This window comes from Homarus americanus, unplaced genomic scaffold (genome assembly GCF_018991925.1).
Source record: "Homarus americanus isolate GMGI-L3 unplaced genomic scaffold, GMGI_Hamer_2.0 scaffold45562, whole genome shotgun sequence".
Classification (NCBI taxonomy): domain Eukaryota; kingdom Metazoa; phylum Arthropoda; class Malacostraca; order Decapoda; family Nephropidae; genus Homarus; species Homarus americanus.
The window spans coordinates 9,969,441-10,031,172 of record NW_024744839.1 but is presented as its reverse complement, the minus strand read 5'-3'; the positions used below and the strand labels follow the sequence as shown (position 1 = coordinate 10,031,172).

The window sequence follows — 61,732 nt, the reverse complement described above, 5'->3', positions numbered from 1 at the left end:
CTTTTATTCCCCAGAGTAGTATTTGTTCAGGTTAAGAGGTGCTAAATTGGTGTACCATTATTTGATTGTGTTTGTAGTGTTGGAGGAATATAAGTGTTACATTTTACAGTGTGTCTCATTCATCCCAGTCACAGACGCTATCCTTCCACGGGTCACGGACAATTCATTTTGTTTAGTAAATTTAAGTGTTCTTGTGCTGGTTCGGATTTTCTAAAGGGCGCTCCACTGCAATTACCATCTAATAATCGTTAATAAACCCCCAAGTCAAGGAGAAATTAAAGTCCAGTACCGACTGGATATATATATATATATATATATATATATATATATATATATATATATATATATATATATATATATATATATATATATATATATATATATATATATATATATATATATATATATATATATATATATATATATATATATATACACATATATATATATAATATTCAGAAATTTCAGAGTAATTTCAAACGCCCATGATTGGCTTATACTGAGTTTTCAAGGTCGTCGGAGGAAGAGAGCCTCCCCGTAAATTTTAACTTCAATTCTTATGAAAATTCAGTATTCCCACCCTTTTACCAACACCACTAAATAGCTTATTTAAAGTAAAGTAAATGTATCAGGTTAATTTATTAGGATGAAAATGATCCAGAATAGTGAAACGAATGATCTTGACACATTTATTAAATTTAATATTCCTTTAGAAAACAAAATCATCAAATACAAAAACCGGTTTTACTACTACGACCCGGTGTTGCTGCACACCATAGAAAACATGTCTTTCTTGCTTCTGTTTCTCTCATCACCTCCCCTACTTTGAAGCCACCCTGAGCTCGGATGTAGCCTTCCCTCCTCTCCTGGCTGTACACGTGACTGCTGGCCTCGCTCACTTGCTGTACACAACGCTCTATACTCTGGGTGTGCGAGGGCAAGGCAGGGACATGCATGGGGTTGTCCAGGAAAGCTCTGACTTGAACATTGGTGAGGCTGCAGGTAAGAGGGGGCTCACTGCCAGCCTGGATGTTATCCAGATCTATGAGATCAGTGAAGGTCTTGGCACCTAGATTGACTTCAGGAGTCTTCCTGACCCTGAAGGAATCATCACCAACTGATTCGTCATGCCCAGATCCTCTCATAAGTCTCATATCCAAGATCTTTTTGACTGCCACTCTTCTCTCCTCCTCATCCTTACTGCAGAGCATTGTCTGCAGAACTGCCTCCAGGATGAACATGCAGGAAGATCCTCCTCTGATCTGCTCCTGAAATCTGAACAACCTTCCTTGGCCTGACTCCTCAGGAGCTCAAGCTGGGAAGAACATGCCTCGGACCTTCGGAGAACTCGATGACAGCCTTGGTGTTGAACCAATTTGGCAAGTAGACACTCACGATGAATTGGAGAATAAGTCTCAGGTTGTGAAGCTGGTTCCCTTTCAGTTTATGATGAGCGACCCAAATTCTGCAGAACCTGAGAGCCGTTGTGAGCCACCTAGAATGTGAGACTGGACCTATCTGCAGATAAGCAAGTCTATCAGGCATGACCCCAGTTTTGATGGCACTGCAAATCATGTAACCATAGTGCTCAGTACTCAGGTCGTCAATGACAGTATGTGCAAGCTCAACGAGTGGAGGGCCAACTGTGATTACTGGCTTGGATTTATTTCTAACTCAGTGGCAGAATCCAGCATCTTGCCAAGAGGACCAGACCATCTGTTGTTTGAAAGAGTCTTGCCATCCAGCTCCTGGATCAGATGTCTGAGTGGCAACTCGTTGGTGTGGAGGTCATAAACAATCCAGACCAGCTTCCTCCCAATCTTCCGCTCTATCCACTGTATGACCCCCCCTTGCCACCCTGTGTTCGTGTTGGTGCTGTCCCCTCCAATGGCCTGCAGGGTCTGGTCTACGTTTCTCTCTCTGAGCCAGTTCACAATGTTATCTGCCACTATCTCAGCTAGTTTCCTGATGTCATCTTTCTCTGGGTAGAAATGCCACGAAATACTTCCCTCGTTCACTTTGGGTATTCCTTCACCATGGCAGGGAACAACTTGTCAGAATCTCCAGCTTTCATGAACACTTTGGTGTCATCCTTCTCCCCATCAAAGAACAAACAATTGATTCCATTTTCTCTTATCCCCTTATCAAACTCCTCTTCTAGGTTACTGACAAGTTTCTCCTGAGCTCTCCTTACTTTGTTATGATCTATCACCAGGTGAACATCATCAGGTGTTATCAAACCACCGTCAATTCAGGCAGCTGTTGCTATCTCTGCAGTTTCTCTGAGACCAGTGTGGTGTCGCATGCTGGCCAGAGCTATGCTCGGGATATCTTTCCTATTTCGAATCTTATGCCTGGAAGGTTTGGGATCATTATTTTCTGGGTTAGGAACAAAGTCACCATTCTCCTGGTCAGCACTCGGATCAGCCATGGGGAAGTCATTAAACTCTGAATCAGCTTGACTCCAGTCATCGGCCTTTTTTACCTCACCTGGGCCTTCTCAGAGTCTCTTTTCCTTCGGCATCTTCTCCTCTTCTGTCTCTCTGTGGCAGCCTCCTGTCTCTTGGACTCCGGAATATCTTGGCTAGAAATCATGAGAGCCCTATACTGCCAGTCTTCTCTCTCTCTGTGCTTTGACAAATGCCAGTTCGATCCTGGGAATCTTCAGTTCACGCTTGCAAATACAGGAGATGTGGGCCTCGGATTTACAGTCACGATCGCATCCAAACTCAGGACAGAGAACAATTGGGCACTTGCAAGTAATTATGTCGAATATGGGTCCAGTTGGCAGCAGCTGTCGCCAACTGCAGGATTTCCTCTCCCCAGAGAGATATCTCTTGCCTTTTTCCCCAACTATTTCTTGATCTCTCACTAATCTTCTTCTGACTTTGTTATGACTGGGAAGCGGGCAGGCGTTAGCCAGAGTGTACTGTGCCAAGACAGCTTTGGTCATATCACTGGCAATGTCTTTGTTTGTGTAAGTTCTTTGGTTCTTTTCACTGATTTGCCTGATTAAAACACCGTATCTCAAAGCATCTCTCAATGTAGGCAACTCCGACTTCAGGAGCTCTCTCCCAGACCCAAGATAGTGACTGAGATGGCTGGATTTTTGGTTCCTCGTCCTGACACAAGCAGCCATCGCAAATATTATCAACTTATAAATGCATCAGAATCTGAAACAGAAAAAAATATTGTTAGTTGGGTTGTTAAAGAATGAAGTCAGAAAGCAATGTTCACTATTTAATTGTAATGCACTAATGCAGCTGTACGTTAGATTTTCGATAAATTTCACGCTAAAATTTACCTAGCAAAAGGTTGCAAAATATTGAAACTGAAATTATTTTCTGTTTATATACACTAAAATCTACCAAAAAAGTGATGGGCCATTAGTTTTAGCTGATCTTCCCTCCTATGACACACCCTAATGTTACATGCATATGTGTGTAAACACTGAACTGGGAAGCTGACACCTGCGGTTGAACAGCTACTCAAGCCCTAGTCTGCAATGCCCTATGGAGAATATATTATGTACAGTGGCAAAATTGGAGGATTCTGACTTACAAGACAAAAAATATTACTGTATAACTGTCACATTTGTAGTTTAAAAATATCTGTCTATGACATCATCAATACTGATAACATTGTTAACTTGACATAATTGCAGTTTGAACATTATTATAAAACTATCATATATGTAGTTTGAAAATTATGAACATTATTATCCTTCCTGGAAAAAAAAGTCGTCATTTTCTACGTCTAAGGTTTGAAACATTATTTAGATACAAACCAAAATAATAACCTTGTCCATCCATTTACGGGAAATTGATAAAAATTATAATTAAAATAATGAAAGTATCAATAGATGAACAGGTGAAAAATAAATACTGGGAATTATATTATGCCAGTATGCATTAAAATAATTAAAACACTTATAATATAACTATAACTTAAACGATAACTAACGTCTGATGGTATGCTGTAGAATATCTTACTATTACATTGTTCCACAGGGTTCAGTTCTTTCACGTACTATCCTCCTATTTTTTTTTCCTTCCATTATCCATGAACAACTACGTTGGTATGGCCTTGTTACCCGCATGGGCGACAGTTAACTTTACATTAAAAGGATAGTCCTAAGACAAACCGGAAAAAGTGACAAATCGTCCCCCTCACCTGGGAGACAATTACTCCACACCGTAACGCTTGGAGGAGCACCACACCAGAAGGAGTCAATACTTTCGAGCTAGCCTGACTGCAAACCGAGTCAGACAAGCGACAACGCTGGAACGTCTGTGAATGACTCTGCCTGTCCAGTATCGGCCTCTCTAGTCACCTCAGAACTTGCCAACGAAGGTGACACCCTTAATAACTCGCATCATTTTATCATAGAGGGATGACAGCATACTCGATTCCGAGTGACAGCAAAGTAACAGTAATAGTAGTCCTATTTTGTTTTATCAATCATTTACTCCACACTACTACTAACCCTATCCAGTCATACGATGACGATTCTACTTTTCATTCTTCTTATTTTTCCCTTCCCCCTAACTCTCAATCTAGATCTGTTTCTAGAGCTGATATCGTTTCTTCTATCAAAACGAATCAGTGCAGCATCTCTGAGTGGAGGGGTAGAAATTTGGTAAAATTCAATAGAAAGAAAAACATTGAATTAACCAATTACATTTTTAAAATAGAAGATCTCCCTCCAGTCAATTTTCAGTATGCAACCATTTTGCCAAATTCTAAAATAGATATGTTAGGTCTCGCCATTTCCTCTAATATGTCACGGAAGCCACACATCTACATCATAGCTAAAATTGCCACCCGAAAGCTGGGGATGTACAGATGCTGTAGCTACGTCAGGTTTATAAAGGATTCGTCCGTCCTAACTTGGAATACTGCTTTCATATCTGGGGTGGTTCTTCTACTATCCAACTATTATATAGGGTGGAATCAAAGACTTTTCTTCTTATTAACTCTTCTTCTTTAGTCGATAATATCTCTTCCCTTTCTTTTCGCCGCAGTGTTGCTTCACTCTCTTTTACAGGTATTTTAATGGGAAAAGTTCGGTGGATTTGGCATTTTGTGTACCGCTGGCAAGGCAGTGGGCTCGTAACACTCATCTTGCCCGTGATGCCCACCATTTTTTGTGTGAATGTCGGTCACACTAGAATAACCTGTTATAGTAGTTCCTTCTTTCCTCTAACAGCCAAACTGTGGAATGCTCTGCCTTCTTCTGTGTTTCCATCCTCTTACAATCTGTCTCACTTCAAAAAACTGGGTTTCTGCATCTTCGTGGTATAAATTAACATACTCTTTTTCTCTTCTATTTCTTATTTTTTTTCGCCCCCCAGGCCCAGTTTTGGATCGATAACCTGGGCCCGTGTGAGCTTTTCCCCATAAAAAACAACAGCTATTGATAACAGTAAAAGTCACGAAATTGTGTTTTTCGAACTTTAAATCTGTCATTATTGTTGTATCTTGGTCCTGCTCATATCACGTCCACTAAACATAAACATATTTGGCTGTGTACGAAACTAGGTTATACGATTCAGTATTCCCGCGTCTATCACAGATTTACGGTCACATTTTTGTATATTCACTGTTATTATATGTTAGGAAAGTTAGCAGGGGGTTTTCAAAGGTTTTTCGGTGCTTTAGCACCAAGCAAACCTTTGGTGGAATGTACCGGACCCGTGTACCTGTGGCTAGCTGCGTTTATCAGGTTAATCACAGCATTCACAGATAATGGTATTATTGTAATTTGTTTTGTTTAGTTTTCCTTTCCTTTCGTTTGTTCTTCTTCAGCAATAATGGACGTCCATTCTGAACTGTACTTGTGTATGTGAGACAAAGTTCATATTTAAATATGCTTCAGTTATTAAAATTTTCGAGCAGAAAGTTTGTTTCAAAGACATTTTTTAATATTGTTTTTAACCTTATTAGTGAGTTGCAAAAGGCTAGCCCAGATGGGAAATAAATTTGATGAAAATTAGATGTTGTTACTAACAACATATTATACACGTAAAGAGCCTGTGCACATAACCTCTAATTTTTATGGTGCAAGTAAAACAGTTGAACGAACATCAATTTCATAGATAAAGCTGTGCTGCGAGAATCACTACTTGATTTTTTAGGCACACACAGTCCACCTTATTAACATAGACGACTCCATCACTAAACTCCACTATGCAGACGACCACACCCTCGTCGTTCACACTGATCGCTACCTACAGCAGATCCTGAACTCCTACACAGATATGTAAGCACACTTCGACCTCGAGGTGAACGCACACAAGACACATGCTCTCTTCCAGCCTGTCCCTGGTTCAGCCACAACTCCATAGTCCATCCAGGTTAACGGTACTGTACTATCCTCTCCAATGTTAACCATTTATAGTACCTCGGCTCCCACCTGTCCACCACCTCGGACTTTCGGTGAAGAAATCCATCATCATAATATCAAGAATGCGTCTCAGGCCTTTGGCAGACTACGTACCCGTGCCTTCAGCTGTAGGGAACTAAACTATCAACAAAGTTGTTCAACTACTGTATTGAGCAGTGGAACTCCCCATCCTTCTCTGTGGGTTACATACAAGCGAAATATTATGGCACTATATTATACAGGACCCACTACGCTGGTCCGGCCACGTTACTCGTATGGACTACAGTAGACCATCAAAACAGATACTTTACTGTCATCTCATGAATTCCAAACATTACACTGACGAGCAACGAAAGAGTTACTTAGATATACTCAAGACTAACCTAAAAATATACTCGCATCTGGGAGACCGTCACCCCTAACGGTGAGGCTTGGAGGAGTAACATACAGTACAAGTGAGTGTTAAAAAGACACCGTCACCAGAGTTATCCAACCATACATACAACATTAGCGGGACAAGTTGTCTATTACCTATTAACCTTAGAGCTCACCAATGATGATGAAACATTGAACAGATTATATATATTATCATCGCAGGAAGATCTTTATACTAGAGTCCGAGAGACAGGAGATAGAGAAAGGTACATCTCTTTATAATACTGAATAAGTTAGTCTTTATGTGAATTGAATTTGTTCCATTTATACGATTTTTATAAAGTTTAATTTCTCTCTGCGTGTGAGTATGCGTGCGTATGTATGTATGTATGTACTATACTGTACAAGTGACTTGTTTATCAAGGTCAGCAAAGCTAAGTTGCTTTTAGTTAATTTAATCTTTATCGGTAGTAGAATTGATCATTATCAGGAACAAAGGTTGAGCGGCAGTGGTACTTGCCAGGGACAGCGTGTCTATAAGTAGGTGGAGTACACAACATCAACCAGCACACTCCAGCAATCATTGAGCAACACATACAGTACGTGGTTGTTCCTTATTTGATGTTCACGATGTCAGCGTTGAGCTTCACTGGAAGACTGGCGCTGGTTACAGGTAAAAGTTAAATGTAAACGAGTATTCAAAAGAAAACATTACTCATTTATATCTCTATGAACCCAAGTTTTGATGTGTGTTTTATAACGTAAGGCATTGAACTATTACTTTTTCTTGAACCCTTACCATGAAATAGTTTAAAATTAAATACCATATTTTATGTAACACAATGATTTAAAGGTGGGTATTTTGTAGGACTAAGTGTCAGGTTATCCACAATTATTTATAGTATATATCTGTGTATAAACCGAGTCCTTAGAATAATAATGTTTAGTGAAAATTTCGGGTGTTGGTTCATACAATTATACTATTTTTTTATGAATTAAATTCCAGGAATGGTGGCGGTCAGTGACTCAGTGTTATCTTAAAACATATAAATATTTACCAACTAGTTTGAGTATGTATGAACCAACTACCAAATAATTAGTTTTTTTCTTCACTTTCATGGTGTGAATATGAGTGATGAATATACACACTTAGTTTCTTATCAATTTATTGGGATCTTAATTATGACACCAGGCTCGTTGATCATATATTCTCATAGAAGTACTTTATATTCACGATTTTTTTTTTAATATACTTAATGCATCGATGGGGCCTCATTATTATCCCCTCCGGTTAAATACACGCCCAGCAGGAGCTCTAGAGCAGCGCTTCTCAAACTATCTGATGTGGCGGACCGGCATGGTATTTTTTCAATGTGCCACGGACCGGCGAGCGAAGCGAGCCAATCCCGGGGCCTATAGCCCCCCCCCCCAGGAAAATCTTTTGAGATATGTCCTATTTCAGGGGCATTTTGAGACTATCTGTACTAAACATGAAGACATGATGTCTTATTCATTCTAAGGCCAATCATCATTGACGTAACAAGTCTTCCCAGTGTGCCAGGGACCAGTACCATATTTGTGCCATACAATTAATTGTTTACGATCAGAGAAAATATTATTTGAACATTCGTAGTAATATTATTTTATACAGGAAAAGTATAATGAATATAAAAGTGGGTTGGGATGGGGTCCCAAAAGACAAACACGCAGATGCCCGTATGATGCTCTCTGCTCCACTTCTTGATGGTAACTAACCACTGACCTGACATCACAGACTGCTGATCCACACGTGTGGAATAGCAGGGTTGCCAGCTGTGTGACACCCTTCACGGCTGGCACGCATAGTAAAAAATCGGCCATTTCTTTTAATGGGATGCATACATTTATTTTATCCGAAATTAAATAACTACCATACTTAAAATAAAAAGATTTATGTTTTGGGTGGATATGGCGTAACTGGTGGCCGAGAAACGTGGCAATTCTGGCAACACAAGGTGATGCGCCCTATTGATATCCCCAGGTGTGGTTCCCACAGAGTCAAACGCCACATCATCATGAAGGTGTTGTTATACGTATTTCAGTTCGCTGTTTTGCTGTTCATTATATCGCATTCGTTAGTTGCATAGCAATGACTTTTAACATGAGTGAGTAAATGAAAAATATAGCCATAATAAATATAAAAACTACAATGAAAATGTAAAAAAAAAGAAGACCGAGTCAGATGTCCCGGCAGTGTCACGTGGTGTGGAACGTGACTATCGTTTCTTTCTTTTCTGAAAACTCTCCGCGTACCGGCAGACGATGGCTCACGGACCGGCACCGGTCCGCGGACCACACTTTGAGTAGCACTGCTCTAGAGGCAGACGCAGTTACAACAGTCATTGCTCGTTTGAACAGATGGAGGCGAGGCAAGGCTGACAGTACGCTACTGTACGACATTTTTTCCGTTTTTCGTACCTGTCAGAAATATCGTACCGTAATTTCGTACCATGGCCTCATTTTTTTCCGAACTGTACAGTACGATAAAATATTCCGTACCTTTCCCGTACTTAAAAAAAAATGCACTTTCAAAATTGAGTCAACTAAATAACTATAGTTCCTTTGGCTTTTGTAGACAGATGAGCACTACCCAATTTGAGTATTCTATTTAAAGGGCTATTAATTCTAGAAGTGGTAGGAATGCCTTTTTACTTACGATGAAACTTCCTAACAGGAACTATAGAGCCAGTTGATCTGTTCCACACACACACACACAGAACTTTTCAATAAAAAGTTAATTATTATTATTATTATTATTATTATTATTATTATTATTATTATTATTATTATTATAATTATTATAATTATTATTATTATTATTATTATAATTATTATTATTATTATTATTATTATTATTATTATTATTATAATTATTATTATTATTATTATTATTATAATTATTATTATTATTATTATTATTATTATTATTATTATTATTATTATTATTATTATTATTATTATTACACTACTACTACTACTTTGCTGTCACTCGGAATCGAGTATGACGATCATCCAGCTATGGTAAAATGATATGAATTATTAGAGATGTCACCTAGGTTAGTGAGTTTTGAGGTGACTAAAGAGCCCGATACGGGACCGGCAGCGTCGTCCACATTCGTTGCACTTGTGGAGGGCTCCATCTATTGTGGAAGGGGCGGTGGCAGCGTCTTTCCGACGTTGGGCTAACTCGAAAGTATTGACACCTTCCCGTGTGGTGTTCCTCCAAGCGATACGATGTGGAGTAATCGACTTCCAGGTGAGGGGGTCGATTTGGCACCTTTTCAGGTTTGTCTAAAGACTATCCTTATACCTTTTCAATTGCCCACCAGCCTTACGTTTACTATTCATTAGGTGACTGTAAAGTAGCTGCTTCGGCAGTCTACTGTCGTACATGCGGGTAACATGACCAGCCCAACGTAGTTGTTCATGGATAATGGTAGCCTCGATGCTCCTACAGTTGGTGTCAGCAAGAATATTGGCATTTGTTCTCTTGTCTTCCCAGCGAACTGAGAGGATGGAACGTAAACTATGTTGGTGAAAGTTTTCAAGTGCCTTGAAGTGCCTCTTGTACAGTATGTGACCCATGTCTCACTGCCAAACAGTAGGGTGGGCAGGACCATTGCTCGATATAAGGGCAACTTTGCGGATAATTTCAGCTGCCTACAACTGATTTCGGAGTCCGCCCAAGGCGTGAGATGCACATCTGATCCGAGGTTGAATTTCTTCATCTATGTCTGCGGTAGTGGACAGGTGGGAGCCAAGATACCGAAAGTGGGCAACATTAGAGACTGTAGCACCGTTAAGCTGGATGGATGGTGGAGGTGTGTCTGAACCAGGGGCAGGTTGAAAGAGAATCTGAGTCTTCCGTACATTCACCTCAAGGCCGAAGTGTGCATACGTGTCTGCATAGGTGTTCAGGATCTCCTGTAGGTCGTGTTCAGTGTGAGCAACAAGGGTAAGGTCTTTTGCATACTGTTGTTCAGTAATGGAAGCTGACGAAACCTTTGTTCTTGCCTGGAGTCGTCTTATGTTGAAAAGACCCGCCTTTACCCGGTACTCGATGTTCACCCTGCTGGCTAAATTGGCACTGGCACGAGTAAGGAAGGCAGCCATAAAAATGGAAAAGAGAGTTAGTGCCAGTACACACCCTGGTTTAACCCTTGTTTGGATGAGGAAGAACTCTGACTCGGTGCCGTTCATGCCATCGTGGAATTGCCTCACAATGGCGATGAATTTTGGTGGGCGGCCAAAACGGCTGAGGGTCCACCAGAGGACTTCCCTGTTGACCGAGTCGAAGGCCTTGGTTAGGTCGATGAAAGCCATGTACAGGTTACGACGCTGTTCTCAGCACCTTTCCTGTATCTGGCGGGCAGCAAAGATCATATCAGTGGTGCCACGTGATGGTCTAAAACCACATTGAGATTCTGGGAGGAAGTTTTCCGCCTCAGGAAGAAGTCTGTTTAGGAGGACTCGGGCTATAATCTTGCCAGCTAGGGAGAGCAGCGAGATCACACGGTAGTTGCCACAATCTGACCGGTCCCCCATGTTCTTATAAATGTTGACAATGGAGGCATCTTTAACAGCTTGGGGGATTTCCTCCTTTTCCCATATAGTCTCCAGGAGAGAGTGGCGACGGCTTGTCAGTAGAGGTCCTCCAGCTTTGTATGCCTCGGCTGGGATTCCATCAGGCCCTGAGGCTTTGTTATTTTTCATCTGTTTGATGGCAGTTGCTACCTCATCCAAGGATGGAGGATGGACGAGGAGGGTCAGCTCTGGATGCTGAGGGACCTGTTGGGTAGTCAGGACATCCACATCGGCGTTTTGGTTGAGCAATGAATGGTAGTGCTCTTTCCAGCACTGAAGGAGGACTTCGCCATCTTTAATTATGTGGTGGTTTCCTACAGATGAGTGAAGGGGGGCTATGCCACGAGTGACTGGCCCATAAAATGTTTTAGTGGAAATGAAAAATTCGCGCATCTTGTGCTGATCTGCAAGTTTTTGTGCTTCACATGCTTTATTTTTAAGCCAGTCGTTCTTTAGAATGCGAACTTCCCGCTGGGCTGCCGCTTTCTTTTTGCTGAAGGTATCAGCTTTGGTCCGAGACTGAGAGTTGTTCTGCAAGTCAGTAAAAGCAGCACGTTTATCATTGATGTGTACTTTGATTGCATTGTCATTTTCATCAAACCAGTCCTGGTGTATTCTTTTGAACTGGCCGAGGGTCTCTCTGCAGGTCTTTGTCATAACAGTATTAAGAGTATTCCATTCGGCATTGGGATTCATGTTGTTTGCTGTTGGGTTGTTTATAAGCCTATGTTCGAGCTGCTCTCTCTGAAAGCATGTACTACCCTGGATACTCCAGACGCTTAGTATTAAAATCTCTTCTGGAGGATTGCTGCCTTCGCCGTTTTGGGGCAACGTGAAGTGAGAGCTTGGATCTGACAAGTCGATGATCCGTGTTACAGTACAATGGTCTGAGCCACGCATGGCACGGGTGATGAGAATATCTCGGCGATCTCTTTCTCTGACAGTGATGTAGTCAATGAGATGCCAGTGTTTGGATCGTGGGTGTTGCCACGATCCCTTGAACTTGGCGGTCTGCCTAAACATGGTGTTGGTGAGAGTGAGGCTGCGAGCAGCACACTTGCTGAGAAGGAGTAGGCCATTGGGATTACACTTGCCTAGTCCATTTCTCCCTATGGTTCCCTGCCAAATGTTAGCATCTCTGCCAACTCTGGCATTGAAGTCGCCAAGGAGCACAATCTGTCTTCTCTGGGAATAGAGGTTAACACTCTATCGAATTCGACATGAAAGACCTCTTTGATGTCATCCTCTGCATCCAGTGTTAGGGCATATGCACTGATGAAGGAGGCATGGCGTGAGTGATTCAGTGGGACTCGAAGCCTCATGAGGCGCTCGTTGATCCCAATAGGCATTTCAGTTAGCCTGTGTAGGATGCGTTGGCGGATGGCAAAGCCAACTACATAGGCTAATAAAGTACTTGGGTTCATACAAAGGAGTGTTAGTTACAAGACTAGCGAGGTCATCCTAAAACTGTATCTTGCTCTTGTGAGACCACACCTGGATTACGCAGTTCAGTTCTGGTCACCGTATTACAGAATGGATATAGAATCCTTGGAAAGAATTCAGAGGAGAATGACAAGACTAATCCCGGGCATTAGGAACCTTGAGTATAGAGACAGGTTAAAGCATCTTAATTTGCACTCCCTCGAGAGACGTAGAGCGAGGGGCGACCTGATAGAGGTGTATAAGTGGAAGTCAGGGCTAAACAAAGGGGACATTACAAAGGTACTCAAATTATCCAACCAGGAGCGAACTCGTAACAATGGTTTTAAATTAGACAAATTTAGATTTAGGCGTGAAATAGGTAAACACTGGTTTGGAAACAGAGTAGTGGATGAATGGAACAAGTTACCAAATATCATCATTAACTCGAATACGCTGAATTGCTTCAAACATAGGTTGGATGCTCATATGAGCAATAGGGGTTGGGTGTAAACGGGACTGCCCAGTATGGGCCAATAGGCCCGCTGCAGTTTCCTCCATTCTTATGTTCTTATGTTCTTATAAATACGGTTTTCTCCGCAGCAGGCTTACCCTTCCAGAAGAAGGTGCACCCAACCCCCGATTTGTGAGTTAGCCCTCATCTGGGAGCCAGGACTCACTGATGGCTGCTATGTCGATGTTATGCCTAGCCAGCTCTTTTGCCACAAGGACAGTTCTTCTTTCAGGATGCGCATTTGTGGCAGTATCCAGAAGGGTCCTGACTTTCCATGCAGCGACCAAAAGAAGTTGCATGGTTTGTTTTTGTTTGGATCTGTGATTTTGATTGTGTTTTCGACTGCATAAGGATGACCTTACTGGGTGTGGTTGCCCAGTCAGGTTGGGTTTTTAGGCACGGTATGTTTAGGGCACTTTTTCTAGCTCCCTCCCCGTGTGGCGTGAGCCGAGTGGCTCCTTGTAAGGGCTGCTCAGTCGCACAGACAGGACCGAACTACACCGCTGCCTAGATCCCAGTGCATAAACGATCATCTTATCTGTGCTGCCCATGTGCAGAGTTGTGACTAGAGACTCCCAACAGTCATCTTTGCCTGTCCCCGTCGCCACTCATCTGTTGCCATAGTACTTTTGGGGGGTATGAGGGGTTTTGATGATGATGAGAGGTATGGTGAGCTGGGTGATTGTTGCGTGAGTTGATTTATGTGGTGAGGCAGGAACGCAGGCTGCAACCACACTTCCTGGCTCTCGCTTTGGGTTTCGCCATAATAGCCTGTCCATCAGGCATTGCCTTCGTCTGTTGGTATAGTCGTTGGGTTTCCATGGTGGTCACCTCTTCTGCCTACACTGCCGTTGGGGTCTTGTTGGAGCTCTATAAGCATGTCTGCCTGATGTGGGGCTCCACCACAGATTTTTCGTTCGGGGTTTACTCCTGTAGCCTTATACTTGCCAAGGTTAATCCGCAATTCAGCGGGGCGGTGGTTGGTAGGCAGTTACCGTGTGTTGCCGCGAGGAGGCACAGCAGGAGTCTTGATGGTGACGAGGCTGTGTACTGACAGGGGAAGACTTAAGCAAGTTGCTTTCCTGTTCTCCACGAGGGCAAGCCTACACACACACACACACACACACACACAAATTGATTTACTATATGCATCGTGCATTTACTTCGTAATATCATCACAGTTAGTTAGTATTCCTTTTGGATAATTTAAACAAATTTATTTCAGCCGTCTATTATAATGAAGACTATACAATTTGAAAATTATTCAGGATATTTCTTTATTTCTTTTCTGCTTGTGTGAAAAAAAGCTGCAAAATATTTATAGTTTAAATAATGAAACACACTCTGTTGGATAAGCTTGATAAATTGAACTCTAAATTTAAAGCCAAAAACTGATATACAGAAAGGGATAAAAACACTAACAACTTTACCTCTGACATAGATTACAGTCTTCTTTAATGATTTAACACAATAACTGAAAAACAAAATTTTAAGTCGTTCTTTTCTTCTTTATTTAAAAACATGTTTCAAAATATTGAATTAGAAAATTTAAACATCTTGTTTTTGAAAAATTTGATGGAGTAAAATAAAATTCTAACTGAAGCAACTAATGTACAATATTATAGCAATAGCAGGGTGTTTATACTTGGCTTTAGACTGAATGTATGAGGATTATTTCCGTCCTATTAGCCATTTCTTTCCCATCCCTACGTTTGGTAATGGGGCTATCACTAGATTTCACCAGGTTCTGCCAAGTGTCACACTACCTGTTCTCCGTCACCAGGCGCTTTGAAATTTTACCAATTTCTGAAATCTGGTGGCGAATTCACCATATGGCCAAGGCTGGCCGTTCGGTACGGTATTATTTCTCCGTTTTTCGTACCTCAAAAGTACCGTACCGTAGGTTAAGCAAAATATTGCACCGTAATTTCGTACCGTGATTTAAAAAAAATAATAATTCGTACCGTACCGTACTCCCAGCCTTGAAGCGAGGTCTTGCTTTGCTGTCAGAACTGATTTGGGGGCACATCTGTTACATGAGTCACCTTGTCTAAGAAAACTGATCATGATTCAACTGTAACATCCATCTCCGGGGTTCGACTCTCCTGTATAGTATAATGTTATCTGTTATTCCAAGTTTTTTTCCTCGCTATATCTCCTATAAAGAACAATTTTAAACGTCGATTATCAATCGCCAACATTGTTACGTTCACATAATGACATTACAAGGTAACTTATCACATGGTATTAAACTTGAGGATCAGAAATCTGGAGATTTTATCTGTGAGTCGTTAACGCTGATAACACGTTAAAAACAAGATGATAATAATGATGTGATTATATTTTTTTATCTACCAGATCACAGTAATATTACTGAACAAACTATAAACTATTAGGCCCCTACAGTACGAGCTGTGTCTGTGGGCCATGGTTGACGCCATTATGCTCAAGACCACATCCAACTGCTCAGTCAAAGCACTCTGAGGCCAAGCGAAGAGCAAGTCAAAATATTTCATCCCAAGACAAAGAACCTGGTACATGCATATGATCTCACAAACATTAATGAAGAGCTCTAACAGCATCAAGACTGTTCCTTTTGTAAATAAATAATGTAACTTCTTTAACCTTTTCAAAACAGGAACATTATTCATGACTATAAAGTGAAAATTAATTTTAATTTTAACCTTAAAAATCGATCACCCTTTCAAGTGAATGACCTCAGCTAGCTTTGAGAGCATCGACTCGAGTCATCATTTCAAAGTCAAAATTTGAGTCTTTCATGATCAAGTCAAAGAAAATATTGAAAGTTAGGTACTCATGTACTGTACATGAGCACTGGATCAAAGGGTTAATAGTAGTCAGATGGAAGACATAATGCGGGGCGGGGGGTACAATAGTTATCAGAATATTCATTATTACAGCACCGAGTAATATCAGTGGATTGTTGTTGTCCTTCACTCTGTGATAATTTCTGCCATCTAATTTTCACCATGACTCTACGTTATATATCAGTCGCCATGACTCTATGTAATGTACCTGTACTATATAGTGTGTGATTGATTAGTTTTATTAATGATCGTTCAAGGTTTAGTAATGATAAGTTTACGCTTATATCACAAAAGAACAAAATGAAGCTCTTACCTTACACATGGGTCGAACTTTGATTATTATTAACGACGAAACAGCGAACACGCGAGACACATGGCGTCAAGAACGATCAGTGGCGAGAATCTTAATGTACAGTACATAAATGACAGGTATAATGTTCTGGATAGTTCAGACTTGTTCAGCAGGACTTTGGGCAGTATTCAAGAGCATGGAGCGTAGGGTATCCAAATAGGACTTCCTATACCGTCGGTGTAGTGAGTATTCTAGAATAGATCACTCAAAACGTGCTTCTTATTTCTGGGCTGCCAACATGTGAAAAGGGACGAGCTTGTCGACTATTGGTATGTTTATATCAAAGAAATACCATAGAAGAAATTCGATTCAGAGTCTATGTTTAAATAAGAAGAAATTAGTCATCCTAACCTAATGATTACTGTAACCTTTAAAGAGTTACCTGGTAAAACTCTGAAATGGGTGCGCGGGTTAATGATCAACATTAAGAAATTTTTCAATACAAGAAAAATTTTCCTTTGCTCAAGAACATTCCAAATGTTTGGGAGAAATAAAACCTAACCTAACCAAAAAGAACAACAAAAAGAACCTTAGGAACCAAACCAAATGTCTCTCATATATCAGGGTACATCACTTTTCCAACCTAACTGGTCAAATTATGTAGCCTACAGTCTGCCCAACTGGGAATTCTCGGGTAAGTAGTCACTTTCAAATCTATTAACTGGTGTAGACCTTCCATCCTGGTTAATAAGACAAACTTCGGTTCATCGTTTTGGAATTTAGGAAGCTAACAGCTTCAGCTTATATCTGGTGTACGAGAGAAATGCTGATTAATATCGATTCTTTCATCCCCATGGAAATTTTTATTATTTCTCTAAATAATTGCCTATTTTAGTGCCCGTAAATTGCCTCATGAAGCATGCAAAAATTCCCTTCAAGCATCAAAACATATCCTCAATGTTGTAAACGAAATAGCTTCCATAAATTTTATAGGTAATTAAATATTAGCCAAATTTCTCCTGTTATTAAAAAAATAGTTATGATTATATTCAAACATGCATTACACACACACACACACACACACACACACACACACACACACACACACACGCAAACACACACACCCCAACAACGTCGGCTAGAGAAGGTACAGAAAAGGGCCTGCAGAATCATGCTCGGCGCAGAATACTCCGACTACATCAACGCTCTCTCCACCCTGGAAATGCCATCCCTCAGTGACCTCCACCACCAAGCACTGGAAAGGTTTGGCAGCCAACTAATGCACCACCCTCGTCATCGCCATCTCCTGCCACCGGCAGCCCTCCACCCACTTCGCGCAGTCCGCCACTACAACAAAATTCAGCCCATAAGCGCCCGCACCGATAGATATAAGAAAAGCACCATCCCATCTATTGTTAAAATAATAAGCAACTCCTGATTTATTTACTGTACAGCCCTGTAAATGTATTCAATGCATATTATATCATTATGTCTAAATCAAATGTAAGTCTGTATATTTTCAGCCACCGGCTGCAACTCTATTAATAAACAATTTATTATTATTATTATTATTATTATTATTATTATTATTACACACACACACACACACACACACACACACACACACACACACACACACATTACTACTACTACTACTACTTTCCTATCCCTCGGAATCGAGTATGACGATCATCCAGCTATGATACAATAATATGAGTTGTGAGGGCTGTCACCGTTGGTGAGCTCTGAGGTGACTAGAGAGGCAGATACGGGACCCACAGATGTTGCATGGGTGGAGATCTACATCTAGTGCGGGAGGGGCGTCGGCAGCGTGTTACCGGCATTGGCGCTTGTCTGCCTCGGTATGCAGTCGGAATAACTCGAAAGTAATAACACCTTCTTGGGTGGTGCTCCTCCAAGCATTACGGTGTATAGTAATCGTCTTCAAGGTGAGGGGGTCGATTTGGCACTTTTTCAGGTTTGTCTTAAGACTATTCTTATACATTTTCAGTTGCCGGCCACCATTGCTTTTACAATTCGTTAGGTGACTGTAAAATAGCTGCTGCGAGAAACATGGCCAGTACAGCGTAGTTGTCGATGGATAATGGTAGCCTCGATGCTCCTACAGTTGGTGTCAGCGAGAATACTGGTATTTGTTCTCTTGTCTTCCCACCGATCTTGGATGAAACGTAGACTACGTTGGTAAAAGTCTTCAAGTGCCTTGAGGTGCCTCCTGTATGTGACCTAAGTCTCGCTGTCATATAGCAGGGTGGGGAAGATATACGTGCAACTTTGTAGATAATTATAGCTCCCTACAGCTGAAGACACGGTTTCGGAGTCTGACAAAGGCTTGAGATGCACATCTGATCCGATGTTGAATCTCTTGATTGATGTCCGTGGTGGTGGACAGGTGGGAGATGAGATACTGAAAGTGGGAAGCATTAGAGAGGGTAGTACCATAAAGTTGAATGGATGGTGTAGGTGTGGCTGAGCCAGGGGCTGGCTGAAAGAGAATCTGAATCTTACGTACATTCCCGTCAAGGCCGAAGTATGCATACGCATCTGTGTAGGTGTTCAGGATCTCCTGTTGGTCGCGTTCAGTGTGAGCAACAAGGGTGAGGCCGTCTGCATACTGAAGTTCAGTAATGGAAGTTGCCGACACCTTTGTTCCTGCTTAGAGTCGTCTTTTGTTGAAAAGACCGTTCATCCGGTACTGGATGTCCACCCTGCCGGCTAAATTGGCACTGGCACGAGTAAGGAAGGCAGCCATAAAAATGGAAAAGAGAGTTGGTGCCATTAAAAATCCTTGCTTTTCCCCGTTTGGATGGGGAAGAATTCAGACTGGGTGCCATTGTGCAAGATATTGCCGTTCATGCCATCTTGGAGTTCCCTCAAAATGGCGATAAATTTTGGTGGGCAGCTCAAACGGCTGAGGGTTCGCCAGAGGGCTTCCCTGTTGATCGAGTCGAAGGCCTTGGTTATGTCGATGAAAGCCATGCACAGGTCACGACGCTGTTCTCTGCACTTTTGCTTTATCTGGCGGGCAGCAAAGATCATGTCAGTGGTGCCACGTGATGGTCTAAAGCCACACTGAGATTCTAGGAGGAAGTTTTTCGCCTGAGGAAGAAGTCTGTTTAGCAGGACTTGGGCGATAATCTTGCCAGTTACGGACAGTAGCGAGATCCCGCGGTAGATGCCAGAGTCTGACCGGTCCCCCTTGTTTTTATAAATATTGACGACGGAGACGTCTTTAAGAGCTTGGGGATTTCCTCCTTTTCCTTTATATTCTCCAGGAGAGAGTGGAGACTGTTGGTAAACAGGGATAGAGGATAACTGAAGTGAGTCAGCTCTTGATGCTGAGGGACCAGTAGGGTAGTCAGGACATCCACATCATAATCACCCTCTTCCATCTCCATCTATCCATAATATGCTGTAACATCTATCACTGGGTGTCTATAATTTATTCACGTGAATTTGAAGCTCAATACTAAAAATTGCATTACAAAAGATTTACTAAAACTGTGTATTGAGTACAGTCTTAAGTAAACATATAAACATAACCACCCTCCTCCACTTATGCTCTGCCGGCTCTCTCACTCCCCCCCCCCTACTTACCACCCATAGGAATATGCTATAACGTGTATTTCAGCTTTGTTGGGCCTCCAATCCACTCTTTACACACCTCCAGCCACCCATAACACCACACTTATGCAGTATTACCACTAACTACCACACATGGTGAATTTGTATTCGAATATTGTCATGGGTTGCGTTAGGCTTACCCACGCAACCAACTCCAAAGTTTGTTTTACTAGAGATAAGACACCCGGCGAGGCATAACTGGGACATGTATTTTCCATTAGTGTATGTTAGCCAGCCTTTAGGGGGGGGGTGGGGTGGGCAGTGAAAAAATTTTGTACTGTTCATCTCTTCACACCCAAAAACCTCATTTTAAGTAGTATCCCTTTGGCCATGGGTTAGTTAAGAAGTCTCCATTCTCTCCCTCCTGAAAGGAAGGGGGACACCACACCACACAGAGTTCTCCACCACCACTCCGCCTGTGCACCGTCGTCGACACGAGACTAAGTGTGTTAACCTAGGTTGTTATCCCCGTGGAAATATCACGTGTGGATGCCTGGTTGCGACAAGAGCAATCCAGGCTGGCCTATCAAACCTACAGTAAATGGTTAATTAATTCACACTTACAGAGTTCTCCTGCACGACACCCGACTACAGTGACCGTGATCGACACGAGACTAAGTGTGTTAACCTAGGTTTGTTATCCCCGTGGAAATATCACGTGTAGAAGCCTGGCTGCGACAAAAGCAATCTAGGCTGGTCTGTTGCACCTAAATGGTTAATTCAAGTCACGCTTACCAGTTCTCCTTGCCGCGACAACAGTCTACAGTGACTGTCAGTGACGCGAGACTATGTGTGGTAACCCAAGAGTACTTTTTGTTGTTATGGCCCGTGGAAAGAAGTTCTTGTGCAGAAGCCTGGTTGCAACATAAGCAATCCAGGCTGGCAGTAAATGTATCACTTGAAGAATTAAGGCACTGTTAGGTCATACCCATAGCAGAGTAATCACATGTGTCCCCAAGTTGAAATTCTCTTTTAGAAGATTTATTTTATTACAGCGTGAACGTGAGTTATTCATATATCTATGCAAATTGAAAATCATTGTATGGAAGCTTGACAAATAAATGTAAGTGCAATTATCTGCCTGTATCTGTGATCCTATCTTATTATTACTCAAGGTAATTGTTACGTTTTAAATGCAGGAAAGTGGTTTTCTTATCGTAGAACTCGGATACCTTCACACTGGTTCCTCACCCAAGAGATTATGGTGTATCACTACGTAGAATTTCGCTGCTTCCGGCATTCAATGCATTATGTACTTGATAAATAATGATTTAATGAATTCCATTAACTTCCAACATCCATCTAAGTTATTGGTTATACTTTGTCATAACCACTCAGTCATTACCCTTGGTAATAATAATAATAATAGAGGGATCACAGATACGGGCAGATGATTGCACTTACGTTTATTTGGCACAATTCCACACACTGGACTTATAATTTGCATGGATAGGTCAGTCACTCACATTCACGCCACAGTACCGTAAGTTATAAGGGAGAGTTTGTCAACCTGGAGAATTAATCGTTTAGATCTATTTGGCCGGCCTGGAGTGCTCTTGTAGCAAACAGGCCCTCACCATTGATCACTTCCTTTACAGGATGTGTTTAACTTGTCGCTGGACTTAACAAAAATCTCTGGGATTTGCACACACAGACTCGTAGCACTGGTAGGACTGTATGGCCCCTGTTCTTAAGTCCGCAGAGCAGGAGATCTTCTCTAACCCAAGGTCTAAAGCCCACTGGTTAAATTGGTTTTTTGAGGCGTGAAGTGATGAACAGTACACCACTGTCTCACTGACCAGTCCCAGTTATGGCTGGCCGGTTACCTTATCTCTACCGTAAACAAACATTTGGGATGGGTTGTGCGGGAGGCCCAACGCAACTATAATGAGACGAATCTCACAAGAAGAGAATTACATACATAGGTAGGAAGTATAGAGAGTAGGAATGTAAAGATAGGAAACTTGGTAGCGTGGCCTGGATGTTGTTTGCACAGCGTCACTACGCTTATCTTATCTCGTATGTCAATACACATATATCACTTCTTAAAGGGACAACTTGTTAAACACCTCTTGATACAACTATTTATTACTTCACTCAATGACATGGACACATTAATATCACTATTATATCGGGGTACTAACACATTATGCTTTACGTTACTTGACACTGACTCTCGGACACACCTGAATGAATACACTTCCCACAGTAGGTAACTCACCCTAGGACGTTCTGACAAGACTCACGTGTACCCTGACGTAGGCCCAGTGAATGCTTGGCTGGGCTGCCTCCTATGAGAGGCTTCTGCTTAGCTGGGGTCTGGTCGGGAAGTCCCCTTCCCGACCTGGGGAGAGGGTGAGCTTGACTCTGAGAATCTCCAGAGTAATGAGCGTCTCCTCAGAATGTTCAAATGACAACCAGGATCAGAATGATAATCAGAATGGTAATGGAATCCCGAATGCCCGTGGACGGGACTGTAGGGCCTTTATATGGGGTCGGCCCAGCCGGCTTCTGACCTCTAACAATTAACACTAAACTGGTTTGATCTGGATAATTGTGTGCAGGTGTGGTCCTGGCCAGGTGTCTTGGCTAGGTGCGGTTGTAGGTCACCGCCTCACGTCATTAGCGGGCGAGGTCAAGTCCCTTGGGTCGACCTGAGGTGTGTCAGCCCGGAATGCGGTGGTACCACGAGGTCTGTGGTGTACTCGCTGTTATATGTGACATAATTCTGGGCTGTAAGCTTTGGTCTGACAATCACTCATTACACCTCCCGCCAAGACCAAAGCTTCATCACAGAGACTGATGCCACATATAGACAGCAACATCACGTGTGGTGTCAAAGATAATCCCTGGGGCGATAACATAGTCTCACATTTACAAACAACAATCTCATAGGTGTATGTTTTTCTACTGGCGCTAGTTTGATCTGACAAAGCTCACTATACCTCCCGCCAAGATCAAAGCTTCTATGCCAGGAGAAAAAGGAAACATAGCAAGTGAACATAGAATGAAAAAATCCTTCATATGTAGCATAGTGTCCGAGGCAACCTTGCAAATCACATTCTACAAACAATAACAGGTGTTACATTTCCATGTCAAAATAATAATTCATCTCAGTCAGTAATATAGCTACAACATCGTGTTTCATAGTCCAAGACATTGATCAAATGAACTCATAGAAAAAAGTGAGACTAAAAAAAGACATTCTTTGTGGTAAACATCAACAAAATCAGAGAAAATACTTCAAAATACAAAAAATGTTCCTACTTCACATATTAGGGTATTGATATCTTTTTATTATACATCAACAACATCAGTACATTAGTTGGGTCTGGCATAGCTCACGTCTTCCATCCAGCTGGTATCTGAAAAATAGGGGATGGCGGCAGCTCAGCAGCTGTAGTCGGTTGGTCCTTCATCATCGACTTTCTTGTGATGTCAGGACAGCACATCTTCTGTCTTCTTTCTTCACATAGCACATCTTCTGTCTTCTGTCTTCTTTCTTCACATACCGCACCTTGTAGGTCGTTTCTCCACACCTTCTGACTTCTTCTCACTTCCTCCTGGTTTCTATACTCTTCCAGACGAGTTTTCTGTCCCATCTGCGTTCTTCCTCTATACATCTTCATTTTCATATTCCAGATGAATTTTTCTGCTCCATCTGTATTTCTTCTCTGCAACATCATCATTTTCAACATATTCCAGACGATTTTCTGTTCATCTGCCGTCGGCCCTCTCCGGCCGGGATGAAAGCCGGTCCACTGTTTGGGCTGTCGTCTCCTTAGATGACTCGTAAGGCAGGTTCCGCGGACCAAGGCTCGCCCTCCGTACGTGAGTGTCGGCGAGACCAAAGACCGTCCTGTCTTACACCTTCCACAGTGGTGAATCCCTCCCTGGCTGGGCTCACCAAGGTTCGTTGTGTGGCGATCCATTCCACACTCCTTACTTCCTAAAGCAGAAAAATATAAAATCTTCTTAATCCTATACCAAGGGAGGACTTGAAAGAAGTGACGTGGTGTGTGGTGGGTTTCGTGCTGCCTTCATCAAGCTGCATTCATCACGCTGCTTTCATCATGCTGGTTCTTCTCTGCTCGTATGTACTGTGGTTGACGTCCGGCTGGCCATGGGTGGTACTGTGTGTGACATTTGACAGAGAAACAATCCTAAAGGGGTGATGGATTAGTTGGAAGTGCATTCGCAAAAAAAAAGTTCACTTTATATGTTAGGTCAATGTTTGGCAACTATCATTTCCGTCACGACAATGTTCTCATCAGGCTGGGTCGGGGAGTGAAGCTCTGCGCACTACACTGAATATCATTTATCACTGCGCGTCAAAGAGTACATCACAAATCATAATAGCATAAAAATACACTGAGTGAAGCTCTGCATTCATCGCAATATTACTTTATATTAACCATCATCATCAACACACAGCTCACGGGACAAAAGACGGGGAATCAGTGTGGTCAAGCGAGGCGGGGCAGGTCAGAAGGACGTGAGGTCACCCGAGCGGGGTGGGGCGAGGCAGGGCGGCGCGGGGCGAGGCGAGGCTGGCCAGGCCCAGCCAGGCTGGTGCGTTGCGGGTGAGGTGGGGAGGAGCCGAGGCGTGGTTGATCGGGCCAGACCGAGGCTTCGCGGGGCGGGGAGGGGCACGGAACGGAGGGGCGGGGCAGGGCAGGGCAGGGATGGGAGGAAGGGTAAGGAGGGTGAGGTAAGGATTAGGACAGGGAGGAGGATGTAGGTTAAAAGACATGTTAAGTTATAACAGTTAGTACAGACACCGCTTTCATCACTGAAACACAATGGCTACATTTAACACTGACCAACAATCAAACTGTACTTGGGCTACTGAGAATGCCACAGATAGCGGGTGACACTGAGAAATTACGTTAAGCACTGAACATTTCTATTAAAAATTCGCCCATACTACCACAAGAGACATTTACTTGAGCTGTAACGGTGACACACTAGGACACTTTTCACGCTACTACGCAGGAACTTCTTATTACGCACTTTTGAACTAACGAGCCAGGTGTTATGGCTAACGGGGGAGGGCATGGGTTTACGTTAAGTACACTGTTACCAATAACAAGGGACGCGGGGGGCGTGGGTTAACGTCATAGTTCGCTGCCACCAATATAATGACACGAAATAAACAGAGAAGAGGAAGACATATATACACATAAGTAGGAAGTATAGAGAGTAGGAATGTAAAGATAGGAAACTTGGTAGCGTGGCCTGGATGTTATTTGCACAGCGTCACTACGCTTATCTTATCTCGTATGTCAATACACATATATCACTTCTTAAAGGGACAACTTGTTAAACACCTCTTGATACAACTATTTATTACTTCACTCAATGACATGGACACATTAATATCACTATTATATCGGGGTACTAACACATTATGCTTTACGTTACTTGACACTGACTCTCGGACACACCTGAATGAATACACTTCCCACAGTAGGTAACTCACCCTAGGACGTTCTGACAAGACTCACGTGTACCCTGACGTAGGCCCAGTGAATGCTTGGCTGGGCTGCCTCCTATGAGAGGCTTCTGCTTAGCTGGGGTCTGGTCGGGAAGTCCCCTTCCCGACCTGGGGAGAGGGTGAGCTTGACTCTGAGAATCTCCAGAGTAATGAGCGTCTCCTCAGAATGTTCAAATGACAACCAGGATCAGAATGATAATCAGAATGGTAATGGAATCCCGAATGCCCGTGGACGGGACTGTAGGGCCTTTATATGGGGTCGGCCCAGCCGGCTTCTGACCTCTAACAATTAACACTAAACTGGTTTGATCTGGATAATTGTGTGCAGGTGTGGTCCTGGCCAGGTGTCTTGGCTAGGTGCGGTTGTAGGTCACCGCCTCACGTCATTAGCGGGCGAGGTCAAGTCCCTTGGGTCGACCTGAGGTGTGTCAGCCCGGAATGCGGTGGTACCACGAGGTCTGTGGTGTACTCGCTGTTATATGTGACATAATTCTGGGCTGTAAGCTTTGGTCTGACAATCACTCATTACACAACCCATGACAGTAATGACTGATTGGTTATGACAAAGTATAACCAATAATTTAGATGGATGTTGGAAATTAATGGAATTCATTAAATCATCATTTATCAAATATAAATCATGGAATGTCGAGTGGTGGAGTGAACTTCTACGTAGATACGCCATAATCTCCTGTGAGTAATCAGTGTGAAGGTATCGAATTCTACGGTAAGAAATAAGAATACGACATATTATTATCTTTATATAATATAATCCACTCATACCACCACCGAACCACCCAAAACCATGACAATGGTGAATTTGTATTCGAATATAAACGTAAAATGCCATTTATTTGAGATTGAAAAGGAGAGATCGTTTCACAAATGGAGAAAGGAAAAAAAGTTTAACAAAATTATTTTTTGTGCAATTGGTGAAGTATCAATGTAAAATTAATAACCAATAACAATGCATCCAAGGTAATTACAGGACCCCAAAGGTGATATAGCTCAACAGAAGCTCTTAGTCGTCCAGATAAATCGGCATGAAACCCAACTAGCTCTGAGAGGTAGTGAACATTGTTCATAGTGGACAGATGGGAGTATGGTATTACGGTAGTGAAGGAAACACAAAATCTTTTTCAAGGGAATGAACATACGGTACAGGTTATTGCTCTTAATACAAGAACAGTTCTCGATACTTGGTAAATGGAATGAATTTGAATATCACACAATATATATAAGGCTTTCCCCCTCGTGTAACGAGGGTGACCTGCCCAAGGGCCACCTAGGCGTGAATTTGTTTAAGGTGCAGAAGCTGTCGCCAACACAACAACCACACCCTGAGTCAACGAGCTGCATGACCCAATGTCAAGGAATAGTCCGAGAAGACCAGGCAACTCGCCAACTGCACTGACTAACCATTACCCGGGAATACGATCCGCAGATCGATTAACATCCAGGTCCCCACTTACTGCTGGGTAGACAGAGGCAAGTGGCGTAAAGAAACTTGCCCATAGTTTCACCCAACCCGGGGATCGAACCCGGGTCCACTCGCTTTGCGAGGCGAGCATACTGAACATTACACCACAGGTCGCCAGTCCAATAAGTACTATGTATGCACTGAAATTTTAAAGTTTTTAATCCTCATTAATTGCTTGTATATGTTAATGACAAACACTCTATTTCTGCAAAAGTTAAATGTTTGGCTGACGTTCATATTGGAATATTGCATTCATCATGTGTGTTAGTTAGTGATCGCTGGAGGAAAGCATGACCCAGGGCGAGGCTAAGTGTACATAATTTACGTAGACTGCTCCATTAGACTGATCTAATTTAGATCAGTCATTTAGTGAGAGCAAAATGTATAGCCACCACTCCCTCTGATAAAGTCAATCACTTTGGCTCATAAATTTCCTTTAACTCCACCTTAGACGATTCCAACTCTACCAGTCCAACTCCTCTTCCTCCTACTTAACCAATGCACTTTCCTATAAACTTCAATCGTAGGGTTGCTGTTCTGTTATCCAATCTAGATATGAGTAAAACGCATGGGCCAGACGGAATACTTCCTCGTGTTCCGAGGGAGTGTGCTGAAGTTCTGTCCCCTGTGCTGTGCTTTCTCACCTCGTTCGCCTTTGCCTCAAAACTCAAACTTTTCCTTCTTCTTGGAAGCATGCCTTGGTTCAGCCCATCCTGAAGAAGGGTGACCATTTTAATCCCTCAAACTATCACCCCATTGCCCTAACTTCATCCCTCTCTGAGATTTTCGAAACTATCTTAAACTGTCATTTTCTTCGTCACTTTGAACGCCTTTCTGTTTTGTCGGATCACCAGTATGGTTTTCGCCAGGCGAGATCTACTGTACTGGTTAACCGCTCGCCTACTGCACCCATCTGGTCATCCTCTCTTAGGGATTATGGAGAAACCTTTGTCGTGTCCCTCGACCTCTTCAAAGCATTTGGCAGGGTATGGCACAAGTCTTTGCTTTCTAAACTTCCTTTTTATGGTATATCTTTTCACTCCGTTCTCTCATTTCTTGCTTCCTTGAGAACTAATCCATGGTAGATGTTGTCGAGGGAGCCATCTCTCGCTCTTTCTCTACCAATAGTGGTGTCCCATAAGGTTCTGTTCTTCTCCATACTCTCTTCCTTCTTTTTATCAATAATTTACTTCACACTACTACTAATTTTATCTATTCCTACGCTGATGATTCTACTCCTCAATCTTCTTTTCATTTTACCTTTCCCCTAACTCTCAAACTAGATCTATTTCTAGAGCTGATTTTGTTTCTTCTATCAATGCAGATCTGTACAGCATCTCCTAATGGGGAGGTAGAAATTAGGTCAAATTCAATAGTAAGAAAACAGTACTTTCCAATTACACTTTCCAAAATAGAAGATCTCCCACCAATCACATTTCAGGACGTAACCATTTTGCCAAAATCTCATCGTTTTCTCTAATATGTCATGGAAGTCTCACATCCACAACATAGCGAAAGCTGCCTCCCGAAAGCTGGGATTGTTGTACATATGCCGTAGCTACTTCACTCTTGAGCAGTTGTTTCAGGTTTATAAGGGATTCATTCGTCCTAATTTGAAGCACTGCTCTGATATCTAAGGTGGTTCTTCTTCTGTCAAACTGTTAGATAGGGTGGAATCAAAGGTATTTCGGCATATTAACTCTTCTCCTTTAGTCATTAATTGTTCTTCCCTTTGTCTTCGTCACAGTGGTGCTTCACTCTCTTTTACAGGTACTCTAACGGTCGATGTTCGGCGAATTTTTCTTTCTGTGTACCGACGGCAAGGCAGTGGGCTCGTAACATTCGTCTTGCCCGCGGTGCGCACCGCTCTTCTATGGATGTCGGTCACACTAGAATAACCCTTATAGTAGCCTACATCCTTTCCTCACACAACCAAACTGTGTAATGCTCTGCCTTCTGTCTTCCATCCTATTACAATCTGTCTCACTCCAAAAAGAGGGTTTTCCGGCATCGTCGTGGTGGAGATTCACATACACTTTTTCTCATCTTTTTTTTTTACTCCTATTTTTTTGTCCCCAGGAGCCGTTGTTTGTTCGATGACCTGTGTCCGGGTGGGCTATTTCCCATTAAAAAATAAGTGAAAAAATACAGCGACGGTGAAGAGTTATCGTTACCAGATAACGTGATGTGCAGATTGATGTCAAGTGACCTTATGATATGAGTCTCATGGTGGTCAGTTAAATTGTTCACCTGACATCTATATTCATTAGGGTAGAACATTATGCATAGTATTGTTTATCATCTAAGTTGTAAAATTAGCTACATATTCTTTTGTATGGATTTCTTTTCTGGGATTAGCCCAACCGGGCACAGGTCACTGACCCACATCGGGGCCTGGAGGGCGAAAATGTAACAATAATAATAATAATAATAATAATAATAATAATAATAATAATAATAATAATAATAATAATAATAATAGTAATAATAATAATAATAAACCATAAAGAATTAAGAGTGAGAAACAATATATGCATGTTAATGTCAATGGTAAGAGAAACAATTGAGACCCTGGAATTGTGTGTAAATGAGGCAGAAAGTCAGATCAGCAACCTGGAACTTGGTCACAATTTTCGTGATGCCATATGGCAGCAGGATCTACCATTAGACAATACATTTTGCTTCCAATATCTTCCCAGGCAGTGGTACCTCCCTGTTTGGTAGCTAAGGACATTTCCCGTTATGCCACCCTTGTTTTACAATAAATAAGAAGGACTGTTTCACTTGCAAACTATTTCTGAGTAACTATTCTGTTATTTGCCTTCTTCTGCTCACGATTCACTTAATAAGAAAAAGTCATCTGTAAACTTGTGGTTATTTAAATATTGTCCATTCATATTAAACATATATATCTTTATTACAAGTGCATACCCATATTTTAAAATCTTATTCACCCCCTTCCATCTCCATTTATCTATCACATCCTCAAACTATCTACGGCAATTGCATGCACCACAAAACTCAGTGACACTCGCACTTTCACTCATTAACTCTCCTCCTTCCACACCTATCCCTCGCGCCGTCACACACACATTGTTACCAGATAAATGAATCTCTGCCTGTTGCTTCGAATTTCCTAATATCACATTCACGGGGTTCACATTTGTAGGCGTGTGTCTAACGTGGAAATGCACTGGACTGTACCTCAAGATTGGTAGCACGGTGACGTAATCAATTTGCAGCGGCCGCCTTGTAAGTGGAAGAGACACGTTGATGAACTTACTTACTGTAATTGTACTATTATGAGAGGATGATGAGCTGGTGGTGTTACAGGTGGTGGAGGTGGCATTGGTCGAGCCATCTGCCAGGTGCTGGCCAAGAATGGTGCCAGTGTGGTCGTGGCCGACATAAAATTCAACAGCGCCCAAGATACGGTCAATATGCTCCCCGGTAAGTCAAACCCATCCTCAGTATACTTCCAGTAAGTCCATCCCACCCTCTATAAGCTCACGAGTAAGTGATACTGAGACTAAAAGAGTCACAACATCGTACAGGTGCCCCTCTACACTCTCACTCTACAAGAGCCACAACATCCTAAATGTGCCCCTCTACACTCTCACTTTACAAGAGCCACAACATCGTATATGTGCCCCTCTAGAGTACACTCTCACTCTATAAGAGCCACAACATCGTATATGTGCCCCTCCGCACTCTCACTCTACAAGAGCCACAACATCGTACTGTATATGTGCCCCTCTACACTCTCACTCTATAAAAGCCACAACATCGTATATGTGCCCTTCTACACTCTCACTCTACAAGAGCCACAACATCGTATATGTGCCCCTCTAGAGTACACTCTCACTCTATAAGAGCCACAACATCGTATATGAACATAAGAACATAAGAAAATAAAGAGTCTGCAATAGGCCGGTTGGCCTGTGCATGGCAGCTCCTGTCGAGAGTTACTCCCATTCTCTATCATCCATGAATCTATCCAGTCTCCTTTTGAAACTTTCCAGCTTTCCAGCACCTACTACATAGTTGCTAAGCTTGTTCGACTCGTCCACCACCCTATTTGTGAGCCAGTTCCTTCCTATCTCCCTCCTAAACCTAAACTTATCCAACTTAAATCCGTTGCTTCGAGTCCTATCCTGCTCGGATATTATAAGAACTTTATCTATATCCCCTTTATTGATTCCTTTCACCCACTTAAATACTTCTATCATATCTCCCCGCACTCTTCGTCTTTCTAGGGAATGCAAGTTTAGTTTCTTTAACCTATCCTGATATGGAAAGTTTCTAAATCCCGGAATCATTTCGTCATTCTACGCTGCACCGACTCTAGTGAATTGATATCCATTCTATAATAAGGGCACCAGAACTGAACCGCATAATCGAGGTGCGGCCTGACTAGCGCAAGATATAATTGCCCCTCTACAGTACACTCTCACTCTATAAGAGCCACAACATCGTATATGTGCCCCTCCGCACTCTCACTCTACAAGAGCCACAACATCGTACTGTATATGTGCCCCTCTACACCCTCACTCTATAAAAGCCACAACATCGTATATGTGCCCCTCCGCACTCTCACTCTACAAGAGCCACAACATCGTATATGTGCCCCTTTACATTCTCACTCTACAAGAGCCACAACATCGTATATGTGCCCCTCCGCACTCTCACTCTACAAGAGCCACAACATCGTATAGGTGCCCCTCTTCACTCTCACTCTACAAGAGCCACAACATCGTATATGTGCCCCTCCGCACTCTCACTCTACAAGAGCCACAACATCGTATATGTGCCCCTCTACACTCTCACTCTACAAGAGCCACAACATCGTATAGGTGCCCCTCTACACTCTGGCACTAAAAGAGTCAAAACATCCTAAGTAGTGTTTCCTGATATATTAAACTAAATTACTATATTACTGAAGTCATGGGTATATAATTATGTCTGACACTGCCCAGCTTCTGATTTTCACCATCTAAATATATCAAGTAAATATCGTTTACAGTAACTCTCAGTTAGCCTATGCATCTCCCTTTAATTAACTTCAAAATGTTCTATAACACATTTTATCTTCCGGTAATGCATCACAATAGAAGTATCATAATATCAATATCACTAATCTGTATCAATAACAACCATAATATATAAGGATTACAAGACAAATAACTCTTACACTGAGGACAACACAGAACAAAAAGCTACTTCACATTGTCTCAATGATAGTGTTGTGACACTTCTTTATACTATACATTACTTCAATCGTATGATCAATGTTCTATGTTAAACTAATTTATGCTCTCATAAGCCAATGCTTGTTATCACCTCACCTGCAGGATCTGGAGACCACCTTGCTCTGGCCATGGACGTATCAGATAAGAATTCTGTTAACTCTGGCATTAAAGCCATCATAGACAAGTACCAGATACCACCCAACCTCCTGGTCAACAACGCCGGTATTCTGAGGACAAACCCATTCTGTGAAGTTGATGAAACTACTTTCTCAGACGTAATGGACGTCAACCTCAAGGTCTGTCACACACTGCAGCTTTTGGGGCAGTGTTGTGTATTGATTGTATTTTCAAGGATCCGGTGATTGACGAATGTCTTCACCCCCACACCACTTCCCCCTCCCAAAGGCATTTGTTTGCATCTCCTTTTTCTTTCATTGGCCAAATAAGCCCAGAACAATTCTTCTTTTTTATCGACTGCCCTATTCAAAGGTCTATCTATCTGCCACTATACGGGAAAGCAAACAACCAGATTCTAACGCATGTATAATTATGACTTTAGCCTACAATATCAGTATCAACACAAGGCTTTATAAATTCGACCAGTCTAGAGAAGTGTACAAAGCGTGAGCACACACACACACACACACACACACACACCGAGTCATCCGCGAAATACGCACTGCAAAGAAGTCCCACTACCCAACCAAATTACAACACCTGAAGCAGACCAACATCAGTCAATGGTATGGTAAGCTTAAAGAACTCTGTGGACTAAACAATAAGACACATACCCTCCCCTTCCTTAGCCATCTCACTAATGTTGACGCAGCTGAGCAAACAAATAACCATTTCGCTACTATATGCCAGACGCTCCCCCGGCTTGACACAACCACTCTCCCTGCTTACCTACCAGCCCCCCTTCCCACTGACTTATTAGAAGAATTTGAAGTAGCAAAACGCCTGGACAAACTAAAATTAAAACGCTCTACCACCCCCATTGACTTACCAATGAAACTCTTCAAGGAGTTCTCCCCGGAGCTTGCTAAACCCCTATGCTCCATCATCAATGCTTCTCTCAGTCAAGCCAGATGCCCAGCTGACTGGAAGACCTCTTATGTATCACCAGTGCCCAAGTCAACCAGCCCACAATCCTTAAATCAGCTACAACCTATTGCAATCACCCCAATACCCAGCCTAATCTGTGAAAGTTTTGTGTTCGACTGGGCTTATGCTGATATTGCAGGAGTCGTAGACCCTCAGCAATTTGGCAACATGAAAACTTCCTCCACCTTCACTGTCTTGTCAGCTTTCTCGATTACATATACCGCCATCTCGAGAAACGAAAAACGTCTGTAGCTGTCGCCTTCATTGATTTCACTAAAGCGTTCGACCTAGTCGACCACAATATAATCATCAACAAAGCTATTGACCTCGGGCTTCGGAGAAGTCTTATACCATGGCTTACAGACTTCCTCAGTGACCGACGCCAAGCTGTACGCTTGAGGGGCTGTCTCCACCTTTCAGTCACTCACCTGTGGCGTCCCCCAAGGCACCAAGATGGGACCACTCTGCTTCCTTATGCTCATCAATGATGCCCTAAGAGAAACCCCTTCTCGCTGGAAATATGTCGACGACTCCACCATTGGGATCAGCGTCAACAATTCTGCTCCCAACTATACCGCCCTTCAGGATTTATTGAACAGTCTCCAAAACTGGGCCACCAACAACCATGTCACCATCAACCATACCAAGACCATGGTTATGCACATCAACCTCTCCTCCGACGTTGTCCCACCTCCTTCCATTACTCTAGGTCCGAACACACTCCAGGTTGTAGATTCCACGAAGCTCCTCGGCGTCACCATAGACAACAAACTAAATTGGAAACCACACGTCAGTGAAGTTGTCAAATCCTCCAGTTTCCGTCTCCACCTCCTCCGCCGACTCAAGTCGGTTTTCCGGCATTTTCGTGGTGTAGATTGACATGCTCATTTTCTCTAATTTTGTTTTCTTATGTTTTCGCCCCCAGTACCTGTTTTGCGTCGATGAAGTGTGGCCGGGTAGGCAATTCCCATAAATTGCGAATATTTATATTTTTCGGGTATTTTAATCGAAAAAATTACCAACAATATTACTTGTTCAAAGTGGGCAGGGCTTTAAAATAAGGGTGTTGTTTTAGGTCCTCAAATGAGGAGGGATCCATAAACAGTGTATATTGTATATATTAAATCGGCAATTGAAAATTAAAATATATATATTTTTTCACCAGGAAAACTATAAAACAAAATCATGCTAAACACTCAGTGGAGCAATATTCATGGAATCAGTGCAAGGCATCATAAGCATAAAATTTAATACACCTAACGTAAAGACTTAAAATCCAAACGTGACAAGAACTTTGTGATAATGACCCTCCAGGTCTAAAGAAAACTTATTTAAGAAGCACAGGCGGTTTGAAGAAGTTTCTCGCTTACAAAGGAGAGTTTCTCTTTCATAGTCCACATAATTAATATATATATATATATTTTTTTTTGCCACTTGCAGTGGGTAGTTTGATGTGCACCCCATACTCATCCTATGAGCGGTAGCGCAAATGGATTACAGAGAGAAGGTTACAAAGGGTGTGCATAACGTTCCCCAGTGGTAGGATATTATGACATTGAATGTTACAGAGTATTTACATTACATTCTTTGTTTAGTTTTGTACAAAAAAGGTGACTTATTCGCACCTGCAATGAGTGCAACAGTGTGAGGCAATATGTCTGGCCACACACTTTGTTATTCATATTTGCGTGAGAGGTATTTAGGCACATTGTGTGTTTGGTTCTATACATGGAAAATGATAAAGGAATTAAGTGCAAAAAAGTGGATACGATCTTAATATGTCGGCTATATTGCCATTTGAGATACGTGTTGTGCCATTTCACACACACTGTGCTTGGACCTGTCCCTAAAATTTTCTTTTTCACAGTGTCAATGACGTAGTGTTTGTGTCTGTGGCTATGTGTTTGACCACACACTTTGTATTTAGTTGTGTTCACATCTGCTTGAGGGATAAACTGCCAGATGTACTTATATTCTAACCTTAGTCTAGCGGTTACAACATCTTGTAATCTAGCGATCTTGTTTCTTGTTCCATATACATGTTTCACTTTATACATCTCTTCGTGGTAAACAATGGATTAACTAATTCCTGTTTGCATTTCTCTCCTTACCGTTATGTTGAGTCACAACGATAGCGCTTCCAACCCTCCCACAAGTAATTTTAAGAGATCAATCAGTGTTGATGGTCTTTATGATGTTATCATCAGTCTGTAGAATGTTTGTGTGTTGAAGAGCTCTCACTATGGCAGTGTGTTGGAGATAGATACTTCGTATAATTAATCGTTTAGGCGGATATGTCGCTATTATGATATCGAAGGGAAGTGTACACTAGTATGGAAGGAAGTGATATTGTGCCTCAACTTTGTACAGATGGTCTAGTCCAAACATCTTCAGACTCCACTATCAGGTGTCACGAGAACGTGATTATTATTTACATTGACATTGATATTGATATTGAAACAGTTTATTTAGCCAGAAGAGCATAGATACAGAGTCGGAAAAAATAATAATATTAACATGATGAGCCAGTGAGAACCTGAGCTCTCTTTTAAGCTCCTGATATATACTGTACATTTATCTCAAGGAAATACTATGTAACGCCATTCTCTTTTGTCGGATCACCAGTATGGCTTTCGCTAGGCGAGATCTACTGGTGATCTGCTCTTCTATTGCACCCATCTTTGGTCATCCTCTCTTTGGGATTATGGGGAAACTTTAGTCGTGGTCCTCGACATCTCCAAAGCATTTAACAGGGTATGGCACAAGTCTTTGCTTTCTAAACTTCCCTCTTATGGTTTCTTTCCCCCCACTTTATCTTCTAATAGCTAGCTTTTTTGAGAACCAATCCATGGCAGTTGTTGTCGAGGGATCGATTTCTCGCTCTTTCTCTACCAATAGTGGTGTCCCACAGGGTTCTTTTCTTTCACCTACTCTCTTCCTTCTGTTTATCAATGATTTACTTCACACTGCAACTAATTCTATCCATTCTTACGCTGATGTTTCTACTCTTCACTCTTCTTCACATTTTCCCTTTCCTCCTAACTCTCAAACTAGATCTGTTTCTAGAGTTGATATCATTACTTCTATCAAAGCGGATCTGTGCAGCATCTCTAAATGATGCGGTACAAATTTGGTTAAATTCAATAGTAATAAAACTCGGTATTTACCAATTACACTTTCTAAATTAGATGATCTCCCACCAATTACATTTCAGGACGCTATCATTCTGCCAAATTCTGAAATAAATGTGCTAGGCCTCACCATTTCCCCCAATATGACCTGGAAATTACACATCCTTAACATAGCTAAAGCTGCCTCCCGAAAATTGGGAATGCTGTACAGATGCCGTAGCTACTTCACTCCTGAGCAGTTGCTTCAAGTGTATAAGAGATTCATTTGTCCTAACTTGAAGTACTGCTCTCATTTCTGGGGTGGCTTTTCTTCTGTCCAACTGTTTGATAGGTTGATATCAAAGGCATTTCGTCTTATCAACTCTCCTCCTTTAGTCGACAATCTCTCTTCCCTTCCTCTTCGCCGCAATGTTGCTTCACTCTTTCTCTCTTACAGGTACTTTAACGGGCAATGTTCGGTGGATTTGGCATCCTGTGTACTGCTAGCAAGCCCGTGGGCTCGTAACACACGTCTTGTCCGCGGTGCCCACCGTTTCTCTGTGGATGTCGGTCACACTGGAATAACCCGTTATAGTGCATCCTTCTTTCCTCACACACCCAAACTGTGGAATGCTCTGCCTTCTTCCGTGTTTCCATACTTGCTCAATCTGTCTCAATTTAAAAAGCTGGTTTTCCGGCATCATCGTGGTGTAGATTAACACAGTATTACCTTTTCCTTTTCTATTTTCAATTTCTTTCTATTCTTATTTTTTTTGCCCTCCAGGCCCCGTTGTGGGTCGTTCGACCTGTGCCCGGGTGGGTTATATATATATATATATATATATATATATATATATATATATATATATATATATATATATATATATATATATATATATATATACTGGGACCGTACGCATAGCATGGTGGTAGCAAGAACGTATCAGAATGTTACCACGGTTACCACTTCGATATTTATTTATATATTTATTTTATTTATTTATTTATTTTTTACATTATATTATAAGTACTAGCAGAATCGCCGCCCTCCGGGTGGCTCATCCGCTAGGCAATGGTAAGCTGCCACCCTCCGGGAGGCTCCACATTGTCTCACTGTTCAGTCCCCAAAACTTCTTCTTCCATCAATAGTTCATTAACGGTGTATGTAAGTTCCACCATGTTTTTCACTACAACGGTACAGCAAAGTATGTTTTTTTAGCATTAAACTGTTATTTTTTTATTGTCTAATCATCACTACATATAACACCACCCATCATCACTATATATAACATCATCCATCATCACTACATATAACACCATCCATCATCACTACATATAACACCATCCATCATCAATACATATAACACCACCCATCATCACTACATATAACAATATTCATCATCACTACATATAACACCATCCATCATTACTACAGATCGATAAAGTAGTTTCCGAGATTCTCGTGCAGACACACACGGTAGGACGCCACCCTCCGGGAAGCTCCACGTTGTCTCACTGTTCACTCCCCAGACCTTCTTCTTCCATCAATATTTCATGAACGGTGTATGTAAGTTCCACTACAACGGTACAGCAATGTATATTTTTTTAGCATTAAACTGTTATTATTTTATTGTCTAATCATCACTACATATAACACCATCCATCATCACTATATATAACACCATCCATCATCACTACATAAAACACCATCCATCATCACTACATATAACACCATCCATCATCACTACATATAACACCATCCATCATCACTACATATAACACCATCCATCATCACTACATAAAACACCATCCATCATCACTACATATAACACCATCCATCATCACTACATATAACACCATCCATCATCACTACATATAACACCATCCATCATCACATACACATAACACCATCCATCATCACTACATATAACACCATCCATCATCACTACATATAACACCATCCATCATCACTACATATAACACCATCCATCATCACTACATATAACACCATCCATCATCACATCCATCATCACTACATAACACCATCCATCATCACTACATATAACACCATCCATCATCACTACATATAACACCATCCATCATCACTACATATAACACCATCCATCATCACTACATATCATCATCATCACTACATATAACACCATCCACATATAACACCATCCATCATCACTACATATAACACCACCCATCATCACTACATAAAACACCATCCATCATCACTACATATAACACCATCCATCATCACTACATATAACACCATCCATCATCACTACATATAACACCACCCATCATCACTACATATCAGTAAAGTAGTTTCCGAGAGTCTCGTGTGGACACACACACACACACACAAACACACAGACATACTTCTTTGTTTTATATATATAGATATACATACTTTGCAGTAGAGTTGATATATATATATGAATACGATAAGGGAGGGAAGCAGTACAACATGGGTTGTATTAAGGTGGAACAAGAGGACAGAGCTGTCAGTACCACATCAAGTTTGCAAATATATTTATTGCAATGGTAATTTATATCTATCCACATATTTCTACATGATAATTTCTGATAGAACGGTTTTGGTGGTACAGTAAAAGTAGGACTATAAAGTACGTATTACAAAACCTATTAATACTTAGACAATAGGTATTTTTTTAAGAGATGATTTAAAGGAAGGGAAGCCTAAGGTTGGGTGTTCCTCTTCTGAATAGAATTGATGATATTCCAAGTTTTCTTACTGTTGTCCGATGCTGACTGGCATTTCTAACTGCCTGAGGTACTCTATTTCTGACACTTAGGTAGGCATCACCAGAGGTTATGGGTATTTTTGCAAATTTCTTTTGGAATCTGTGTTTTTCGTTTATCAATGCCGTGATTTCACTCGTAATATAGGGTTTGGAGATTGATACAGTTTTCACTGACTTAGTCTTGAGCAGGAAGCATTTATCAAAGCAAGCATTGAAGATGCAAGAGAATTTGCAGCAGCTCACATTAGGGTTGTCGGAGGCATAGACAATATCCCATTTAGCATTCATTAAGCTGTTTTCAAAAAGGAGCATGTTGTCGGTGCAGTAGTTTCTGTATTTCATAGGGACTCTACTAAACCTTTCAGATCTTGTGACTGATTTATACATGGAAAAACTGGGAAGTGATCTGAGATATTGTTATAAATAATTCCATTTGTAAGATTGTTAGGAGTACTGTTAGTCCAGATATGATTTATCACAGTGGTAGAGGTGGCAGTTACTCTAGTGGGTTTGGTTATAGTGTTGAAGAAGAGCTTAGAATGACAGGTAGCAAGAAGGTCTAATACTGAGGTGTCGGTTTCTGATTTGAATTGTTCGAGGTTGAAATCTGTAACGTAGCAAAGATTCCTCTCTGAAATTATGATAGAGATAAGCTCCGAGAATTTATCAAGAAAGTTTCTTACATTAGTGTGAGGTTTTCTGTAGGTTACTCCTACTAGGATATTTCGTGTGTCGTTACGTAATTCAGTGAAAACATTCTCCATGAAATCTTCCTGTACCTTCAAATCATCTCATACAGAAGTGTTATACTTATTATCAACACGATAAAGCGACACGGCACGTGTTGACGCAGTGTCTAGTATAATTAGGGAAGTTATACAAATGTTCAATATCGTTAGTGAGTTTGGTCTCGCAGAACCCAAGCACATCAAATTTGTGGGCAATAGAAGATATACACTGATCTAAAAAGGTATCTAAGTGAAGGGGAATACTGCTGATGCTATGGCTAATTAAGCAGAAGGAATTAGGCAGTAGAAGGCTAGAATTAAACTCAGGAGAGTCAGGAAAGTAATAGTTACAGTTGGGGTTGGTGAAACCCAGTGAGTTTTGTAGAAAGGCATCAGGGTCAATAAGAGGGAGTATTGTGTCGACCCCATGGGTGAAGGGGGTGTAACACATACGGTCCTGTACATCTAATTATAAGGGAACGACACTAGCATCCTCAGTGTGGGAATATTGGTACTGATTAAGGAACAGGAAAAACTCAGTCACTGGGGTGTGGAAAAGGACGGTCAAAGAAAGTTATAATAGTGGGGGGGGGGCAACGTGCTCAAGTGCTACAACAGAATTAGATGACTGGTACTGTTGAGGGTGATTCCCAGTTTGAGTGGGAGGTGCGCCTGTCACTTGGTTTGAAGGTTGCTGGTTTCCCACCGCAGAGGGTGGACGTGTAGTACTCGAGTTGGCCGGCAGGGGGGAAACTCCACCGGTGATGACCAGGACAGTGGCTGGTTCCCTCTCAGTGGGGAGGGGGTTCTCGAGGGCTTGGGAGGCTGGTAGAGCGAGTGGGTGAGTGGGCTGGTACAGAGGATGGGTGGGTGTCCATTTCCCCGAAAGTCCCTCACAATAAGGCTTTTTTTTACTGAACGTCACGTGTTTATATTTATATATCTGTATATGTATGAGCCAGGGTTTCTCCCTTTTCAGACTATGGGGTTTTTCTATGTTTTTGCTACATACCGCAAGGTCCATTGTGCTTGGGACGAGATGGTGAGCTAGCCAGGGAGCGATCAGATTTCATCATCCACCAAAATTCAAGGATGTGGTTTTTGTCCCTAAGTCTTGTGTGGGGCCACCTGAGTTGCTAGATCGTCATTTTGTGTTCTGCCATTTGTTGTTGCTTGTGCACTAATGTTAGACTATTTATTTTTGCTCATAGTTATTTACCTATTGTACTCCCATAAATAGTCCTACCTTCCTCCATTAAAATCCTTGCCTGAACCTTGGGTAGTACAATAAGGAAGCTTGTAAATTAATTAACGTTCATCTAGCATTCACAGATGGACAGAGCCTACTGAGCAGCCTGGGTGAGGGCCCAGGAGGTTCCTTCTCTGTCTTGTTCCAGCTTCTGGCATTAGCAGATGTCTGTCTCTTCCCCTCTCTCTTCTTTCTGAGCCACTATGTGGTTAAACTTTGTTGTACCTTCCTTGGGAATGTTAGGCGGGAGTCAGTGGTGCTGATGCTGACTTCTCATTTAGGTAGGAAATACATTTATATAATGTCTTCTACCTTTTATTTGTAAATATATGTAAAAAAGGTAGATTTACCTAGGTGTTTCTGTTGGTCATTTTTGCCCAGGATATTATTCTTCAGCCATGACTGAGTGTTTGGAACAGCTAAAGAGTATTTCATGAAGTCTACCTTACTTAAAGCTATCCATAGCAGTATATCACTGTTGTGCAGCTCTGTATCTTTTCGGGCAAGCATGGGCGAGACACTGGGTTGTGATACAGGGGTTGATTGGGGTTGGAGCAGGTGGTAACAACTGTAAATGACTCGAGATGTATGTAGTGATAGGCATTATGCACAAGCACACGGATAGCGCTGTATGGTGGATTACTTAGGTGCCGATTTGTTCTAAGTGACATGTCTTGTGTTCAAAGGCAGTGAGAGTTTCGATTTGCCAATATACACTGCATGACAGCAGTGACACTGGTATTTATCGACTACAGATGCTTGTAAGTCCCTAGGAATAACATCTTTGAACCTAAAGAAAGTACCAATACTGCGATTGGGCCTAAATATGACTCTATCTGTAACCTTGGATAAAAGTCAATCAGTAATTTTCATTTTTAATGAAAATTCTCTTGTAACCAGTAAAGGTTATCAAAAAATAAACTACAGCTTTATTAACAATACGTAATGTTCTTTGGGGTACCTCAGTTTAGTTATCCGTTTAGCAAGGTGTGCGTCCAAATACCTGTCACTAAATCCATTTAGCTACATATAATGTTTCAAAAACTCAAATTGAAAACAGAGTGATGCAAATTTGAGCAGATTTCATAGGTTTGATAACTGAAGTTGTAACAAAGAAGTCGTATGTTGCCCAAATTGTCTTGCCTAACGGACACAGATAGTTTACCTACTTATGAGTTGAATTAAATAAAAACTTAACTTCTACAGTAACATTTCAACAAGATTTTCAGGAACAAAGGAGGGACCCTTGACAAGCCTTAAAGAATCCTTCTCTGTCAAGGTGTGGTGTCCTTAAGATTAACAGGGTAGGAATAATAGAGTTTTGTGTCGTAAACAGGGCACCTTCCTGGTGAGTCAAGCAGTAGCCAAATCGTTGTTGAAGCAAGAAGATCCCCGAGGCGCTGTGGTTAACATAGCGAGCATCAGTGGCAGGGCGGGACTACCCTACGTGTGTCATTACGGTGCCAGCAAGGCTGGCGTGATGGCCCTCACGAAAACATGTGCAACAGAACTGGCTAGGTGAGTAATGTTAACAATGTATATGTTGTATCCATAATGAATTCATATATTACAACCTTAAAACTTAACCTAAGATGTTTTCTCCAGTGAGTATCTATTTTACAAGACTCTCAAATCGTCTAATGGGGCACTCCTCAGCTGAAATAATTTCTCATTTGGAAGCGTAAAGGGTGAGGTCAGGTGCCTCCCCTCAGTCATCACTCCTTTGATATTCCCTGAAACTGAATCGGCTAAACCTGCCAGAGTGTCGCCAGCCGAGATCGAAGTGTCGAGTTTTCTAACAAGCTCCTTTAATTCCCTCGTTTTGTGTTGTGTTTTAACAGACATTGTGATAACTGATCTGCCGTCATTTCGAAATTAATAACTTGTAAACATAATGTTGGGTGATGATCACGGCACACCTCCAGCCCCTCATTGGCGATTTGTAAATGATCCTTGAAAATAAAAATTTTCTGCTGGGGATTAACTTAGTATAAAGCTTTTTTTTTCGCTTATGAGGTAAAGGAATATACTCACATTATTTCAGCTCTGGCACTTTCATTTGTTGATTGAATCTTGTGAAAAACTATTTTTTTTCAAGATGTCTTTCATTTATGAGATTAAAAGCTATAATAAAGTCTTTCCCTCTCTTCATGCTACAACTACTATTTCTTACCCAAGACTATCACACGTCATCCAAGGCGTCTTCAGTTTTTTCGTCACCGTCGACCTTATTGTATAAACCTATATAAAACTCTTCAGCCCTTATAGTGAAATCCTATATCATATTTGTTCCAACTCGCCACATGCCGTTGGCGAGGCGAAGATGTACTGTACACAGTATACAATAGTTTGCAAAAACGGGCATACTCACTTCCGGGACGGCATGACGGCCTAGTAACGATATAGACTTCCGTGCCACACTAAAAATGTGAATTTGCAATGAGAAATACAGTTTTTTTGTTAACCTTAAATATGAAGAATGTATAGGTTAATATCCATTGTTGTTTTCTCAAATAAACTTAACTCTTTTTTTTACAATTCTTCTTAATTCATTCTATTTAAAACACAGCTTCAACATTTATAATATGATAAGTCATTGTTGGTCCTAGTTATTATTACACTCTTTTTTTTCGATGCAGCGAATCTGGGCTAATCACAACGACGGCGAGCAAAAACTCTTATTGGACGAGCCCGACTTAGGTGCTTCTTATAGTTCCGTCTTCTTGTCTGAAAGCTTATTGACCCTTGTTTCTTTTACATGTGGAGAAATTTGAGGATCGCATTATTTTGTTTATTCCAAATCAGTTATTTGACCCGTTAACTTCCCCAAGGTCATCTACAGTTTGTTTAACGATCTCAGCTTAAATTTATTTTCAGACTTACTTAATTCATATATTTATTTCTTCATCAAAATTTTTGTAAGGGAATTCATTAGACCACTTTATTTTTTCTTCTCTGCCACTTTAATAAATTTATTATTTATCATAGAGTTGGATTAAGCATGTTCATTGTAAATCCTCACTTGCTGTATATATAAAGCATTTAATACTGCTTTTTAAACACTGTATAAATCACTACTCAGGAAGGGAATCCGAGTGAACTGTGTTATGCCCGGCCTCATTGAAACTCCTCTGCATGAAGATATTCCGAAGAGAAAAACACAGAAAGTGGTTGACTCCACACCACTTGGCAGAGCTGGAAAACCTGAAGGTGAGCACATAGTAGTGTGAAGACTGTAGACATTATACTGTTGCTGACAGAACACCTAGCAAGGATCAACAAGGTGACAGTGTCACGATAAATGTAACAAAATCTTGGCTTACTAAGTTCATATAGCTAGTTAAAATAATGGCTTCCATAACACCTTTGTGTGCTGAGGAACTAAGTTGAAACCTGGAATTTAAAGATATACTAAACAAAATAGTCATTCATGTAAACAATTATGAAGGTACGTTTCATGTTTAAGTTAAAGTTTTTAATAAGTTATTGGGTGAGACTGTCCTGTAATATCAAATACTGTAACCTGCACTGACACTGTTCGTCTGATTTAACAACAAAGAAGAGTTTTCTGAAGTGGTTGGATGGTGTCATCAAGATTGGCTAATAAAGTAGTTCCCAAGTTCCAGATGCAAAGAGAGCTGTTGTATCATCCCCGAATAGATTATCCTCGCGTACAAAGGTGACCTGTTATTCATGACCAAAGTTCACCATAATCTCTCTAGGCAGTCATGACCGAGGTTGTCCTGGGGAGAGTGCGAAATTCCAGTCATACTCACTATGTCCTGGAAATTACACATCCTTAACGTAGCTAAAGCTGCCTCCCGAAAGTTGGGAATGCTGTACAGATGCCGTAGCTACTTCACTCCTGAGCAGTTGCTTCAAGTATATAAGGGATTCATTCGTCCTAACTTGGAGTACTGCTCTCATATCTGGGGTGGCTCTTCTTCTGTCCAACTGTAAGATAGGGTGGAATCAAAAGCATTTTGTCTTATAAACTCTCCTCCTTTAGTCGACAATGTGTTGTCTATGGTAGACCCTGCTGCCACATGGCATCACAAAAATTGTGACAAAGTCTCAGGTTGCTGATCTGCCTTTCTGCCTCATTTGCACACAATATCAGGGTCTCAATTGTTCCTCTTACTATGACAACACTACATACATAATTATATTGTTTCTCATTTCTGACCTTTTTTTAATTTTTTATTTCTTTATGGTTCTTTATAATTATTATTATTATTATTATTATTATTATTATTATTATTATTATTATTATTATTATTATTATTATTATTATTATTATTATTATTATTATTATTATTATTATTATTATTATTATTATTATTATTATTATAATTATTATTGTTATTATTACATTTTAGCCCCCGGGCCCCGATGTGGGTCAGTGACCTGTGCCCGGGTGGGCTAATTCCCGTAAAAAAAAATGTGACCGTCGTCACAATGAATTACAGTACCAGTAAACAGCGGTCATCAAGGTCCTCCTGGATGACGTAGTGATACTCTTAACCAACAGTCATATCGGAGGTTCTCCTAGATCAGTGATTCTCATCCTTTTTTTTTTTTAACTTGGACACAATTTGGAATTCCAGGGAAAATATTTGTTATACTTCACCTGCAACAATGTGAACACGAATTTTTATGTGTGTAGATTTATACTAGACTTAGAGAAGAAACTGGGATTAAAAAAGAGGATGTTCAGTTTCTAATGAGAAAACAAAATTGCACATGATAATACACAGGACAGTGATCAATTTTATACATAGACTATTTCCAGTACTGGCTCCATGACTATCCTAATGACCTAATCATTCTAATCTCAGGTGCTTTCTGCTGATGGATTTTCTTCTCAAGTATCCTTATTCGTGGTTCAGCATGGCTGATGTTAACGTTTAACTGCATTTATCATAATTGCAAATATCAAGTCACATTTAAACATTTACTCAGGAAAACCTACAAATAATTTTCTCTCAAAATTCTTTACAATCTAAACTAAATAAATACAATAAATTTAAATAATAGGATAATGTCAACTCCTTGCCCCATACATGTGCTATACCAATCCCATACCTGTCCTACACCTGTCCTCTACCTCACCTATACTCGTCCTATACCCGTCCTATACCTGTACTCTATCTGTCCAGTACCTGTCCCATAGGCTACATGTCCACACAAGTGGATATAACCAGGTCCTGTCGTGTTCCTGTTTACTCCTGAGCCACTAGGTTGCTGCCTGCATTTTCTTATCTACTGTTCAGTATTTCCAAAGAATAAAGAACTAGTTTTTTCAGCATTACAGAAATATTTGTTTTCAATATTAAATTGATGTCTATCACATTAAAAGTTTTGGTCACGCGGCTGCGCCTCAGATATCCAGCTGTAATTACTGCTTTACTGTTAATTTTTACCAACAAGGCTAGCGTAGATCATCCTGGATAAAATAACGTGTTAATCTTCTCCAACAGAGGTGGCCGAGGTCGTGGCCTTCTTGTTGTCGGACAAGAGCAGTTACATGGTCGGGGCGTGTGTGGAGGTCACCGGTGGCTATATGATGTGAGGCACCCACCTTCCACCTCAAGTTATACTGTAGGTTGGACCCCGTGGAACCCATGTTTGGATATACTGTACATGTATTCACAAATACCATATAAGACTACTTAAGGGACCATCCCTTAAGTAGTGTTCTGGTCGATACCCCCATATCTATATCATAATTTGGGTACAACATGTCTCTCAGAAATAACTGCTGCTGGGACCAGTTAAACAATTCATATGTATAAATTTGTAGGACAATTACAAGCCAATATACGGCTGAAGTAGTTGGTTAGTATGTGTGCCCACCCCGACAACTGTTGGATCATTTTCAAGTATATATATATATATATATATATATATATATATATATATATATATATATATATATATATATATATATATATATATATATATATATATATATATATATATATATATATATATATATATATACTCCTATGATTTAGATATGGAGGTATCGACCCGAACACTACTAAAGGGATCATCGTCTCCCAAATTCAGATGGTTCAGACTAGGGTTAAGAGAAGAGAAAGTTTTAAAAAGAGGTGGATGCGGAAGGATATTATTTCTTGAAGTGAAACGTGTGTACTATATGTCGGGACGTTTGCCTTGTAAAGATACCATCCGTGTGCCAGGAGAGCAGACTTCTTTTATTGCAGTTTTCTCATGAACTTATTTTTTAAGAATGTTAGACTGCAGCTGTTGTTATGTTCAGAAAAACAACTTTGTTATAGATACTTTAGTATTTTTATGTCTAACAAAACAAAGCTCATAACTTCCTACTGATCTTGTTAGTTTTGTCCTCCTCGGTCACAGTACTGAGATCCAAGTGGACTTTCACTCACTGCTAATACTCTGTCACTCATTGATTGCTAACTTCTGACACTCTTTTTTTTTTTTTTTTTTTTTTTTTTTTTAAGTTAACGTGGCCTCCAGCCTCCCCCAATAGCCACACCTTCGCCACCATTTATTTACCTTAATATTAAATATCCTAATACATAAAAGCTATCCTATCTGTGTTAAATTAGTTGAGCCGCAGATCTATGCGGCATTCAGTGACTGTAGCCTCATAGTCAATATCTGCAGCAGTTGTCGGAGTAGGGGCAGAAGCTCTCGTTCTCGTGAGGCAGAGCAAAGCCGACCGAAGGAGAGAGAAGGACAGTCGACATCTCATCCAGGCTGTAACATAACTTCTGGGCTGCTGCTTCTGTTCGGAGTTCAACTCCGCGAGTCTGGCGTAGAAACATCTTGCACTTGGGCCCATCCCACCAGAGGTTGTGAACACTAGAGGAGTGAAGCTGCCTTGATCAACATTTTGAATTCTCTCCCCATATGCCCTTCTCTTGTCGTTCTCGTTCCTCCTATGTGCAGCATCGAGAGCTAGGTTACGGTGACAAGTGGCCATGGGATCAAAAATCCTGATGTCGAAGAAAGCTCGCTGTCCCCGCGTCCAGAATCCTCGAGCACTGACGTCCACACGGGCTTCGTTAGATGTGTTTGAAGTCCTGTGTTGGAAGATCTCACCATCCAGTGGAAGGAGGGTCGGTTCTACCATGACGTCCCGGCAGATTTCCTTCAACATATTTGCTGTGAGATCCCTTACCTCGTCATGCCTCATGCATATGAAGCCCCCCTTCTTGCAGACCATGGCGTGATCGCCGTCATAGGAAGAGCCACACACGCATTGGGAGGGCAAACCATCTACTGGCCAACCGTACCTTAGAGCAATGGCATCTGTAAATTCTTGTTTGTTAAGGCTGAAACCATTTGCCCTTATCGGTAACGTAGTTAACCAGTTCGAGGCGCCCACCTCCTGCGCTACAGCTACTTTTTTTGTCAAATTTTCTGGAACCTGCAGCAATAGTTGCTGCAACATGTCATTTTGGCAGTGCTGCCGATCTGTTGTAATGGCCCTACGGATCTTATTTACTTCGCTGGTGTCCACTTCCCCTGTTGCATCCTGGGCTATTATGTGGTCAGTGAGGGCTGCCGTGAGCTTAAGTGAATTTTGATGTTCAGTGTCAGCAATCTCCTCTGGATTAGTTAGTCCCATCCCTCCCAGTCTTGGTGGAAGTGCAAGAAGTGTTATTTCTGCTGGGGTTAAGTCAGGGTGTTTCACTAGTTTGGGAATGAACTTGACACTGATAGCTTCTTCCAGAGGGTGGAGGAGGGGTCCGATCTCAGGGATAGTACACATCAGGTAGTTCCAGCGATGCTTGACTCCATGGGTGAATGCTGCAAAGGCCGCATGTGGCTCTGTGTTAGCAATCTCAGATAGAGCTTGGATTTCGCTAACCCACTCATTCACCTTTCCCGCTACGTACTCGGTCTTGAAGTCCGTAGTGCCAATTACTGCGCCTAGATGTCTTTGGCCGTCCTTAGTTATTTTGACTTCACTTCCGCCAAAAACCTCCAAAGCCCGTTCATAATGTTCTGGCTTCACGATGAGGAAGGACTTGCTAGCGTTTGGGTGGTACCCTATTTGTGGACCTCGCGATGTTACCAGGTCCCACCACTTTTTGATGCCCTCCACTTTTCCTGCTCCTGTAAGGTCATCAGCATATGCCACTTGTTTGACCCCAGTTGTTTCAAATTTTATTTCTTGTTGGAGCACTAATAGGCCAATTGCATACATTGCCATTGCAACGGGGTCCCCCTGTGTTGTTCCCTCGGTCGACTGTAGGATGGTATCACCTCGTAGAGCCTTGTTGTTTACTATATAGAGGTCTGAAGGATTCCTATACGAATTTTCAACATACATCGCAAAGCTTGGACACTTGATCTTGATGTTGTGCAGTGCAGCCTTGCGGTTAAGTATGTTGAATGCGTTTGAAGCATCCACCAGGGGAACGGCCTCACAATCACGCTGCTCAAATATCAATCTCATGGCGTGAATGGCCGCCTCCCCACCAGCCTGGTGGCCAGCACAGACTTGTAGGTTCCCTGCTGCTGCCCTGACATCGTCCTTTACCACCTCCATTATGCACTTTCCGATGATCCGCCTCAGCACTTCCCCCACCCCTATAGGTTTACATCCTGGTTTCTTTTCCAGAGGAATAAGGTGGCAGGCCGTCAGGGCCTGGAGGTGATGGCAGCAAGAGGATGCAAGCTTTCTTGCAAGGGCGGCAATGGCAGTGCAGAGATCGCTTGCTACAGGGCCAAACTTGTTTGTGCTGAGGATGACTCGCCAACTGTTTGCATCCAGACCTGAAGGGCCGGCTCCTCCTCGAGTCTTCAGTGCCTTTTTCCACACCATCTCTCCTGTTATTTTCTCGAACAGGACAGCATTTGGTGGGATATAGTCACCCTGGAACCTGATGCCTTCATCTTCGCTTGCAGGGGGATGTTTCTCTTTCAATAGTTTTAATGTCTCTCTGTTTATTGGCATCACCCCACCGGAGGATTCCTGTGTGAGAGATCTTACCGCGAGAGACACTTTTCCCACACGCATTTTGTTTCCAAATTTTCTTGCCACGTCATCGGTGTTTTGCTTTCCGTCACCCGTAGATTTTAGTCTCTCCTGCAGTGTTCTTGCTTCACATAGGAGATCATCTAGGGCCCCAGTCTGCCACATTGTCAATCTTCTCTTCATTGCTGCCACATTTTCTTTGTGCTTAGCCTTTGTGTGTGTCCTCTGACAAAATAGATGTGGTATTATTGCCAGTATTTGAAGAGCTCGGGGGGGCGAGGAAGCGGTCCTGAGTGTAATCAGTCATGAAGCAAGTCATCTCCCGAATCATTTCTTTGGTGGCCGCACACTTGGGTGGTTCAAATAAGTTAGCGGGCGACCACTTGACAATTTCTGAGTAGGTTTCTTTGACCCATACGCCTGCATTTTCCATCGACATGCCATACCACTGAGGCGGCTGTCTCTCATTCTCCTCGTGGACACCTGCTACTGAGGGAGCAGCATTTATTAGTACTACATTTTCGGGATGAGTAGACTCACTGCTATCATTTTGGATATCATCGGGTGGTTGGGTCCCGGCGATATCCACTGTGGCCGCCTGTGTCGGCTCCCTGCGACGTGGGTTCCGACACTGGTCTAGCTTCCTGCAATCCACACATGGTCGGTTGTTTCTCGCACAAAAACAATTTGTGCAGTTTTGGTTCGGGCTAGCACAGACGCAGCAAAGACTGTTGCCAGGCATAGTGACCAGCACCTTGGGCGACAGATACTTCCGCCTCCGACCTCTGCTATTGGGCCCATACGGACGAAGAAACTAGATCTTATGCGTATGGGACACAGAGGTGACGGCCTGGCCTGCGGTGACCGAGTAGTAGGGGCATACGCGCGCGTGTGGTTGTGTCGGGCACCCCCCATGTGGGCGATAATCCACACATGAGAATAATCCACTGGGAGCAAGAATTGTCACACCTAATACTTGTTTATGTAACTTTGGCAGAGATAGCCACCATTTCTATGGTCTCGCTGATGTAACATTAGTTATATATACTCACTTGGTCAGCCGACACTACATGAAGTGGCCGTTACTTGAGATGGGGAGGCGGGGGGGGGGGAGGGCGACCGAAAGCCCGAGGCACTTGGCCTCATAGGGGCGAGAGTCGCGATGCCACCCATGCTAAAGTAGGCATATCGACACACTGGCACTGACACTTGGCAACTCCAGCCACTCACCATTCAAACACTCATAGGCTTACTTGAAGATCGCCGGTGAACACGCGCAATATTTGCGTTTAATGTCGAAAGGAATGAGAAGAGCCATCGGCGATGATGCTCAAGGCGACATCCAACATTCATCGACACACTGTGAAATTCTCGCTCCCACAAACTGAGTATATCCCCACCAATAACACTTTAAATCAGGGAAGGCACCCCAACACACCCACGCCGCCCGGGCCTCCTACTACTACTTCTGACACTCTGCTACTCAACTGTTGCCAGCTGCTGATATTCTGTCACTTACTGGTTGCTAACTGCTGACACTCTATCACTCAACTGTTGCCAACTTCTGATACTCTATCACTTAATGGATGCTAACTGCTGATACATTGTCAGTCATTGGTTGTCAATTGCTGATACACTGTCACTCAACGGTTGCCAATTGCCGATACAATGTTACTCAATGGTTGAGTAATTTTCGTGTCAACAATCGAGACATCAACCTAACCTAACCTCACCAAACCAAATCTACTCTGTGCTTAGCTCTATAATTCCTCCGATGGTGACAGGGTGATCACGATGGATCAGAGCATCAATGGACGAGTTGTCGGTTCTGGGGAAACATATTCAACTCTCTCTGCCACGCTGTTAGAAGAGTACTATTATATCACTTTTAATTTAAAGTTGAAACCATCGTGAATCAGTCGAGATAAGTTCAATTATGTGTGTCTCTGAGGAAACGGCAGCCATTTAGCAATGACGTCAGAAGCTGAAAGCATACGACTAACACCTGCAGTCGGGAGTTTACAGCGGGAGTTTACAGTGGATGGCCATTGGCCACCTCAGATCCCAACAGGTCCGTTCGGGTAGGTTGTAAAGGTGCATTTTTAACGATGAGATAAAATGCAGTGATAAAAATGCAGTGAACAGTAACAAATATAAGTTGTAAGCCCCAATGTTTACACTATCACCTGACCTGCTCAGACGTTGCAACATGCACATGTAGAGTATAATCTATTATAGAGATCTAAATAGGCTCCTAATAAATCTACGAGACTCTCATACACTCCTCATTGTTATCAAAGCATAATATTCGTGAAGATATGGGTTAGTATAGAAGTGATGACAGGGTCTGGACTTCGGTTTGGGAATGTTGCTGCTGGGAAAATTTACAACATATTTCTGCTTTTAACTTGGTGGTTATTATGTATAATTATTATCATTATTTCCTAGAGTGTACAAGCACTAACTAATTGTTACAGGTATGATCAAAGTGTACACAACTGGATGTGAGGACACTTTAATATTTGTACTTGAGACAGTTATTACCAGATACAGTTGTACTGTGGTTAGTAATATATATTATACATTCACAAATGTATTATTGTGTTTGATTTAGATGCATTATAAATGCGTATTACTGTAAACCTCAGCAAAATATGCAGCTCACTAGTTTTCTCAAGGATGCACATTTTCTCATATTTGAAATGCTGGCTAATATTTAGATAATGACTGTAGACTCTGCCATACTGATTATTAAAAAAAAAATATTCAATTTCTGTGCAAGAGAAACAGTGATTAATTATTAGTTCATGTACCTAATATTTGCTCCAGATACTGTGGGAAGAAAAATTCCATTTTTACATATGTTATCATGAGTGGCAGATATATATTTTTTAACTAAGAATATTATATACAAGTCCAAGGTAATTTAAAGGAATTTTATAAATAAGCCTAAACAATCATGCAAATGGTGAGTCTTTCGATTTTTTCACCTCTCGATAACGAGCATGGCAGGATATTGAAAAAATATCATAAATTTAATAAGAAGAAACATAATGTCCTAAGGTATCATAATCTAACCTCACTTAACCTAATAAAACCTTACCGACAAAAGGTAGCAGGTAAGGGTGAAGTAGTTGTACTCAGCACTCCAGCATGTTCCCTGGCTATCCCCAGCCTATCTCTGATTGTCCCAAGCAATTTCTTTGGCCATGGCTGTCCCAAGTCCTTTCTTGTCTTTAAAAAACAAGGAAATCAGTGATGAAAACTTTAATTTACACTGTCAAAAGTTATCTTCTTCCTATGCCTCTTTTTGACACCTTGCAATCAAATACATACGATGATTTCAGATAACTAATTATTTATACCTACATTAAAGACATGACAGTATATATTAACTTGATACTAACATTAAAATAATCTTCACAACAGTAGAAACAGTGCTCTGACATGGGAAACTCCGCGAGCAACAAGCGACCTCTTCCTTATTTTCATTTTCCTCGGTACTGTGATGATTAATTTTCCTGGTGCGACTGTCCGTACTCTTATACATTGGAACGAAGCACCAACGATGCCTTTCCCTTTCTTTTAACATTATTATTGGTTAAAGGAGGCTGTTAAAGCACGCAAATCAACTGGCGGACTCCCGTCTTCGGCTTCACTACAAACTAGCGACGCCACTCACGGGCGTTTTGCAGCCACGCAAATTTTGAGCAACTTTAACCTTTATTATTTATACCTTTCGGCCTATTTTATTAGAAATATGGTTATCATAGTGAAATTTAGCACGTGTTTTACTTATTGAAGTGTCTTTTTTACAAAAAAAATGGTGACCGTCACCTTGGTCATTCTTACCTTATTATCATCAGTTATTGTTTCTTTATCTGCCTTGGCGTTTTACCGTCCTCAATTGACTTCATACACTTAAACACTTAAACACTCGTTTGTCTTCAGTGTATGCATTGCTGATATTTTCAAAAGTTCATCCTTACTTCCACTTTATATCTTGTTCGTAGTTTATATCCATTCAGTTGCTTAGGCACATAAATATTAAAAACAGCCGTTAATTTCCTCCATCCTTTATTTTACCCCATCGTCTCTTAAGTTTGTCATCCTTCCATTTGTTTGTTCCTCCCTTCGTTGAGTTCGCTCCATCTCTCCTTTTTTGCTCCATTCTTTTTTCTTTTCTTTTTTCTTTTTTTTTAATTCATCTCTTAATTTGCTCCATCTTCCCCTTTGCCGCGTACACTAAAATAAGCATTGTTTGATTAGCTTAATTTTAGCCGACAGACACAGATACAAAAATAGTTTAATTGATTAAATTTGTTTTACACTTACTGTATTATTTAATGTTTGACGAGACTGATCAAACTTGGAGTTAATTTTTATTCTATGTAAAACGGTAGGTATTGTCAACTTGAAATAAGGAACAAACTGAGCTGGTGCTATATATTTTCACCGTTACCTTAAGCATAATGGTAGAATATATCATCAACATAATTATCCAGTATTAAATGATATTAATATACTTAGGGGTAGTAAGTGAAGAGATGAGGCCAATTGTAAAAAGCATGTTTGTGATCCACTCCCATCAAACTTTATCATAAACTATACGTTAAGGATAAGCAAAAAAAATAAATAAATAAAACATCACTCAAACCCAACGTAATGTACACAACCTTATTTATTTTATATAAACTATATTTCCAGTTCACTAGCTTAGGCTAATTTAGCTATCCAGTAATATGGTTTATATTATTATGACCGTGAATGAAATAAAGATACTCCAAAATTGGCATATAAATACTTTAAAATTGCCCATGATGCTTATCTCTCATTATTAAGGATACGGCAGCCGTAAACACTCCTTAAAGAGATGTGTAATAGGAAAGGTAGAACACATCCAGTTCAAAGTAAAGAAAACAAAATCCCCAGGGCCGGATGAAATTTTCCCTCGAGTCTTGAAAGAGTGTAGGGAACAGATTAGCGAACCCCTCGTAAACTTATTTACAAAATCATTAGACACTGGAGTTGTGCCAAACTTGTGGAAACAGGCAAATGTAGTACCCATATTCAAAAAGGGAGACAGAGCATCAGCGTCAAATTACCGGCCGATCAGTTTGACGTCAGTAGTGGGGAAATTTCTTGAATCAATTATAGCAGATAGCATCCGATCGCATCTAGAGAAAAGCAAATTAATCTAACGACTCTCAACATGGGTTTACAAAGGGAAAATCTTGTCTAACAAATTTGCTAACGTTTTTTAGGAAAGTCTTCGAGGTAGTAGATAATGACGAAAATTACGATGTTATTTACTTAGACTTTAGCAAAGCATTTGACAGAGTACCGCATCAGAGGCTTCTGAGAAAAATTAAGGCTCATGGTATCGAGGGGAAAGTTATAAATTGGATAAAATCGTGGCTCACCGATAGAACGCAGAGGGTCAGCGTAGATGGTGTTAAATCTGAGTGGGGCCGTGTAACCAGTGGGGTTCCCCAGGGGTCAGTACTAGGCCCACTCTTGTTCATACTCTACATAAACGATCTAGATATTGGGATCAGCAGTGACATAAGGAGTTTGCGAATGACACCAAACTAGGGCGGCAAATTAATTCAGGGCAGGATGCAAATGAATTACAGGAGGATCTAAATAAACTGCATGAGTGGTCTGAAAAATGGCAAATGAAATTCAACACCAGCAAGTGCAGGTACTTAATATTGGAAGAACAAATACTTATAATGTATACAGCCTTAACAACATCAACCTAGAGAAGTCGACTTGTGAAAGAGACCAGAGGGGTACTTGTAAGCCCGGACCTACGGCCTAGAAAACAGTGCGTTAATGTTCGAAATAAGGCAAACAGAGTATTGGGTTTTATATCTAGAAGTGTAAGTAACAAGAGTGCAGAGGTCTTATTGCAACTATATCTTGCACTAGTCAGGCCGCACCTCGATTATGCGGTTCAGTTCTGGTGCCCATATTATAGAATGGATATCAATTCACTAGAGTCGGTGCAGCGAAGAATGACAAAAATGATTCCGGGACTTAGAAACCTTCCATATCAGGATAGGTTAAAGAAACTTAACTTGCATTCCCTAGAAAGACGAAGAGTGCGGGGAGATATGACAGAAGTATTTAAGTGGGTGAAAGGAATCAATAAAGGGGATATAGATAAAGTTCTTATAATATCCGAGCAGGATAGGACTCGGAGCAACTGATTCAAGTTGGATAAGTTTAGGTTTAGGAGGGAGATAGGAAGAAACTGGTTCACAACTAGGGTGGTGGACGAGTGGAACAAGCTTAGCAACTTTGTAGTAAGTGCGGGAACTCTGGAAAGTTTCAAAAGGAGGCTAGATAGATTCATGAATGATAGAGAGTGGTAGTAACTCTCGACAGGAGCTGCCATGCACAGGCCAACCGGCCTATTGCAGACTCCTTATTTTCTTATGTTCTTATAATTTACCTTACCCTTTGACCTGACTACCGACCGTTGCGGTGCTATTTAAAGGTTAGTAGGGTCATTACCTAATACCTGACCAGTGTGGACCTGGTCTCACCCTCCTCTGTATATATACACCTTGTTTTGTACTTCTCTTAAGTCTGTACTCACCCCTGAAGATGTGAATTACACGAAAGCGCTTGGGAACTTCGTGTTTTCTTGTTTCCTTGTGGTTATCAGCATATACCTAGATCACGCGCACCTACAGTGATTTACTTGCATAATTTATAATACAAAATTCAAAATAAAATAATATTTTCTTGTTGTTCCTGTATGTTTATTTTTTGCTGTGTCTTGTACCTGGTGACATAGAACTTCTCTCTACCTGCACCATGAAATGTACAGGGCATTGTGTTGTTGCTACACTACTGTCTCGTGTACTGTGATGGTGGTGATGAATGGTGTCGTACCGTGTGCACTCAAGAGATGTTACTAACTTTCATTACTATTATCTACAGTAAGGCGATTGATCTTAAAATATTTACTTTTGCTCTCTCTCTCCGTTATCAATTCTGTTTATTAATTCTCATTCATCCTCTCTCCCAATCTCGTTGCTATTCTTTCTCTCTCTTTTTGTTTATTTTATTGATAATTTACGATATATTAAGAAAACTTGCTGCGGTGTACAATAGTGTGTTGGACGTGAGCGACAGTGGTGTGTGTAGCCCAACATACTGCTCATGTTCCATTCATCGTACACGTTGCAGGCAAATTTTTCAGTGAGACAGCTGCCTCTCACTGTGTCCTGATGCTTTGATCTTTTTCTCAGGTAAAAACTTGAGTGTATGTGGAGAGGGGGAGGGGGGAGGGAGAGATGAGGGGGAAGGGAAGGAAGGGAGGAAGGGGAAATGGGGGAGAGGAGAAATAGAGGAGGAAAAAAGAAAGGAGGAAAGGGAGGGAGGGAATAACACCAGACAGGAGACATTACTAGGGGCCAATTGCAAGATCAGCCGTGGTGTACACCATGCCGTGGCATCCCGGCGGTCGTAATACAATGGTGGTGGTACCCGACTGTCATTTGATGTTACTACGTCATCGTAGTGTAGTCAGGTGTACCAACTGGCGGAAGACTTGGAAGTTGGTATGCTTGCACCCTCAAAAAGTTGGCAGTGGCACGAAACGTTTGCTCTTGCTACACGATTTACTAGCATAAAAAACTTGAATCCCAAGCTAAGGTGCCCCTCATTTTCCTATTTTCTTGGATTATAAGCCAATTCTGGGAATAAAATACGATCAATTACAGTGAATATAGGTAAATGATGCCTGTGACAACCATAAAAACGTAGGAATTGAGTGTAATATCTGTTCCTTTATTCTTTATCTTTATTAAATCTAACAATAAAGATATAAGTTTTTCACGAACTTGGGGTTGGGTGAGTGTAATAAAGAGAACTATGGCCTGTTCTGTGGATGAAGTCAGTAGAATATAACAAAGTACAGTATTAGGTATTATAATTTTGTTATGACAGTGATGAACTCACTGTGCAGATGAATTGGAATAAAATCTTGAAAAAATATCACCATAACTGTTAGTTTTCTATCAAACAGGAAATTATCTTTACCAAAAATTTTACTTTCATATTATACAAGTATAAAGGCCAGTTATCTACAAGATATGAAAACTGATCATTGTAATGCAATAAATACCCTTTCAAAAAAACAAGACATGAACACTTTCCCAATGTCAGGAGTAAAAACGTATACAACATGTTAAGACATGGACTAAACCATAAGTCGGAGAAAAGTCTCTGCTGTTTAAATGGTCTTTTATTTGGAAAAATATTACATGTAAATACTGAATATGGATCCTCACCAGAGAGCCTTCATAGGGTTAGTGTGCAGATATTTGTTTACAAGGCATATACTCAACTATTATGGAAATGAAGACATGTTAGGTTAGATCAGGTTCATCTTGTGAGCAAATGTCATGGAACCCATATACAGTAGGTATAGTCATGAAATTCTACCAACTAAGCAGAGACTAATAATGTTAAACATAGAACAAATTGATACTTAAATAGTTTGAAAATATCCTCAATACAGTCTGCAATGTTAATTGCAAATCATTCCTGCATTTTTTTATGTTTAATATATACTGTACTATAATAATAATAAGGATGAGAATACAACGATAATGCTTATTTCAGAATATAGCCTTTATTAAAAGCAGAATATGTTATAATATATGGATGATCAGGAGTAAAGTATTTTAAAAGAAAAATCATCCACAAATTTCACAAATAAATTAATACGTAATATCCACGTATGTATGCAGTGCAAAATAAAAAAAAAAAATAATTAAGGCATACAGTATGTTATGATTTCTCCAAGGTATATGTTCAGAAAATTCCAGAAACTGCATTTTTTCTGGTCTATGAGTAATTTGGGGATTTTACGGAAAGTCTCCAAATTTTTCTGTTCCGAGTCTGGGAACCAATTCCGAGGTTAGGTTAGAAAGCAAATTCCAAAATCTTTCCTGAAACCGGAAAAATTCCCCATCAATCAAATGATACCAAGATTTATTTCTTCAGTATTGGTGAAAGGTGAATAGTCAGCTGTATCTCCACCTGTAAGTGAAAATAAAGTCATTAATATTGTGTTAGTTAAATTTGCGAATTCTGAAACATCTTTATTTATGAGGGTTAATATTTATAAGTTTCCAACATCTAATTTGGGGATTTTACGGAAAGTCTCCACATTTTTCTGTTCGAGTCTGGGAACCAATTCCGAGGTTAGCTTAGGTAGCTCAGATTTGTTTGGTTTGATATGCAACACACACTCAAAAAATTTATCCCTTTTTGGGGAGAAATTCGTAGAACAAAAATTATAAGCCCTTTAAAATTTTAATAATCTACATCAAAATGTTAACCTAACCTACCTAACTTAACCGAACTGGAAACAGACTTAGCTATCATAAAATAAAGTATACTGTCTTTCATATTTTGAAGGTTGGATTAAGGACAAATTCATTTAGGTTAATTTCTGGTTACAGTTAATTAATCAAGTCTCACATATTTCTGTTGTCATCATTAGAATGTATATCACATTTATTGAAGATTCATAATTTCATTATCTTTGAATATGCAAGAATTGTAATAATAAACCAATTAACGGTAAAGGGAGTCATACCTGTGATTACTTTCTACAATTATTACATCTAGATATAATTGAGTGGAGCAGCAAGGTGAGTTAGGGAAGATACAAGGAGTTTAAAGATGAAATTGTAGTACAGTCTCTCCTTGACTTACGACGGTGTTCCGTCCCGACGACCAGGTCGTAATACCTGAAATATTGTTATTAAATATTATCATCAATGACTTCTTTTGGTAAAAAACAATACAATTTGGTGCTAATTTTTTCCTCTTACATAAAGTAGCTTTAGTGTATAGGGTGAAACATCTATCATGAAGTGATTGTCATTTGAACTTTACGGAGTCTGAATTTGCAAAAAAACAAAACTAATGTTTTTGATCTACTCATAATCAAATTGGTAAAATGAATGTTTAGGTCATCCACCTACTTGGCATTTGAAAAAACATAATTTCAATGTCACCAAACCTAACCTAACCTAACCCAACTTAACTAATCTAACGTAACCTAACCTAACTGGTAAAAATCGGTCAACTTAAAATCATTAAATTCGCTGGATGGCCAAAAGATAATAATATCATCAATTCCATTTACTTTAGAAGGACTTATTAATTTTTGTTAAAATCATGTACATACATACCCAATATATCTACATTTGATTCTACCACTGTCAATGGCAAAGTTAATTAATATCACCACTCCAACTGTTGGCCCAAACAAGTCGTAAAGTAGTTCTTTCTTGTAATACATTGAGTCACTAAGGGAATACAAAAAATATGAATTTATGTCACTGAATTTATCTTATTAGTAGCAAATTGTGGTTAAACTGATACACACATGAAACATGCCTGGGAAGTACCTGGCACTAGTTACCTGGCATATTTGGACTTATTGAAATATGAAATCTAGGCTAATACGTAATTATACTAAGGAAATAATTATTTTGGTACTGCTGGACGGTTATTAATTGCGCTCATTACGAAAATTGGGTCGATATTATTTCTGATAAAGGATGTCCATTCACCATCTCAGATGGAGCAGTTTGGATTCACCTGGCATTGGTTACCAGGCATATTTGGACTCATTAAAATATGAAATTTATGCTACAAAGTATTTATACTAAGGAAATAATTATTTTGGTAGTGCTGGACTGTTATTAATTGCCCTCATTACGAAAATTGGGTCGATATTAATTCTGATAAAGGACGTCATTCACCATCCCAGAGGAAGCTGTTCTCACCACTCTTCAAATAGACCATTTACGACTTTTTTTTAGCTTAATTTGACTTCAATACATTTCTACACATAAATTAGTTATATTAGTTATCTTAAAGGCTTACCTTTTATGATGGTTAGGCGAATTTGGAAGATATAAACGGCTATGAGACAAGTAGAGGCTGGCGGCATTTTTCGTACACAAACATGGACCGCTTTTAAAAAGAACAATACAATTCTGAATGTGCCGTTCTATATGGAGTATATCGTATAAAATATATTATTCCTCTGCAGATTTATGCATTTTATGTGCATCCAAATCAATTTTCTTTCTTTTGGTTTCAAAAATAGTTCCATCGTAGTGGTCATTGGGCGGGGGTACGAGTAACGCGAAATGTCCTCACGTTCCAATAACGAATCGTACATATTTTTCTTTTTAGCCAAAAACGCTTCTTGCACAACAACCATGGGAGTACTACAGCATGGTATACACCACGGCTGATCTTGCAATTGGCCCTAAGAGAGATAGTCGGTAGACCAGTGTATAGTGTGACGTCATCTGGGTCTTCTGAAAGATAAACAAGATCAACTGATATCAATGAGAGTTACGATCTCAGTATAGAAGGATAAAAAAATGTGCCTGACAGTCCAAGGGAGAACCTGGAACTCGTAGCAAAATAAA

The 61,732-nt window shown here is 40.9% G+C and overlaps 1 protein-coding gene across 1 annotated transcript; it reads left to right on the top strand.

The window, feature by feature from the left end:
• The first annotated feature begins 7,315 nt into the window (after positions 1 to 7,315).
• Positions 7,316 to 47,170, top strand: LOC121878171 (estradiol 17-beta-dehydrogenase 8-like). The gene is made up of 6 exons (XM_042384208.1): positions 7,316 to 7,433; positions 30,389 to 30,505; positions 32,407 to 32,600; positions 42,606 to 42,787; positions 44,352 to 44,479; positions 46,750 to 47,170. The coding sequence occupies exons 1-6, from the start codon at positions 7,382 to 7,384 to the stop codon at positions 46,839 to 46,841; spliced, it is 765 nt and encodes a 254-aa protein (XP_042240142.1). The 5' UTR covers positions 7,316 to 7,381; the 3' UTR covers positions 46,842 to 47,170.
• The last annotated feature ends 14,562 nt before the right edge of the window (positions 47,171 to 61,732 follow it).

Bases quoted from the DNA above. Each gene is read 5' to 3' on its own strand.
- LOC121878171 (XM_042384208.1), top strand. From the start codon at position 7,382: ATGTTCACGATGTCAGCGTTGAGCTTCACTGGAAGACTGGCGCTGGTT. The intron at 7,434-30,388 runs GTAAAAGTTAAA...GTGGTGTTACAG, and splicing joins AAGACTGGCGCTGGTTACAG to GTGGTGGAGGTGGCATTGGT. The intron at 44,480-46,749 runs GTGAGCACATAG...CTTCTCCAACAG, and splicing joins CAGAGCTGGAAAACCTGAAG to AGGTGGCCGAGGTCGTGGCC.